This window comes from Antedon mediterranea, chromosome 4 (genome assembly GCF_964355755.1).
Source record: "Antedon mediterranea chromosome 4, ecAntMedi1.1, whole genome shotgun sequence".
Taxonomy (NCBI): Eukaryota; Metazoa; Echinodermata; class Crinoidea; order Comatulida; family Antedonidae; genus Antedon; species Antedon mediterranea.
Window position 1 is genome coordinate 15,976,293 of NC_092673.1, and position 58,664 is coordinate 16,034,956.

The window sequence follows — 58,664 nt, forward strand, 5'->3', positions numbered from 1 at the left end:
AATCTGATTTTAATAAAAAATAATTATTAATTAAAAACCTGCTCCCTCCCTTACCTTACAAAAAATGCTTCTGTCAGTCTATCCAGCTAATTATGAAAATGGCCTTAAAGAAATCTTTTTCCAACCTAGGGTTCTCACAGATGCTTCTCGAATACATGAACTTTGGTAAATAACTGAAAATTGCACTGGACACCAGGCAAATAAATACAGATATGATGGAATTTATGTAGTCAAATATAATTGTCATCCTGAGAATTACCTTAATTTTGTTTATTGCATGGTATTGTTCACCAAATTCCTGTCTTGGTACATTTGATGATGGGATGTTATCAGGTTTCATGATATGATATGATTTTCATCGAGGCAAATGGTTTAAATTAAATTTGTTATCGTTAATATCTAACTTAGCTTAATTATGATATTGGTTCATTGGGTGTTAAAAATCAGTACTGAAAGTATTTACCAACTTTCTCTACCATTGAGTATAAATTCTAGAAGTTGCACTTAATTTACTAAAATTTCCCATTACCTAAATTTATATGTAAATTCATTTAACTGCTTATTGGCTTCATATTGTTAACATCTAAACATTTGTTTGTACAATTTTATGAAATATGTATTTTATTAATGTTCAAATTTTGTGATTGATATTGTACAGTAAGTAGATTTTAATGATTACTTACATTAAGTAATAGGCTAACAATCACTAGATCTGATCCATGGTAATATATTATATTTTGTTTTCATTTATCAATAATGATAATTAGAATTTTATCACATTATTTAGCAGTAATTGTTGTTGTTTGTATTTACAAAAAAAACCAATTTCACATAATGTCTGTTTGTCAGTATTTATAAACTTCATGATTATCATTCCTTTCCAGGATGGTAACACTCTATTACATTCATATCTGAGGAGTGGATATCTGAGGCGTGTATATACAACAACTATACTGGTACCTACCTTAGAAATAGTGACGTGTCTCATAATGTCTGTTGTCAGTATTTATAAACTTCATTATGATTCCTTTCCAGTCTGGTGACACTCTATTACATTCATATCTGAGGAGTGGAAATACACCTACCTTAGAAATAGTGACGTGTCTCATTCAGCATGGGCCACCAGTAGCATTGCAAAATAAGGTAAATGTACAGGAATTTGCTAGTGTAATAAGCTAACATTATATAGATCTGCTGAAGTAAACCATTTAATGAGAGAAAAAAGTAAGCACATTAACAAAAATCAAATTTTATTAAAACAAACCAAATAAAAAAATAACTAAATAGTTATATATGATTTATGATAACTGATTTAAAGTGTACAGTTACCTATCATATAATATAAATCTTTAATTTTCTTAATGAACAATAAAATCTATTTTTTTTATATATTCAGTTATTAATTAACAATTATTGATAATGGTCTAATTAATTGTAAATATGAAATAAAATGGGACAACTACTAAACAAAAATTAATTGAATCTGATTTTAATAAAAAAAAATTATTAATTGATAATGATTATTAATTAATAATGTGCTCCTTCCCTTATCTTACAAAAAAAATTCTTCTGTCAGTCTATCTAGCTAATTATAAACATGGCCTTAAACTACATCTGGAGATCCTTTTCCAACCTAGGATCTTTTTGTGCAAACATTTTTTGATCTTCATCGAGGCAAATGATAAATTTGTTTTGATCGTCAATATTCATTCATTCATTCATTCATTCATTCAGGCTTATTGCCTGACTTTATTTACTTTAGGCCTCTGGCCCCTAGTAATTAATAAAATAATAATTACATTGAAAAATAAAGCAATTTATGGTCACAAGATAAATGAATTAATTAACTTATAAGCATGATAAATATATTTAGATAGATTATCAATAATTATTGGATCCTGTGATGAAATTAAACGGCAGAATTTAAAAGTATTTGGATTTTCAAAAAATAAAGAAGGTATAAATTTTTTTCTGATTTCCTTGTAACGAGAGCAAACTGTAACAAAATGATATTCACCTTCAACTTCATTTATATCACATATTTTACATAACCTATTGTTGCGCTCTATTCTTTTCCATCTTCCCTTTTCTACCTCTAGTTGAAGTGTGCCCAGTCTTTTAGTTGACTTAAAGCTCGCTTATATCTAGTATCAAGGGTCTGTAGTAAGTATCCATCTACTCCGAAATTGTTTTTGAACATTTTATAATATCTTAATTTTGAAGAAATATTTATGCTTTCATGAAAGGATTGGCGTTCCATATCGGTTAGCCTTTCTTTTATTTGATTAATTATATGAAATTTATCAAGGACATTATTTTGTGAAAACCATATGTTTCCATGACCAATAGAGCATAACATATGTTTTACATCGCTTACCCAACAATTACTATTATTTTGCGCTTTATGAAGTTGAGATTTATAACATTTCTTCGCATATCTGTCCTCGTTCATATTTACTAGTCTTACCCAATAACGGATAACATTGAGTACACCTTCGATTGATAAAGAGAATCGTCTACATTCCCCTCTAATTGAAACATTTGTGGCTGATTTCCCGACCCCTAAAACATATCTACAGAAATTATTTTGAATATCATCAATTTTGTTGTTGTTTAGTTTTCCCCATATTTCACTACCATACAGTATAATTGGGTTTATTTTAACATCAAATAAGTTAGTTCCAAATATTCACTAGTAAATGTCCATATTTCTGATATACTATATTTTTGAGTGAGAAAAGTGCTTTATTAGCCTGTGTATTATTTTGTTCTCTGGCCTTTTCCCAAATTCCTGAACAATCGAAAGTGACTCCAAGATATTTAAGAGATTTTACTATTTCAATTTCTTTACCAAGTTAATTCCACTTTTCGTAGTTCTTAAGTTTTCCATTTAAAAAAAATACTATTTTACTTTTGTCAATGTTAACTACCAATCCCTACCTATTACAATAATATGCTAATTTATTTAAAAGATCTTGTAATGAGTACACTGTATCACTGATTAAAACTAGATCATCTGCATACAGTAGGTGATTAATATTTATGTTATCAATTTTTATTTTGTTTCGATTTTCAGCAGTATGATAACTCAGTTATATCATTAATTATTAAATAATAATGAAGATAAAGGTGACCCTTGTTGTATTCCTACTTCACATTTAAAGGATTCTCCAATTTGTTGCCAACCTTTACATGCCCTTTTAATTTACTATACATTGTTTTTATAACTTTGATTATTTTACCTTTTATACCAGATTTTCTTAGTTTACAAGGAAATCGTGTCTAATAGAATCGAAAGCGCGTTTTAAATCTATAAACGCCATGTACACAGTTCCTCGTTTTTTTTAGAAATATTTGTTAACAATTGTGTATAAAATAAATATGTTATCAATAGTACGACAATCTTTTCTAAACCATCCCTGTTCTTGATGTAATATTTCATTTTCTTCTGTCCATTTGCTTAATCTATTGCTTATAATGTATAACAAGCACGAATGTGCAATACTCGGGGTACAGCGAAAGAAGCTGTAATGACGTCATAAGACCGGATGTAACGTCACATACACATCAATAACCGCGCTACCAAATACGGCTATACGGTACCATCTTCGAGACGTGATATGGCTGCATCCGGTTTGAAATTAAAAAATCCAGCTCTATAGATTTGAGGACATGTCCCTGTAGTATATTCATGCTAAATCTGAGCTCAATACTACAACGAATAAGGGAGGAGTAGTACTTTATAAATCGCACTTTTTGCTCAATAGTGTCCAGATGGAAGAAGAAGAGGAAAAGATGAGAGAGTCCTAGACTCAGGTACCCCGGGTAATAAAACGAGATATACTCTATATCATATTACGTATACAGTATATTTCACCATAAAGTTAAAGAAAAATAGGTTTCGTCAGGGCTCGAACCGGGACCTTCTGCGTGTTAAGCAGACTTGACCACCACTACACTACAAAACCTCTTACACTAAAAATGTGGGTTACACAAAGTTTTTTAATCCATTTAAATTACAAATAAATATGGTAATAAGCATAAAGCAAAATAAACGTGTGTAAAAGTGATAATTACCGATTACACAAAGTAAGTATTTAAAAAAATAATAAAAATAAGATATAGTGTGTATAATTATCATATTGCGTATACAGTACTTTTCACCATATAAAGTTTTAAAAAAAAAACCTTCGTCCGGGCTCGAACCAGGTACCTTCTGCGTGTTAAGCAAACGTGATAACCACTCGCCAAGAAGCCGCATATAACTACATAACGCTGTGGTGTGTGTCACACATTGTGGCTTCTTAATTGAAAAAATTAATTAACAAAAAAGCACGAATGTGCGATACTCGGGGTGCAGCAAATGAAGCTGTAATGACGTCATAAGACGGGATGTGACGTCACATACACATCAATAACCTACCAAATACGGCTATATGGTACCATATCCGAGACGTCATATGGCTGCATCCGATTTGAAATTTAAAAATCTGTCTCTATAGCTTTGAGGACATGTCCCTGTAGTATATTCATGCCAAATCCCAGCTCAATACTACAACGAATAAGGGAGGAGTAGTACTTTAAAAATCGCACTTTTTACTCAATAGTGTCCAGATGGAGGAAGAGGAGAAAATGAGTAAGTACTAGACTCGGGTACCCCGAGTAAAAACACCTTGCCTAAAGTGGATATTAAGGATACGCCTCTATAATTTGCTGGTTGATCTCTTTTACTCTTTTTAAATATAGGAATAATAATGCTTGTTGCCCATTGCTGGGAAAAATTTCCAGAGGTAAAAATACTATTAAAAATTTTCGTAATTGCGCTAATAGCAGCATTTGGCATACAAGTAAAAAATTCAATTGGGAATCCATCAATACCTGGAGCTTTACCCCTTTTCTGTGCTTTAATTGCATAAATTACTTCTTCCCGGCTGATTTCTTCATTGTAACAATCGTTATGTTCGCAATTGTTATCGTTATCGTCTTCTATATTGATTTCTTGTGTATTATTTGTTTGATTTTGGAACATTGTTTTGAAGTAATCATGCCATTTTTTAAGTGTAATGTTTGTCACGTTTTGTTGTCGTTTGGTTTTAAGGTTTTTCCAAAATATTGTACTGTTATGTTCCTTTATTAACCTGATTAATTTTTGTTGTGATGAATTTTTATGTTTATTTTTTTTAAATTTTATTAATTTTTTATAACTCCTTTTTTTTAACAGATATTCATTTAATAGGGTGTTAGTTTTGTATTTTCTATATTTATTAAGAATGCTACGAATAATAATTTTCTTTTTTATGCATTGACGATCAAACCATGTATTCTTGGGCAATTTTGTGCATTTTTGTTGTATTTGTGTTTGTTTTTTTGTATTTATGTACATTTATAGTACACTGGTTTTCATTAGGTGTTAAAAATCAGTACCGGAAGTATGTACAAACTTTCTCTACCATTGAGTATAAATTCTAGAAGTTGCACTTAATTTACTAAAATTTCCCATTACCTAAATTTATATGTAAATTCATTTAACTGCTTATTGGTCTCATATTGTTAACATCTAAACATTTGTTTGTACAATTTTATGAAATATGTATTTTATTAATGTTTACATTTTGTGATTGATATTGTACAGTACGTAGATTTTAATGATTACTTACATTAAGTAATAGGCTAACAATCACTAGATCTGATCCATGGTAAGATATTATATTTTGTTTTCATTTATCAATAATGATAATTAGGATTTTATCACATTATTTAGCAGTAATTGTTGTTGTTTGTATTTACAAAAAAAAACAATTTCACATAATGTCTGTTGTCAGTATTTATAAACGTTCATGATTATGATTTTTTTCCAGGATGGTAACACTCCATTACAGTCATATCTGTGGAGTGTATATACACCTACCTTAGAAATAGTTACGTGTCTCATTCAGCATGGGGCACCATTAGCATTGCAAAATAAGGTAAATGTACAGGGATTTGCTAGTGTAATAGGCTAACATTCTATAGATCTGCTGAAGTAAACCCATTAACAAAAATCAAATTTTATTAAAACAAACCAAATAAAAAAATAACTAAATAGTTATATATGATTTATGATAACTGATTTAAAATGTAAAGTCTAATTAATTGTAAATATGAAATAAAATTTGACAACTACTAAACAACTAAAAAATGTTTATGTTAAAAAAATTAATAGAATCTGATTTTAATAAAAAATGATTATTAATTAAAAACCTGCTCCCTCCCTTACCTTACAAAAAATGCTTCTGTCAGTCTATCCAGCTAATTATGAACATGGCTTTAAAGAAATCCTTTTCCAACCTAGGGTCTTTTTGTGCAAACATTTGCCACAAAATGAAGAGAAATGTACACAATGTTTTGTTAGTTTTCAAAATCTAAATTGTTTGAGTAATGCAATTTAAAAAAGAAAAGTAATATGAAATTAGTCTTTTCAAACTGAATGCTTTTAAGAAAAGTTCCGTCTCTTATCTTATGACTTTTTTGAAAAAATTAATTCTCGTTTTTTTTTTATTCAGTATATTACACAGAGGCGCCTTACAAAATGGAACCATCTTAGCTTCAAGGCGCCTCAGATTAACAAATACAACATTTTAAAACAACTAACAGAAACATCAATTAAATCTTCCAGAATTAACAAGAAATTGTTGTACATAATAAAATAATAAAGCATTTTCACAATTCGAAAGAAGATCGGAACCAAAAATAAAAATTTCACTTAAAAATGTAAAATTAAATGTTAAAGAAAAATCCTTGGCTAAGATATCCTCAATAATTGAGTTAGCGCTTACAAGTAGAATATCTCTTTGTGTATTATAATTAGGGCAGTAACATAAGAAATGAAGCGGATTCTCAACATTAAAGCCACAAGTACAATTTGGATTGTCCCGAAGTCCATGTAAGAATAAATGCGAATTGAGACAGCTGAAACCAAGTCGGATTCTAGTGTGAATTTGGTTAATCTTCTTATCACCTGTATCATAATAAGAACGTTTTTTTGTTTCAAACAAATTGGATTTCAGTAGCAATTTTTTAAACTCAACAAGAAATGAGGAATTTTTTATTTCATTATTTAACTCATTCCAATGTGTTATAATAGATGGGACAAAAGATAAACGATATGATGTGGTCTTACAAAATGGAATTATTATATTTCGGATGTTACGCAAGTTATAAACTTCAATATTGTCAGAAAAATTAAATAAGAAGTAAAGATACACTGGTGTTAACTTATGAATAATTTTAAAAAACAGTATTAGGTTAAGAAATTGTCTACGTTTTTCCAATGATAACCAGCCTAATTCTTGTCTTAATGCATTATGACTTGTATGTTTCCACGCACCAGTACATATTCTACCTGCAGAAATCTGGATATTTTCTAGTTCATCACTTAATTTATCTGGGATATTACACCAAACAGGAGCTGCATATTCCATTAATGGTCTAACGTGTGATATGTAAATGTGACAGAGAGCCTGTCGAGGTAGAATATGTTTGACACGACGTAGCATATTTAAAGATAAAGACGCTTTGTTAATTACAGATTGGATATGGGAATCCCACTTGAGTTTTGCATTAAGCATTAAACCAAGATGCCTATGATCATTTACAAATTGTAGATTTACATTATTGAAATTTAAACTAACATAGTTATCTAAATGTTTACGTGTAAACAGTATAGCTTTCGTTTTGTTAGCATTGAATGTTACTTTCCATTTTTTTGCCCAATTATAAATGACATTAAGATCACCATTTAATTTTTGTTCTGAAATATTACGATCTGTACAAATATCATATAACGAAGTATCATCTGCATATACACTAATATTAGATTTGATATTATCAACCATATCATTTATGAATACAATAAATAAAAATGGACCCAAAACAGATCCTTGGGGTACTCCTGCTGTAATGGTCACCCAATGACTGGTAGTTCCTTCAATAATAACACGTTGCTCACGTGAGTTTAAGTAACTTTGGAACCATTTTAGAAGAGTGCCATTAATTCCATATTGATTTAATTTGTATATAATCCCATTATGCCAAACTTTATCGAAGGCTTTGGAAATATCCAAAAATACCGAGATTACTTCTTTCCTTAAATCTAAAGCTCTATTAAATGTATCTTTAAGATAAAGAAGTTGATACGTTGTCGAGTCACCTGGTGTAAAACCAGATTGGAATTGAGTAAGAAGTTTATTATCCACAAAGTATTTATATACTATATCAAAAACTGCACGCTCAAAAATTTTTGCAAAGTTGGAAAGTATGGATATAGGGCGGTAGTTCTCAATAAGGGATTTATTGCCTTTTTTATGCAGAGGAATGACATTTGATTTTTTCCATTCCACAGGAAAATATCCTTGGCTTATGCAGAAGTTATAAAGCTTTGTCAAATGGGGTGCAATAATTTCAGCAGATTCTATTAGTATGATACTGTGAATTTCATCAGGTCCCATCGCCTTGTTTTTATCCAGCATAGTTAATAATTTCATGATCTCATCAACAGATAATTTGAGAGTTGAGAGTCTCGATGCAGTTCTATATGTGAAGTCCGAAGGAAAATCATCATGATTAGGAATAAACGATTGAGATTTAAAATAATTGTTAAACGCTTTAACTTTCTCACTATTTAAAGTTAGGACATCATCGTTTAATTTGATTGGAGGAATCTTATAATATTGTTTGGAATTACAAACTGAATTTATGGTAGACCACCAAGTTTTTGAATCACAGTTTTTATTCATTAATAAATCAAATTGTTTATCCAAAAAAGTTTGTTTAGCTTTTCTTATTGCTTTAACAACTTTTGCGCGAATTTTCTTAAAACGTTGCATATGCGAATTTGAGTTATTTCGAGTGGAATGGGCGCGATTTCTTTTGCGAATAAGAGTTCTAATATGAGCATTAATCCAAGGCTTGTCATTAGGACGCACAGTTATAATTTTAGATATAATATAGTTATCAACACAATTATTAAATAAGTCAATCCAATTATGACAAACATCTTCAACCTTTGAAGATGAATAAACTTCTTCCCAATTTACAGAATTAAGAGCATTACGATATAAATTAAAATCAGTTTTTTCAAAAAGATATATTTTACGATTGTATGGCTTGTCCCGTGTGATACGAATATCAATATTTGCATATACTGGACTGTGATCACAATTTAAAAGTGGGCACAATGCACCAAAATCATTAATATATACATTTTGACTAGTAACTATATGGTCAATACAAGACCGTTGGTCTTTTATACAACGTGTTGGCATATTGATGTGTTGAGTTAAACCGTTTTGTTGTAAAAATTCGTAAAATGATTTTCCAAATCTATTTGTGTTTCCATCATTGTACCAGTTGTTATTTTGAGCATTCATATCGCCCATCATTAAAGTTAAGCTGTGTCGAGACAAAACAAAGTTATTAGTACTGTTTTGAAAATAGTCAAGTAGATCCTGATCAGATTGAACATCACTTTGTGGTGGCCTATAACATACATAAGTCAAAATCGTCCAGTTTGAAACTTGTATTTCACACCTTATCACATCTGAGATCATTACAAATATGGGAATTAACTAAGTGTATAGAATTAGATATGTAAAAAGCACATCTGCCGCCATGGCGGTTTCTATCATTTCTAATAGGTTCTTGATAACCGTCTAGTAAAATGTCATGGTTCAAGATAGTTTGATCTAGCCATGTTTCTGTTAAAGCAATAATATCATAGTTATTTAAATTTGCTAGGTGTTGAATTTCAGCTAGTTTACCTGGAACGATTAGACTACGTATGTTAATATGGCAAACTGTAAACTGTTCCGGACCAGGATTTGGATGTATATCGCCGCACATTAAAAGCATGCACATTAGAACATTATTACGCCCCAAATTTATGATAAATAAATTATCCATTATCAGTAAAAAAAATAAGTAAAGTACTCACTTTAAAAACGCTAGCACATATGAGAACACTTAGCCAAACGAACATAGTAAACATTGAAATAAAAACAAGAGAACACGTTTTTGCTATCTAAAATCAACAAATAATGGTCAAATTCCGTCGGTAAGAAACGTACTGTTAATGACACCGCACAGTCTAAACGTTCTTAATGTTCAGCAATCAGTCGTTCAAAATCATTTTCATTCTTGATATGCTTGGGTTTTTCTTCACCTTTACACAGGGCCCATATCTTGCATCTGTTAGTCCAGGCACGTTGAACTCCATCATGGTGTCTTACCTTCCAAAAGAGATTGAAATTTGCTTTTGTTAGGTCTTCCGAGATATAAACCGGCATACCCTTCAGTTTGGATTTGGCTGCAAACACATTGTTACGGGTCCTGATTGAATTGAACCGAACAATTATTGGCCTAGGCTTGTCAGTAATAGGACCGATTCGATGAGATACTTCAATATCGTCGGACTTGAAAGTGATACCCATTTTGTCGCGAATAATTCTCGTTAAAATATAATATACTAGTAAGTGCTCACAGATGCTTCTCGAATACATGAACTTTGGTAAATAACTGAAAATTGCACTGTACACAAAGCAATACAGATATGATGGAATTTATGTATTCAAATATAATTGTCATCCTGAGAATTACCTTAATTTTGTTTATTGCATGGTATTGTTCACCAAATTCCTGTCTTGGTACATTTGATGATGGGATGGTACTGTATCAGGCTTCATGATATGATATGATCTTCATCGAGGCAAATGATAAATTTGTTTTGATCGTCAATATTCATTCATTCATTCATTCATTCAGGCTTATCGCCTGACTATTTACTTTAGGCCTCTGGCCCCTAGTAATTAATAAAATAATAATTACATTGAAAAATAAAGCAATTTATGGTCACAAGATAAATGAATTAATTAATTTCGTTCTCTAAGCAAAACATATATCTTAACTTATAAGCATGATAAATATATTTAGATAGATTATCAATAATTATTGGATCCTGTGATGATATTAAACGGCAGAATTTAAAAGTATTTGGATTTTCAAAAAATAAAGAAGGTATAAATATTTTTCTGATTTCCTTGTAACGAGAGCAAACTGTAACAAAATGATATTCATCTTCAACTTCGTTTTTATCACATATTTTACATAACCTATTTCTGCGTTCTATTCTTTTCCAGTACAGTAAGTAGATAACCATAATAAATGCACCCGCTCCCAAAGTAATAATGACTTATCTATTCCATTATGGAATAACTCTCAGGGTAAAAGAACTTTTGTTTATAGATCAACTAAATTATGGAATTCTCTACCAAATAACACAAAATCAGAACTGCATAATATGTCTTTGGCAACTTTTAAATCTTCACTATAGAAAACATATATGTATTAACCTTTTTGCCTTCACAATTGTAAATAGTTTTATATCTGTTTTCTTTCCTTTTGTTTTTCTTTTTATTTTATTTTTGTTGTAAATATGTTTACTGAACCACTTTGGAAATCAGTACATTTGTATTGAAAGTGTATTTCAGTTTAAAGAAAGAAGAAATAAATAAATAGATTTTAATGATTACTTACATTAAAGTAATAGGCTAACAATCACTAGATCTGATCCATGGTAAGATATTATATTTTGTTTTCATTTATCAATAATGATAATTAGGATTTTATCACATTATTTAGCAGTAATTGTTGTTGTTTATATTAACAAAAAAAAACAATTTCACATAATGTCTGTTGTCAGTATTTATAAACATTCATGATTATGATTCCTTTCCAGTATGGTGACACTCCATTACGTTCATATTTGAAGAGAACTGCACCTACCTTAGAAATAGTGACGTGTCTCATTCAGCATATGGCACCAGTAGGATTGCAAAATAAGGTAATGTACAGGGATTTGCTAGTGTAATAGGCTAACATTCTATACATCTGATGTGGTAAACCATTCTATTTTGTTCTGGTTTACCACATTATTTAGCAGTAATTTTTACTGTATTGTCTCATATTATGGTATATCTGCAGCATTGCAAAATAGGGTAATGTAGGCTTACAAAGAATTGTCAGGACAATTTCACATTTTATTGTTATCATGAGTATTTATAAACTTCAACTTCAGTATCAATTAGCCTCCATATTAATCAATAGTATTACTACCTCAAAGAGTAGTATTATTTAATCACACTTACAGATATAGAATTCTAAAGTGTTTGATTTTGTTCACATTTTTCTCTTTTTACGCATAGCACATTCTAACAAGTTTGTTTTGATTTAGATATTCATTTATAAGTCAACTATAATTGTAATGTGTTGTTGTTGTTTTAATATTTCATTTGTATCTGGATAGTATCCAAATATTATTTTCTTTGAAAGTTTATAGTAAAACTATTTGTTGTTTTATATTATGGCTCAAACATTTTAACACATCTACCTACTGTTCCAAAGTAAACTTTTATTCAATTTATCTCTCTCTCTCTCTCCTCCATCTTTCAATGTTGAAGGCGGTAGACTATAAACGGCAGCGCTCAAGTTTTGGTTTGGATACAGGAGTTATAGGTGGCGCACTGTACAAATTGATGTCATTTATTGGCAAATAGTAATTTCTATTCACGTCCTAATTTACAACCAATGTTAAAAAATAGTAAATGTACGTGTTATCACATGATGCTCTTTCATCCAATCTCTAGATGGTAAATGTTTGAGCCATGACATAATACTCTATGTATGTGATGCGTAATTAAAGTGTATTATATTGTATATCAATAATTTCTCAAAACTACTAATAACTAAACCCATTTTTTTAATAGGATGGAAATACACTTGTCTCTCTTTTAGAAAGTAACAGGCGGATAGAGAGGGAAAGAAAAACTGAAATTTTAAACTTCTTAGAAGGTAAGTGAAGTTTTAATTATTGAAATTTTAGGATCAACTAGTTTCATTGCAAACGATAAAGATTTGATTTCTCATCAAGTGAAGAAGAATGTCCAGATAAAGAAAATTAACATTTATGATATATCATTCACAGGTTTATTATAGATTAAATAATTCAGTGGGATAGTAGTATACATGGAAGTTGTGATATGTTGCAAGATGTAAATTATTTTGCTATTAATACGATAAAAATAACACAAAAACGCACACTTTAAAATTCCTTTGAAATAAAAATATTAAATAAATCATTTTTCAAATCAAATCAATCTCTTTATTCAATACATCAAAACAGTACACATAACAAAAATAAAGAGATTTTAATGATGATGATGATGATTTTAAGATGAAAGGGACCTTCAATAAACCTCAAGGGGCTTTTGATAGGAGGCTTTACTTTAAACTAGTTACAATAATCGGATGGGGGATATGCATTGTTAAGGAATATTTAAACTTTATTAATTGCACATAAATGTAAAATGTAGATTTTTTTTTTAAATGTAATCTATTTTATATATAATACTATGTACAATTGGTATTCGCATTCAAGGCAAACAATTTACGATAGGAGGAGATAAATATTGAATATAAAAATCTAATTTTCTTGTTAAATCCCAGTTTTTGTTTCCACAATGGATGAATTTCCTTCACACATTTTAAATAATAATTCGTCTTCTTCGAGGAGCTGAATCACCGGATTTTCAGCGCGCCGTGCGTACCAGGTTACTACCGTAAATGATGGCGCTTAATTTAAAGTTCTTAGTAGATATAGCTCTATATCTACTAGCCTTAAAAGTTATCCCCTTAATAGATATAGCTCTATTACCTATTAAGCACCTACTAATAAGTAGATTTTAGGTAGAATTTAGATAGTTCCTAATAGGTTTTACCTCATTAGCATAATTCAAAACCCCCACTAATAGTGTTAGATAGATTTTTCACTATTTTCAATCTGTGAGTAACACAGTTGTATGCATCTATCTATTGTCTACTTATAATAGCTATACAATGGGCTACCGGCAACCTATTAATAGACATAAACAAACTGATAATAGCCAGTAACTGTTAATAAGCTATCTATTTTATACAATAGATAGATATGGACTACCAGATAGCTATTAGAAATCTATGAGTATCATATCTATCTATCTACTGTCTACTTATAATAGCTATACAATGGGCTACCAGTAACCTATTAATAGACATAAACAAACTGATAATAGCCAGTAACTGTTAATAAGCTATCTATTTTATACAATAGATAGATATGGACTACCAGATAGCTATTAGAAATCTATGAGTATCATATCTATCTATCTACTGTCTACTTATCATAGATACTAGGGCTACCAATAACCTATCAATAGACTGTTAACAAATAATTAATAGCCAGTAACTGTTAATAAGCTATCTATTTTATACAATAGATAGATATGAACTACCAGATAGCTATTAGAAATCTATGAGTATCATATCTATCAACTGTCTACTTATAATAGCTATACTAGGGCTACCAATAACCTATCAATAGACTATAAAGAAACTGATAATAGCCAGTTAAATATTAATCAACTATCTATTTTATAGCTGGGAAGTAGTCGTTCCATCATTGACTCATTGAGTTAAAATCCTTAGTAGGCGAGATAATAAGGTCTGCTAAAAAACTACTAAAAATAGAGCTATTTCTACTTAAGTCTACTTAAATCTACTAATTTTTTTACTATGGGTAAAACCAATAGACAAATTCAAACTCCTCCTTCCCACATTCGCATTCGAGGAAAACAATTTACGATAGGAGGAGATAAATATTGAATATAAAAATAAAACATTTTCTTGTTAATCCCATTTTTTGTTTCCACAATGAATGAATTTTCTTCACACATTTTTAAGCCAGCTTAAGAATACTATTTTTCTGTATGTAAAATTAAGCATCCCACAAAGCATAACCAAGCTCTACCAAGTGTATAAAGAACAGTGCCCTTATTGTAGGCCTTTAAAAATGCAATTCCAGGTCTATATTGGCAAAATTCAGCCCAAACCATGGTGGGCTCAAGTTCAAGTTATCTTTATTGTGTTTTCACACAGGTATAAAAACAAATTGGTTACTGGTCATAAAACTGAATATAAATAAAAACATTAAAAAAGTTCAAGGCATATTCGTTTATTTATTTTTTCCACTCACTTATATATATATATATATATATCATTTACATTTACATAACATAACATATATTAAATGTGGGTGGATGGAAGTCACAGTAAGTTCACTGAACTTTAAGTCGTGACTCCCGTATGCCTAAGTATACTAACATTGCTACAGAGTAGACTAAAATATAAATATATAATAGTGAAAGTACATAAAATAAAGAAATAAAAAAAAATTTAAATTATAAAAGTTAAGATAAACCAGGCAATTATATAATATATGATAAAAGGGATAATGATAACAATTAGAGTACAATATGAAATATAATTAAATATGGTATAATAACAAGTATAACGATACAATGTAGCGGAGATTATTGAATACCAGGGTGAAGGATTTAATGCCATGTATCACCACCAAATAAATAAGGATAAAAGATCGGCGAAAATTTATGTAGCATATTCTGACACCATTTTGTGTTTGAAATTAGATTTAAAACTAGAAAAGGAAGATTTCTGTTTAAGTTCATTTGAGAGTGAAGTCCAAAGTTTGGGACCAAAATAATACATAGAAAATCGTCGAGCCTTAACATTTAAATTATCAAGGATATAATTGTTAACAGAGGATCGGGTTTTATAGGAATGGCGTTCGTCAATTCTTGTAAATAAAGCATTAAAATGTGAAGGCAGTAAATTGTTAGATAAACGGTACATAAATGAGGCAACTTGTAATTTATTTAAATCATAAATGTTTAAAACGTTAAATCTTTTAAAAAGTAATTTTGTATGGGCTCTAAATGATTCTCCCGCGCAAATCCGAAGTGCACGTTTTTGTAGTTTAAAAAGGCGGTCAATTTGAGTTTTCTCTAGACTTGTCCAGGGGCATAACGTATTAAATTTATCTAGAGTAATTGCCCAACATAAATTGGCATAAGAAAGGTAAGGCAAAACTAAAGTATTATAAAGGGTTAATAAGGTTTTTTGAGGGAAGATATGTTTTAATTTGTTCAATATTCCAACATTTCTAGAAACTAGATTACTGATTTTATTTATATGTAGTTTCCAAGTCAGAGAGGCATCTATGGTTACTCCTAAAAATTGGGTTTCATTAACTCGTTTGATCATTTTATTATCAATGTATATTTGTTCATTTAAAGAATTTGAAATTTTACGTTTAGAAAATATTATATAGTTCGTTTTGAATGTATTAAGAGTTAATTTATTGTGTTTGAGCCAATTTGAAACTTTAAGTAACTCATCATTGACAATTTTAAACAAGGTATTTAATTTAGGATGAGAGAAAAAAATATTTGTGTCGTCAGCAAATAAGATAAAATTTAGTAATTTAGAGCTGTTTGGTATATCGTTAACAAAAATCAGGAATAAGAGTGGTCCAAGAATCGATCCTTGGGGAACACCACAGGTTAAACGGGAATAGGAAGAGTTAAAATTATTTAAGGAAGTAAACTGAACACGATTGGAAAGGTAGCTTTTAATTAGTTTTAAAGGAAGGCCTCTGATACCGTAATTTGAAAGTTTATGAATTAAAATATCGTGGTTAATAGTATCGAAGGCCTTAGATAAATCAAGGAAAATAATTTAATCATATTAAAAACTTACGATAGGTGGTCAATAATTCCTACTGCCAAATTCTGAATCATACCAGTTATTCATTTCAGGATTACTTTATTTTCACTTTACACAGTGAAACCATCCTAATTTGAACCGTATAGAAATGATTTAGATTCAGGATCTCTGTCAAAAAATGTTGCATAACGCCTATATGTTTGGATGAGTTTGAGTTCCACACAATTTTTAGGACATAATTAATAACTTTAACTGTATACATTTTAGTTAAAAAAATACATTATTATTATAGTATATCCAGAATGAATGAGGTTTACCATTTTCATGTATAGTCGATTGCTTGTACACAGTCACCCACAAGCTTTTATATAACCTTATACCATTGAAAAAGTTTAAAGATACCATATGACAATTCAAGAGTTTTGCCAAGCTGTGACTTTTAAAATAGTGTTTTTTATGAAAATATGTAATATGTAATATTTTTGTTTTGTGCATTTTTTTAGATTTACCAAGTACTGTTGATGAGCAATTTCAAACACAATTTCAGAAACATAAAAGTGACAAACAGAAAACAAAACTTCTTAAGCCAGAGAGTGGTGAGTTTAAGAATAAGAGCTGCTGTATGTTTTATGATTGTATCTATATTATAATTTAACAGAATTGTGATTAAAATGGGATTTCAGTAAAGAGAGAATTAGACGCTAATGTTATTAAAAAAACATTTCTGAGCGGTACTGTAAAAAGGCGAAAAGTGTGCAACTGATAACATAACAAATAACAAATGGAGAGATTTTATTTATCATAAATAAAACAAACAGTTGATTGTTTCCATTTAAAATACTATAATAATGGAATGAAGCTAGTTTGCAGATTTATGTGGCATGCTTGCTTGATTTTTGCTTGATTGTTGATTTTTAGGTTATATGCATTATCATGCGATCACGCACGTACAACCTTTCTTTAATAATATCATCATATTTTATTCACTTTTCAACTTTAATTTGCGTTATACGAGCACATCAAAAGTGACAGGCTACGCACGTGTAAATTTAAAAAATGGTGAAAATATGCTAAATTTTAAAAATAATATAGATCGTCAGAAAGCTCAGGAACACATATTTTTTATTTCATTTTCTTGAAGTGTATGTATCATGTATGATTTATTATGAAATTAAGAGTACAAAAGTTGATAAGTCATCATTAATTGCATTTTAAATTTTAAAAAATTTATTTCGACAATCAAAAAATTATGACATTTTCTTAGGCCAAAATAACAAACTTTAACTTTCTTCTTTCAAAATAAAAGTTCATATATTAAAGTTAAAAGTATATAGTTTGACAGTGCATCATTTTTTAACATTTTTAAAGATGTCATCATAGTAAAAAATTATAATTCATTGCGGTATATAATAATCTATCTGCGCCAAAGTGGTTACTGCATAGTAAATACACGGAGGAATCTTTCTACAACTTTTAGTCAGTTGTGTATAGGCTAAAATAGTCCTTGGCTGACTGCTAATAACTAATTGTACTGTATATTCATTACATTGGTGGTGGGGGGAGGGGAGGTGTTCTTCTAAACACCAAGCCCTTCAAAGTATAACTAATCTCTACCAAGTGTATAAAGTGTATATTTTACAAAATATTTATATTATACAAACATTTAGAGTGTTAATTGCATTTTAAGCAATAATACATTTAGAGCAATTATGACACATTGTACATTCTAGGCTGATGTTTAAATTTTTAATTTTTTTACTATTAATATTTACAAAAGTGTAGCGTACACACATAATGGGGAACTAACGACTGGGGACAGTGGGCACGTTTTCTGAGCGTGCTTTAGTAGGACCAGAAAAGCCTTTAAAGGTGCAATTCCAGGTCTATATTGACAAAATTGTTTGACATCAGCCTAAACCATGGTGGGGCTCGAGTTATCTTTATTGTGTTTTGACAAACAGGTATAAAAACAAAATTGGTTACTGGTCATAAAACAGAATATAAATAAAAACATTCAAAAAGTTCAAAGCATATTGAAAACTTACAATAGATGTTTTTAATCGCATTTCCTACTGCCTCATTCTGAATCATACCAGTTTATTCATTTCAGAATTACTTTATTTGCACTTTACCCATTGAAACCATGCTAATCAACCGTATATTGCTTTAATTTCAACGATTTAGATTCAGGATCGCTGTCAAAAAATGTTGCAAACGTCTATATGTTTGGATGAGTTTGAGTTCCACAATTTTTTTTAGGACATAATTTAAATTAATAACTGTAGTTGTTAACTGTATACATTGTAGTTAAAAATATACATTGTTATTATTATTATTCAGAATGAATGATTGCTTGTACACAATCACCCACAAGTTTTTGTAAGGCTTTGTATCACACAGAGCCTTATATAACCTTATACCATTGAAAAAAAAAAGCTATGACTTTTAATATAGTGTTTTTTATGAAAATATATAATATGTAATATTTTTGTTTTGTGCATTTTTTTAGATTTACCAAGTACTGTTGATGAGCAATTTCAGAAACCGACAAGTGACAAACAGAAAACAAAACTTCTTAAGCCAGAGAGTGGTAAGTTTAAGAATAAGAGCTGCTGTATGTTTTATGATTGTATCTATATATAATTTAACAGAATTGTGATTAAAATGGGATTTCAGTAAAGAGAGAATTAGACGCTAATGTTATTTAAAAAATCATTTCTGAGCGGTACTGTAAAAATGCGAAAAAGTGTCCAACTGATAACAAATAACAAATGGAGAGATTTTATTTATCATAAATAATAACAGTTGATTGTTTCCATTTCCAAGAATGCTCGGGAACACATATTTTTTATTTCATTTTCTTGAAGTGTATGTATCATATGTATGATTTATTATGAAATTAAGAGTACAAAAGTTGATAAAGTCATCGTTAATTGCATTTTAAATTCCAAAAAATTTATTTCGACAATCAAAAATTTTCTGACATTTTCTTAGGCCAAAATAACAAACTTTAACTTTCTTCCTTCAAAATAAAAGTTCATATATTAAAGTTAAAAGTATATAGTTTGACAGTGCATCGTTTTTTAACATTTTTAAAGATGTCATCATAGTAAAAAATTATAATTCAATGCGTTATGTAATAATCTATCTGCGCCAAAGTGGTTACTGCATAGTAAATACACGGAGGAATCTTTCTACAACTTTTAGTCAGTTGTGTATGGCTCGGTGGTCTGTGCTCGTGTCTATGGCATTCAAGGTACCAAGATCGAGTCTAACATTGGGAAAGGAAATAAGATTTTTTTTTATTATCCGTATTGTTTGTTCAATTTTATTTGTTAGTGTATAGATTATACACATAATTTATAATGAAATCTAGATAAAAAGTAAGTAATGTCTTTATTTTTACTATGTAACAATGTTGTATGACATTATACGCGGAGGGATCTTTGATCGGATTGTGATACCGGCTATTGTATTCGCGTTAGCAAGATCCTATATTATAAATAATTAAAGATTCTGAGAAAATCAATCAATCAATATATCTTTTAAAAATCAATTATCTTTATTTAAATCAATGCATATAACCTAATTCTAGTTTTTTTTTACTTTATTTACTCCAGATGTTTAAAAAATCTATTAAAATCTTGATTCAATTTTCAGATATTGCTGCACGTGAATTAGATTTTCAGAAAGCATACAATGAAGCCTTGAAAGATGGATCCGTTCCAGTCAATCTTGGAATGCTTAAAGTAATTGGGCAAGAAGGAGTGGGTAAAACATGCCTCATCAATGCATGTCTTGGAAAAGAGTAAGTAGTAGTTGTAGGACAGTGAAATGAACATTACAAAATATTTGTGAGTCAACTAAGAATTACAAGCCAGCCAACTTTTATTGATTTGTTTTTGATAAACTACCACTTTTTAAATATTGCAGTGATAGATAACAATAGTTGAATAAAAACGTCTATAAATATATAAATCGGTTTCTACAATAATCATAACACCATCAAATTTTCTATTGATTATAGAATTTACTTTTAGGCTTGTATTTAAAAAAAAGATCATACGAATGGTCGGATAACTTGACTTCCTAAATGTATAATTAATGAATATATTAAAATGGTTTTGAAGTAAAAGGAGAAAAGTGCATGTTTTACAGTACCTGTACTTAAAATGACTGAAGTTCATAGTTGGTTTCAAATATTTTTGCCAGATTTGAGGAAAGGCATGTAGTTACAGATGGCATAGCGGTGATAAGAACAGCAAGCACAACATGGACAGAGGCTAAAGCTGATAGTGGTAAACATGAATACATTTAGCATATTACTCTTCCCACCATCATACGTTATGTAACAATATTATCAATAATAATTATTATCATAGACACAGACAAGTCCACAATGAAATGGAGACATAGAATTGAATTCAATGCATACAACTGTAGTATGGTGTCACATACATTACAATTGTTACTCTATGATCCCTTTATAACGCGCAAGTTTACTGTATGTTACATTTTTAATATGATGATGTACAGTAATTGTAAATTTACATTGACAGTGGTAAAATACCCAAAGTATAGTCACATATGAACGTATGTACTGAAATAATATGTACACACTTTCTCTTTCTCTACAGGTAATACAATACAACAGTATACAAAAATGGTCACTGACAAATTGAGAAAAAAGAAAACTGTAAATGTATGTCAGTAATAGTGTAATGAAAACGGGTCTAGGACAACTACCCCCTGGACAGCTACCACCCGGACAACTACCACCGGACAATAACCCCCTGGACAATCACTCTCCTAGGACAACTACCCCCTAGGAAAACTGCCCCCTAGGACAACTACTGTACTAACTTCAAAACATAGGAAGAGAGATTGATCTTAAATGAAAGATTGTTTGATTGACTGGTGCTGCTAGGTAAACTGTATGTTCCTAGATTTATATACGGCATCTTCATGTCACACAAGAATAAAATAAGCCACCCCTTTATTTTTCAAGATTGGAATACGTTTTAATAATTTTATCAATTCTCGTTTAATGTAAAATAACTGCTGACGATACGCATATTTAAAAAATCAAAAGCTTTCATATAAGATCAATCTCTCTCCCTATGTTTTGAAGTTCAGTAAGTTTTACAAGATCGTAATTATAACTTAAGGTGTAGGTGTCATGATACAGGTGTGGCTGTTCAGAGGGTGTTGTTTTCCTAGGGGCATAGCAGTTGGATTAGAGGGTAGTTGTCCTAGGAGGGTAGTTGTCCTAGAGGGTAGTTGTCCTAGAGGGTAGTTGTCCTAGAGGGTAGTTGTCCTAGGGGGTAGTTGTCCTAGGGGGTAGTTGTCCTAGTGGGTAGTTGTCTGGTGGGAGTTGTCCTAAGGGGGTAGTTGTCCTAGAGGGTAGTTGTCCTAGGGGGTCATTGTCCGGGTGGTAGTTGTCCAGGTCGTAATTGTCCGGGTGGTAATTGTTCAGGGGGTAGTTGTCCGGATACGAATGAAAACATAAAATGAATAAAGTAGTACCTACAGGACTATTGCAAACCAGTCACTTAGGCTTTCTTTCTAAATGAATCAATGATGCATTATGAGCAGCTATTTCATTTTGTTTTTGCTTCAATCCTTTTAAAATTTACTCTAAAAATTAATTTGGTTTTGCTTTTGAGAGTAAATAATATTAGTTTTCTCTTATATTAAATTGTAAACAATACTGTATTTAACTTTGAATAAACATTTATTTCTTTTTTATATCCATATATTGTTTTTGTTTTATGTGTCAGATTGACATGAAACCACCTATAGATGATGATGAGGATGGTATTGTTGTTGACTACAATAACGATGGCAACAATGATGGTATGTAACTTGACCTTAAATTTTAATTATAATTACACAAGACAAAAACATTCTAATTATTCTTACATTTTTGTAGTAAAAGCATTAATAAAGAAGTTGCAATCATCAGTTTGCAATTTCTGTCATTTTAAACATCATTGTCCCCAAAAAACATGAAAAATAAAGATTATTAAAATCAGACTATGGCGCTTGACCTTTGACAAGATCGCCTAAAATTTATAAATTAAACTTACGATACTTATTATTGTATATTCAGGAATAGCCGCTCCATAATCTCTTTGCCTTTCTTCTTTATATCTATATTTTATTTTTTAAATTTATACTAACAAATATATATTTTTATTAATATTATAATCATAACAATAAATATTTTAAAAATATATAAAATATTATTTATCGCATAATATGCAGTCTTGGATAATTATTTAATATACAAAATCATTACACCCAACCACGCCTACTACTTTCATCTCCTATATGCGGAACATCATTTGGATAATAGAACAAATCATACATCTACACATAATCAAGCATCGTATACTCTATCTCTAACAATATTTCAATCTTCTATCGACTAAAGCTGAAGTATAGTCGTTATCTCGGAACCGTTCTATGGTTACCACCAGGTAGGCTTGATTCATCAAGGCTTCTATGAATGGATGTACTGGTTGGGAGCAGAAAATCTAGTAGACCATACCCAGTACCGTTTTGATTACGATCAATCGGGAATTTACCTCACGACGAGAATAGATTATTTTGTAGTCAATCACTTCTATAGAAAAAAAGGAAACACATATAAAATAACAAAAAATAAATGGTTAAATTCAAGCAAAAACCCATTGGCTGGCAGTCATTTTGACTATTTTTTGCTTAAAATTACAGTTTTTTAGGTAAATACATTTTTTTCAATCCAATTTTTGGTCAAAGTGGATAACTATTAGGTGACATTCAAATTGCATATTTAAAAAAAAATTGTAAGAATTATTTTTTCAAGGGGACATAAATAAGTTCATAGTTATTTAAAATAATAAGATTATTACCGGTAATTAGATTTTCCTATTTAATGTAACTAAAGAAGTATAAAATTATGTTATCAGATTTATAACTTAGAGGCAACCTATCTGTGTAACAATTATGGTGACGGTAATTTGGAGAAAACATGGCAGCAGCCATCCCACTCCTAGACAGTCCAAAGACGCTGTACATGCAGGCTTGATGGGCATGTTTCTTAGTTAGCAATGTTAAACAAAGATGAACTAAAACACCTAATTAAAACCTTAAAAGGGGCTTACAAAGATGCTTATTTTTTTGTATGAATCTAGAAGAATCAAAGTGAAATCACAGTCTTCTACACCTACTATATAATATACATAAATATATACTGGGCTTATACAAATTTGCAGATTAATAGTTTGTACATATTAAAGTATCCTTTCATATCTACCATCCCCTTACACTTACCGTCCCAGTGCGAAAGCTCATATGATGATAATGAAGACAACTATACTCATAGTAACTTTTTAACTGACTGATAAATTAAAATTTTTGAAATAAAATTATGCTTGTTACGCTGTTTGTGGAATGACCAAAAAATTTGTTTCCACTACAGGTACTGATACAGCTACTCAAGCTGTTCCATTTGATACAGATCAACAATTAGATAAGGATGTAATCAAGAAAGTTGAGGAAAAAAAGGAGGAGACTTTGGAAGAAACATTCAACATCTGGGACCATGGGGGACAATTAATATACCATGGTCTACATCGGGTAAGTAGGTTTCTGTATAGACTAACATGATTGTATGGCCAAGGTATAGTTGGACGTCTCCCGTTGTGGTGATCTGGTAGGCGCTTCACTGCTGGCTGCCGTTGGTCAGTGTCAGTGGTCAAGCTCACTTTTCAGTTAAGCTTGAGGACAACTATTAATACCTTTACCTTTTACCTTTATTAAAGTCTTTATTATATTAATATGTATTGTCCCCTGAAAAAATAATTCTTAACAAATTTTTTTTTAATATTCTATTTTAATGTAACATAATAGTTATCCACTTTGACCAAAAATTGGATCGAAAAAAAAAATGTATATACCTGAAAAAATGTAATTTAAAGCAAAAAATGGTCAAATTGGCTACCAGCCAATGGATTTTTATATTTTGTCATTTTATAAGTAAAAACATTATTTTTTTTTCGTTTTTTTTTTCAATGGAAGTGATTAACTTTATTAAAACTACAAAATAAATATTCAAATTCTGATTTAATTAATCTTCATTTTTCATGTTTTTGGGGGACAATACATCTTTAAGGTCCACATACAATTAAAAATAATATTTGTTCATATGTTGTCAAAAGGCCTTCAAGAATATTAATCAGTCAATATTTAAATATTTTTGCAGATGTTCATGACACTTCAAGCACTATATATTGTTGTGTTTGATCTCAGTAAACCCTTGGATGATCTTGCTACTTTCATTGATTCATCTGGAGTAAGTATTTCTAGAGCATGGCAGCAGTAAGGTATTGTGATTGAACAAGTCTTTTATAAGAACAGTTTTTAAAAACTAAGCATTTCTAGTTTAACTGTGGTTAATTGTTCTGTAATTCTTTTTCAGAGGAAATTTCAACATCATTGGACCAATCTCCAGTTCATATTATCTTACATCCTGTCAGTTTATTCTCATAGTCGTATTGTGGAAGAAGACAAGGAGAATGAAGTTGACAAACCAACTATCCTTATTGTGGGTACACATAAGGGGAAGCTTGGCTGGACTGAAGAACAGCAAAATGATGAGGTTAATACTTCTTTTGTTTCTATATTATTATAAATAGCCACAACCAAAGATACATTGCAGTTGTAACTGTTTTTAAATATTACTTTAAATAAATTACCAAATTGACACATTCTTATTATGCGTAAACTGTTATTAAAATTATATACAAACAGGCAGAAAAGGCGTTTAAAATTATTCAAGATGTGCTTAAAACAAAACCATATGGAAATCATGTCTACCACAAATATTTTGCCATTGAAAACAGTCAACCAACTACAGATAAGAGCTTTAGTGATCTCAAACAAGTTATTGATACACTTATGAAAGCTTTAGAAAAGCCTTTTCCTTTAAAGTGGATGCGTTTTCGATGTGATCTACATGATCTAAGAGGAAAAAAACAGCCCTCCTTTTCTTTGTGTCCTTTAAAAGAGGTAAATGGTATTTGTTTTGTTTACATTTTTCGAAATATTAAGGCGCAAGTATCTATCAAGTATCTAAAAAAAAAAATTTACGTTTCTAAATATAAGTACCCTTTAATTAAAAAATGTCCATAGACTAGCCAATTTAGATTACAATATCCAAAATCAAATTTTCATCTCAGATATTTGCTGCCATTGTTTTATTTATAAATTGTGTGTTTGAAAATACTGAGGTAATTAGCCATTGAAATTGAATATTTCAAACTATTTTTTCATGTAATACCCACATTTTTTATTTAATTCTGAATAATATTAATTATTATTTCTTTTAGATAAAAATTCTGACAAGTAAGAATGGTATTGTTGAAGAAAAAAACAAATCAGTCCTGCTTAACTACTTGTACGATCTTGGTGAAATTGTTTACATGCCTGACAACAAATTATTAAGGGATAAAGTTGTGCTAGATCCGATGAGGCTGGTTGAAATTGTCACCAAATTTGTAACTGTGGTTCCCCCAAAATATCCCGTAAGTAGACTCATGTAATGTCTTGCATTGTAAAAACGTGTTAAAGTAGTATAATTACTGTTCTGTGTAATTTATTATTCCTTAGCAAAGAATTTGCCTTTAGTAATATTTGATAGAGATGCTTAACATTTTCTATAGATAAAATAAAAAGTATGCTGTAAGGCATCATTTGAAATTTACTGTAATTTTTTTACAAGTTTTAATTATTTCACTTTTAATATTCTGCTTTCAATCTGTTATAATTGAAGCACTATAAAAGTGAATAGCACAGCAGTAAACTAACTTGGAGTAATTTCACAGTTTAACCCTTTCACTGCGTGTATTACCGGGTATAAACATGTTGTTGAACTGCATATAACCATCATTACCGGGTACACTATATTTTTGATAAACTTAAATATATTTGCAATGTTTTAAAACTATTTTCCTGCACTACATGCAACCTCTATATTTTTTAATATCATCGTATCGTACCATTTTCTTACTCCAAACTAACCAACCTTTTACCCACTACAAAAATATTTACAAAATTATCTCATTTAGTAGGTTTTTGCAATTTATTAAAAATCACCTGTCTCTCAATGTTATAATGCACAGTGAAAGGGTTAAACCACGATACTGTATTATACCAACACATGGTTCATCTATATTCTAAATGCTTACTGTATCTATTTCCGTCATCCTCACAACTGTTATAAACACAAAATACGATGCATGGTTGATAGTTGGTGTTGTTTTTAGGCCGCTAAATTTAGAAGATCTTTTGATAAGCTTGACAAAGGCATACTGGAAGAAGACTTGTTGCAAAAATTATGGAAAGATAGTAAAGTTGATGACGGAAAGAATTTTGAGTTCCTTGTAGCACTGATGATTCAATTTGGTTTCATATTTGAGAGAAAGACAACCAGCAGCCAAGATAGGGCAAGTACATCTATAGTAGGTTATGTTTCTTTAATCTTTCATTTGATGCATGTAAGATTTGGAATAAAAAGTATTATTCTAATAGTTTGGATTTAAATGTTCAGACAAAGTTTGAATAAACTTTCTAGTGAAAATGTCTAAATGATAGAGTATCTTTAGTTTGCTTAAAGTAATCTAAATGGCATTGTTACGAATTAACAATTTCAGAAATCTGGAAATGGAAAACGATCCTTTTTTGTGCCACTGCGACTTGCTATCAAGACAAGTCAAGTGAGACAATTACCTGATGATTCACAATCTATCAGTAGGCCTATCTATTACGACTTTGAGGGATATCTGCCAGACGTGCTGTTTCCGTATTTAATTATTGAATTCCTTAACAAATTTCAAAAGGAAGGAGTTGACCCAATACTCACATGTAATTATGCAGAACTTTACCTCAACGAAAATCATCATGTGATTTTGTCTCTTGACAAATTTATTACTAAGAAGGATGAGCGAAAGTTCTTGTTAAAGGTAATAAATAATCTCTATAATGAATGTTCAATAAATATCACTAAATTATGAAAGTTAAATATTGTTGCTTAGTCTTTCCCAGAATTTACTTTAAATGCATCTAAATTCTGATAGCAAAACATCACATCTATTTTTACTTTCTAGATGGCTATTAAAAGAACAGATTCTTTTGACGAAACGAGTAAAGAGGAACCTTCAGCTGAAGCATGCAAATTGGTATGTTATGTTACCAGTTATATTATGTACCTGTTTGGACGTAGTTTATGAAAATACACATAGAACAATTATTTTAATTTACAACAAAAAATTTACACATGTTTCTTTAAACTATGCTTTTAGATCAGTAAATATGTTAAAAATCTGTAGCAAATTGTCCAACTGTGTGTCTCTAGGTAGCATTTTCCTTAAAAGTTTCACAATGTATAGTGAGTGGTACCAAGGATATCAAATTCCACTAGAAAAAATGTAAAATCATTTAAATTTTATTCACTGGATATAACTTATGATTTATCAAAATTTACATCTATGTTTTCTTTTTTTTTTCAATTGAATTGTAAGTAATTTTAATGTGTACTACCTAAAATATATTCCATATATACTTTGTGAGCTACTGCACCATTTATGCTTTCATATTGGCTGGTGTGTGTTATCAATCGACATTAAATTTATATCTTTAGGCTTTGTCAACAGTTGAAAAGTCATTTGAACATTACAAAGATGGTGGTAGAAGGAGGATTCCATTCAAGAGATGCATTCCTTGTCGGTGTAGTGATCAATTAGACAAGAAGCATTTTCAAATTCTTGAAGATTTCCAATGCATGAAGTTAACGTGCATAGAAACTGGCAATGTTATTACGATGGATGTCACATGTTACAAGCGGCTGTTTGGAGGTAAGAGTAATTAAATTTACTTATTTTTATTAAGTACATTTTCATTAATACATGAAGGACTCTCACTCATCCCTACAGCACAGGAAACTGAAAAACAAAAGGCTATTTCTGTTCTATCAACAATTAGTGACCTATTTGTGCAAAAATTGACATGTTTAAATAATTATAGAATAGAGAAAGAGGATACTGTACCTTATTTGAAAATAGACATATTTGATAATACTCTTCCAGTAGTAGTAGTACAACATAATCATTGCTGTGATATCTTCATTCCTCTTACCAATAGTAGTACTATCAGAATCATTATTGATAATCTATACATATGCTGCTATTAGCTGTGATATCTTTATTCCTCTTACCAGTAGTAGTACTAGCAGAATCATTATTGATAATCTATACATTGTTACAACATGCTGCTATTAGCTGTGATATCTTCATTCCTCTTACCAGTAGTAGTACTATCAGAATCATTATTGATAATCTATACATTGTTACAACATGCTGCTATAGCTGTGATATCTTTATTCCTCTTACCAGTAGTAGTACTATCAGAATCATTATTGATAACCTATACATTGTTACAACATGCTGCTATTAGCTGTGATATCTTCATTCCTCTTACCAGTAGTAGTACTATCAGAATCATTATTGATAATCTATACATTGTTACAACATGCTGGTATTAGCTGTGATATCTTCATTCCTCTTACCAGTAGTAGTACTATCAGAATCATTATTGATAATCTATACATTGTTACAACATGCTGCTATTAGCTGTGATATCTTCATTCCCTTACCAGTAGTAGTACTATCAGAATCATTATTGATAATCTATACATTGTTACAACATGCTGCTATTAGCTGTGATATCTTCATTCCTCTTACCAGTAGTAGTACTATCAGAATCATTATTGATAATCTATACATTGTTACAACATGCTGCTATTAGCTGTGATATCTTCATTCCTCTTACCAGTAGTAGTACTATCAGAATCATTAGTGATAATCTGTACAAAGGAAATAACAGAATGTGATGATGATCTAAAACACTTCAATAGTTTATAAAATACATTGCTGCTTTTATTATAACAATTGAACATGTGATAATGTGCTGTTGGCAATATAGAATTTGTATAGCATCCATTGAATTCATTTCATTTTATTCATCAAAAAAAAATAAAATTATAGAACATGTAAAGATAAAATGCATAAAAGATGAAAAGGATCAACAACTAAAAGATAAAAGCTTGTATAGGGTTGAAGACCTAAAATAACTAAACAACTATAAAACAGCTAATACTAAAATAGGAAACATAATAAAATATATATATAAAGTAACATTATTTCATTATTGTATATTTTATTTGTTACAGATGATGTGGGGACAAGTTCAAATCAAGGTATGTTATATTAGACCTATGTGTCACTAATGTTCTTGTGATGTGCCCACATATGGACATGATGATGTCATATCAATACCATATTTGGGCATATCACTCATATTTGGGCACATCACACTTTTTTTGTCAAACAAGTTTGATAGTGTAAACAGAGCTTTAGTGATGCATTACTTTCTTAATGATCAAATCTCAATCATCCAGTGTAAAAGTGCCATGTATATAAACAAATTCTAACGTACTTTAAACATATACTTCTCATTTTTATCATTTTAGGCAGTAGTGATGAGGATGAAAGAGAAGGAACATCACTGAGTCACCAACACCAACAAAGTGAAGGTAAGATTCTAGTAAATAGAGATAGTGATATTCTGATGATAACGATGTTGAACAAGATGATGATAATTTGAATTTGAAATTTAAGTTGGTGATAATGATGATAATATACTCTCTCTAAATTTATGATCATACAACGAACACCAAGAATATAAGGTGGATTATTATAATAAGAATACAACTAGACTTGAAAGTGATTCGCGCAAACCCAATAAAAATGTTTGTGAAAGTATGTTATGTTCAAGATTTGTGGTTATTTTTATATATGTGTTTTTGGCGACGAACGCTTTCAATATATGACAATAGTCAAATGACGATAGTACTGTACTTACAAAAAATGTAGAATTGTTTATGGTCATCATTCACCTAGGTCTAGATGGCAAAGAAGATTGAACTCATGCAATGGACGATCGGGCTAGGCTAGTCTGTAGCTAGTAATACTAGTTTACTAGAGTAGGACAGCAAGGCCTAGTCTGCGTGGGACACACAGTACAGATGTTCATGTATCATCACAGCCGCATGCAATTTAAATAAATTAATTCAATTCGGACCTGAACTAAATAAACTAGCATTACCAAAAACATATTTGAGAAATAGTTTGACAGTAATGCAATGTCTTTGTGGGGAACACATTGGGAAAAGCAAAACCAAAAACAAGCCTCTACCTGCCCGTGGCCTAAGTCCTTAATTTTAATTGTTTAATAAACCAAAACTTGCCACATATACAATATCAAGTATTCCAAAGTTGACAGTAGTTTCATATTTGTATTGAACTTGACCCGAACCTGACATTATTCCACAAATATTTTTTTTTTGAAATAGTAGAGTTGAGAGAGAAAATAAAACAAATTTAATATTGACCTCAATTACTGTTTTACATTTTGTTGATATTCTGTACTGATGATTAAATAAAAATTGATTTTGGAGTGGGTACAATAATGATCACTGTCAAATGAATGTCCTGTCATTTTATTTGCAGACAATTTCCGAGACCTAAAAGCTGGTCTCAGTGGTTGCTTTGATGGCGAAAGATATCGTTGGCTAAGGTTCCTACTATTCGATAAGTTGGATGTCGGTGAAATTACAAATCAAGATTTTAATGCAAATGACTTGCTCAATGAACTTGAAAACAAAGGTTTAATCTTGCCAACCAATGTTAACTTGCTGTTAGAGATCACAAAAACATCTGAAATAGCACAAGCCAAAGATCTTGTATCAAAGTATATGAGAGACAACAACATTCAAAATAGATATACTGATGATAGAACCAAGTTGTCATCTTACAGAAAGCGACTGTTTAAAGCCCTAAAACAAATTGACCCACGTGCATTACGTAATGTTATATCTTTCTACGAGTTAAGAAGATATAGCTTCTCCAATGTTTGGGATGCAGTTCTCTATCTGGAGATTCAGCAATTATTAGCAGATGATCCAGACAAAATAAATCGGTTTGCAGATCGTCTCGGCACAATAGCAAGTAACATTCTACTTGGTAGGCTTTCTACTTTATATTATATTAAGTTTTTTGTATTGTTATTGTTATTGAATCATTCATTTTTTTAAACAGTTTACGTAATTGTAATTTGATTAAAATAATATTTGGTTTAATTTTAATCATTAAAATTTTACATTAACTGATTATTTATAGGCAATAGTGAGAAGAAATGAGACAGCATCATCAAGTCACCAATGTGAACAAAGTGAAGGTAAATTATTCAGTAAAGTTGGGAGATAAACATAAAAAATGAAAATTATATATGATTGTAATATGATTAAGATAATAATGACATAGAAGTTGGTGATATTGAGGATGATATTACTCTAAAATTTAGGATTTATAAAACAAAGAATATAATAATGTAACTTATTGTTATAGGAATAAAATAATTAGAGTGAGTAGTTTTTTTGTAGTTGTTTCTAAAAGCTGATTATAGATATAGATAATATATAGATTATAATGATATTCAAATAATGATGATGATTATTAAACAATACTTATAACAATGCTGAATTTATTACTTGAAATTTGAAATGATTTTGTGGTCTTTCATGAATTTTTATTCATAAATCTTAAAACAGTAATTATGATAATGAATGCTCTCTGAATTTACTTCCTGAAATTGGAAATGATTTTGTGGTGTTTCATGAATTATACTGTGATCATATTCAAATAATGATTATGATTTCAACAATGATTATGATGCTAATCTACTGAATTTATTACATTGGAAAATATTGCTGTGTTTTTATCAATTTATATTTATTATTCATAATCTTAAAACAACAATTACAATTACAATTTCCACAATAATCATGATTACTGTTATACTAAATTTATTGATACTGTTTTTCATTTGTATAGATCTCTCAGAAGATGATGAAGACTTAGTCACAGACTTAGCCCAATGATGCAATAAACATGGATATTCTATTCATACAAATGTTAGACGGCGTTAAACTGTTAAAAACTGGTACCAGTGCAATCTACCTGTGAACTCTTTTATCTGCAAATTGAGTAGTGATAGTGAGATGTAATGTTAGCGTGTCATACCTCAATGTACAATAGTGTAGATACCTTGGTATCCCAGAATTAAAACACACTAGTTATTGTCTGTGGTGTTTTCTTTCCAAAAAAAATTGCTGTCCCCTTATAATAGGATTAAATCAACCATTTGGCACTCTCAAACGTGTCCCTGTCCCTTTAATAGGGTTACATCAAACATTTGGCACTCTGAAACGTGTCCCTGTCCCTTTAAAAGGGGTGTCCCCTGATTAGGAGTTGGCTGTAGTGTTAAAACATATATTTCCCCTCGTTTTATGAGAAAGTGTCCCCTGAATGGGGGTGTACTAAAGAAGGGGTTTACTCCAGTAGTAAAGAGGAGGGGTGTGTCCCCTGAATAAAGGTGTCCTAAAGAAGGGGTTTACTCCAGTAGTAAAGAGGAGGCGTTCTACTGTTGAAAGTGTACGCAATTGGCGTACCATACTTACCTGGGGTTTTTGGACAGCGTGGTGTGTTCACGCAGGTTGGGTTGAAACGTTGTCATGTTATGTTATGTTGAAGTATAGAGTATTTAATAAACTTCACTTTACTGATAATAGTGGTCGATATATTTATTCGAGTCAGTAAAAGAAAGATTTATTATAAGATTTCAGTGTACTAAATGGTACATGAATGTTAGTAACAAAAAAAAGAGGACAAAAAAAAAATAACAATACTGGAACATTACAAAAAATAACAGTAGGCCTACAAAGATTTATTATAAGATTTCAGTGTACTAAATGGTACATGAATGTTAGTAACAAAAAAAAGACAACAAAACAAAATAACGATACTGGAATATTACAAAAAATAACAGTAGGCCTACAAAACTCAAAAAATCATGTTACCCAAAAATATACATGGGTGGGTATAAAACATTGCTACTGTTCCTGCAGGCATTACATATTGCTATATTTAGAGATAAGAACATTTTAACTGTTTTTATATTTTGTTGTGCATTTATATTAAAATCTCTATGTTGAGATTACAGGCAAAAATCAAACGACCAACATACTTTTTTTTTTAAATAAGTAATTGGTTTAAGGTAGAAGAATATGTGCTACCCTCAATGCCATAAACGAATAATGGATTAATAAATGAATTGTAGATTATAATTAGCATGTCTTGAGGAACAAAATATCTCAACTTAAATAATATGCCTATTTTTTTTGTTTACATTTTGAAATAAACTATCAATATTATTTTTCCATGAAAGAAATTTATGAAACAAGACTAATCTACTTCATTTATTGCATTCTCTCCAATTAAGAGATCCGATTTTGTTTAAAATCTAATTTCTTCTGTTTTGAAAAATAATCCAAAGTTTATTAAAAACAAATATTTTCCCCTGAAGGAATTCAACCTTGCTTGTCAAATGAAACGACAACATTATAGTACAGTACAGTAAATGAACTGAGATTAAATATTAAAAATAAAGAGGCAAAATACCCTGGAACTGGAAGTAGTTGGAATGTCTTCCAATTTTTTTTTAAACTTGTATACTTTGTTAATTTATTATAAAAACAAAATGGGACAAAAACATATGCAAATGAGACCAGGTAAAAGGAAGTAAATAATTAAATCCTTGCGCCCTCTAATCCTTCCCCTTACCATACTAGACATAGACACAACTTTGTTGAATCTCACTGTGCTACTAAACGGCACTTTTCTAGCCCTGTTCCATAGTTGATCCGATTATTAAGTGTTTGATGAATTAATTGTTTAAAGTGTTAAATTTTTTTGTACTAAACTATATATTTTTATATGAATGAATTTTATAATGTCAATTTGGTAAATGAAATGTTTTATATTTTGATGTTTTTTCACTTTCAATTAAATTTTGTAAATTAAACTCAATTCAGTATTTATGCTGTTAATGTTATGTTTTAATGCTATTCATATTTGCATGGAGTTCTTTACTCCATGATATTTGTTAATAAATACTAATGAATGAAAAAACATATTTGTTTGTTTGTAAGGATAGTATTTTTTGAAGGGGGTAGATTTTAACATCGAGGAGATCATTATATCAAAATGTACGTGCTAGCTATTGTTAAAAATGTATTGTATATTATAGGAATAATATCCAATCCACCAATCCAGAGAATAATAAAAGTTCTTCGATATTACACTACACAGCGATAATTGTTACGCAGACAAAAATGGTGATTGCGCCCTCTATAAAAATTAATACTTGATTATAAGATCTTTGGTTTAATCACCCCAACAAACCACTCGCATGTTTAATATCCTTGAAGAATGTCAAACATAAGATTAAGAAGTAAGTTTTTGTTTGTGTCATTATTATCATACCATATTATATACGGAATTCGTTATACTATATTGCTATTGGTATTGCTAGGGATTCCCATTGCTAGTAGTTTAGTAGGCCTACTAGCTGGGGCAGGCCCTACCTCTAGCCTTGCTCTAGCTAACAAAGGCCTAGTAGTAGAGTAGTAGGCAGGGAGGGAGTCTCCACAACTTGCTGTTAGTTAGGAACGGACATCAACCCCGCAACCCCTGTCTCTGGCTGGTGCTATATACCCTTATCAATACACCAAGCCATCCATCTCGTTGGTCGAATCAGGTTTTACTTTGTATATGAATGGAGAAAAAATATATTATACGTAAGCTTTTTAACCACCCAATCAGAAGTGAGTTGACGTCGTTTCTATACTTGTGTCACCACATAACAAACAGGCCTTCCTGGGGTTTCCCTGATCTCACAACATGCATTCAAACACCGTGTTGTGGTCTTTCATTTAAAAAAAACACAGTGTGGTGGTCTTTTGTTTTCATGATGCATCGAAACGACAAATAACTACAATGCATAGTTTGACGTAATGCGTAAAAAACTACTGAACTTTTCTATTTAATACTGAAATTTATTTTAACAATTTGAGAACTTGCAATGCACATAGAATATGATCATGGACCTATCTAATTTATAGGTCCATGGTATGATAAAGAAATTGGTACACTATTTAAAAAGTGTAATAAGGGATCATCTCACAGTGTGTTGATTGACTTGGTACTGTACACCATGAACTGTGGCTGCTGTGTACAATCTCACAGTGTGTTGATTGACTTGGTACTGTAGACCATTCACTGTGGCTGCTGTGTACAATCTCACAGTGTGTTGATTGACTTGGTACTGTACACCATGCACTGTGGCTGCCGTGCACAATCTCATAGTGTGTTTGACTTGGTACTGTACACCATGCACTGTGGCTGCTGTGTACAATCTCACAGTGTGTTGATTGACTTGGTACTGTACACCATGCACTGTGGCTGCTGTGTACAATCTAAAAGTGTGTTGATTGACTTGGTACTGTACACCATGCACTGTGGCTGCTGTGTACAATCTCACAGTGTGTTGATTGACTTGGTACTGTACACCATGCACTGTGGCTGCCGTGTACAATCTCACAGTGTGTTGATTGACTTGGTACTGTACACCATGCACTGTGGCTGCTGTGAGTACAGTACATGCCATATCTGAATTTCCTCAACTCAGAGGATGAATGCCTGGCCACTATACATTTATGATACAGTTTTGTCACAATTGTGTGCATTAACTATTATTACATTTTCAGATTTGTGATTTGTGATAATGCATTATGTGTACTGACAAGTATCTGGCATCTATTATCAGATATCAATTGTCTGGTAAAATTGTCAACTACATGTTGTCTTATGATTACCTCATCCTTTGGAAGGAACATAAAGTTGTGAACAACCTAAATACACATTTTATTTGTCAAGTAGGATAATTGTAGGTGCTGTACTATGGCTACTGTAAATCTGAATTCAGTTTCCAGTTATACCGTCAAAAATACTTTTTCTTTTTTGTTTTATTGTCATTAATTTATTGTGACTTAAAAGTTTAATTTGTTATTTTGAATATTATCATTTCTAATGTACAGTATACTACAAAGGATTGTGTTGTTTTATGTGTTAGATTGTGCACATAAGACATGTGTATTGTTACCTCACAAAATAAAACTGATAGGAAATTTAATTTCATTATGCAATTTTATCTTAATTAGTCAGTAAAACATTTTTTCATGGCTTAGACTAAGAGCACTCTTCATACTAAATGGAGATTTGGATGTATAAGTTTGGATGTTTTAGACTTAGAGCACTCTTCATACTAAATGGAGATTTGGATGTATAAGTTTGGATGTTTTAGACTTAGAGCACTCTTCATACTAAATGGAGATTTGGATGTATAAGTTTGGATGTTTTAGACTTAGAGCACTCTTCATACTAAATGGAGATTTGGATGTATAAGTTTGGATGTTTTAGACTTAGAGCACTCTTCATACTAAATGGAGATTTGGATGTATAAGTTTGGATGTTTTAGACTTAGAGCACTCTTCATACTAAAGGAGATTTGGATGTATAAGTTTCATTCGATTAACAAATGGTAACAATAACATGCAATGATAGTTAACAAACATTTTGTGATTTCAATTTTTTTATTTTTATTTTATATATTTAGGCAAATTGCCAAGGATAACCATAAGCAAATTCATTCACTATCCTTCTTAAAGGTGGCAATTCGTTCACGAGACAAACATATACACACAATGCTCTACATAAACAAAGTCTTATTACAAGTCTTTGGGAGTGGAGTTGTAAATTGTCATTAGAAAAAATCCTGACATATGACAGGACTTGAACCCAGGACCCTTGGATTGGCAGCCAAGCATCATAACCACCAGGCCACAACTCCACTCTAAGGTGCACTTTCACCTTGGCTGGAAAACCCCAGGGCAATTTTCAGTCATTGTTGTCTTTCAGGTTTAGACACGCAAGTGATTATTAATTTCCAATAGACCATATCATAAAAACCTATCAAAAACTGCGTTTGTGATTTTGTTCTCTGTTATATAAAATCTTTTATTTTCTATTGAATAGGCTGAAATGCAAGACTGATTTAGGAAGTCAGGTGATGCACAGAACGCTGCAAAGAGGGTATTGGCACTTTGCATAACAATAAACACCTTATAGGCTGGTAGCGTACAATCCCATTGCTGGACCAGTGAATGGAGGATTCTTTTCCAGACAAATGATGTAATTTTATGGTTAACATTAATTTATGAATTCATTAGTGTGATGTGAGTTATATATTTTTTAAATTTCATTATAGTAATTTGACTTCTAAGCTAGTAGAGCTTGTTGTATGAAGGTTTAAACAGTCTGGTTTAAAGCTAGTCCGTAATAATACAACACAATGGTTCATACAACAAACAGTAGCCAAAACATATTTTGGTTTATAATCCAACAGATATGTTGTGTGAGAATAAATGCTGTTTTAAATGTCTTATTAATTCTTTTTAATTGTCGTTTGCTGTCTTTAAATTAGCTTTTGATTGCCATGTTGATACTGAGACTATCTTACCTACTGTAACAAACAATATTATTTATGTAATTATTAAAATCAGGGACATTTCGGATCAGTCATAGAGGAAACAATTAAATAGTTTTTTCCTCCATAGACCAAGATCCCACAATTAGGATATAAATGGTTGGTAGTTTGCAATAGTTATACAATTTTAAAAGAATGATTTTTTAAACTGAATAATCAACTATTTTATTATATGGTTTACAATTTTTATAAAAATTTTGATTTTCTCTTTGTGAAAAAAATTGGTCATACTTAAAATTGCAGTGTAAGGCAATAATTGTCCTTTTTAAGTGCTTATAACATCATGTAATTGTGCGTTATTTTTTTATGCTTACTATGGAATGACATATAATGCCTGCGTGTTAATAATTATCCGCTTAGTAGCGGATAACTCCTTGTGATTGTATTGGATAATTTTATTTTTTTTTTATACGTTCTTCTTTCTTTCTTGCTATTTTTGTGCATCGCGTTTCTCTAAAATGTGTAAGCATAACATTTCATAACTTTGACAACATGTGGACATTTACCTGTGCACCTCCTATTTTTGAATGACGTCATAGTTGCGCAACGTGACTTGCGCGCAATTTTATGAATTTCAATGATTGATCATAGATTAAAAACCGAAAGTCATTTAGTATTGGCACTTTGACAAAATTTAAGTCATATCAAGGGCAAACTTTCTAAGGATTAAAAATGGCATGTTTCACAAGAAGTTACGCGCGCACGCGCATTTAAAATTTCAAAATGCGCAAAATGAATTTCTAATCAACTTTTTACACGTTTCTTGTCATTTTGAGCATGTCAAAAATTCCCACGGGCGCGCGCGGAGCGTTAAAAACATATTTTTTTCTCTTGAATTATATTTTCAAGCCTTTCCTAGTAATTTCGGAAACAATTTAGACCTTTTGCACTTAAAATAACACCATACGAACACGTTAAATTAGATTAAATTATCGGATCATGCATCAATAAGGCTAAACAAACATTGTGATGTCATCGTATTGAAAACGCACACAGAACGGGTAGGCCTAAAACCGGATCGCAAACAACAGTTCCCAGACACATAATAGCGAAATTTCTATACAGACCGCAAAGGTTCTCTATCCTATCAAAGGCTAAAAAAATAAAGAAAAAAAGCTTTTATGTCATGGAAGACCTACCCCTATCTGATGTGAAAAAAAAACATCAACTAAAGGATGTAATGTCGAAGGCATATCTAGCAGGCAAGCACCCGTCTTTTCGTAACGGCACATTGTATATAGATGGAATGCCTTATCGTGAATAGTCCTAATGACGCAATCAGAATGTAACTTGAATAGCTATTCAAGTATTTATAGCACATTGACACGTAGGCCTATTTTATATAATCGTATATTCTACCTTTAGAAGGCCTAGTAGACGTGTGCATTGCGTTTTTTATGTACATATACAAGAACCATTATGTTATGTTGGACCATCATGGACCTGATTATTTGGCGGAGCAAAGAAGCAAAGAAATTGACTATTTATTTATAATACTTACTTTGTAATGAACTTGCATATATGTATTCATATTTTTATTTATTATGTATGTATATTTATTTATTTATGTTTTATTTATTTTACTTATCTTTTTGCGTCATGTACATTATATATAATATTAATTGTTCAACTGTATAATGATTGATAGTGTAACTTCGAATCTACCTAACTTTAATCCGTTAACTCACAACCTTGATAATTTTGATGAGCAGTCAGCAGATTTAATCGATCAATTAAACTCGAGATCAACTACTCTTGATAACTGTTCATATTATGATTGTGACAAGTTTAATTCAACCTTCACAAATGATTCCAATACTAGCCTTTCCCTTTTTCATCTGAACATTAGAAGTATTAAAACTAAAGTAGACCCACTCATACGTCTGTTAGACAATTTAAGCATTGATTTCTCAATAGTAGGTCTCTCAGAGACATGGCTACATGATAACTCGCCAACTCCCTCCTTACATAACTATACTATTTTCTCTAAAAATAGGTCAACTAGAATTGGTGGTGGTGTTGCTTTATTTGTTCATAATGATATAAATGTTAAAATCAGACATGACAATGACATCTTGCTTCCTCTGCCTTATGAATCTCTATTCATTGAGCTTAGTTATAGTAACCATAACAAAAAATCTACTGTTGTCGGTATAAGGCCTAAAAAAAAAAATTTTTTGTTTGCTGTCAAGTTTTTTTTTTTGGTAGGGGGGGGGGGGGGGGGCGGGTGGAAAAAAGTTTTTTTTTTGTTTTTTGTTTTTTTTTTTTAATGTTAATTTCTCTGTTAATTGCTCGCGAATTTGAGAGTAACAAAACACACTGAATAAAACAACGAGCTCAAACATCTATTCATAATTTGTTTCACACTTTAATTCTGTTTTGGCCGCGTTAGGCCCCGTGTCTAAACTAGCCTAGGCTAGGCCTACTACTACACAGTAGGTCGTTGTTAGCAGGCCTAATTAAATATTTTAATTTTTAGAAGTTAGTGTACCATATATTTCGGTGTATAAGTCGCACCTGTGTATAAGACGCACCCGACCCCTAACTGAGAATAAAATATCGGTATTTTGTATATCGTCGATGTATAAGACGGCCGCGTCCAGCCTCATCAAGAAGGGAAGTCCCCCATTCCGTCAGTTCTTTCTAACTTGTTATGAATGAGTTTCGCACCCGCAACATCGAGTGCATGATGACCGCACGTGTGTGTGGGCTAGCCTCGCTCGATCCTTTTATCGAGAGGCGCACGTTTTCACGGACAATCGTATTCGATTAGTATCTATGTATCCTAGAAGTGTGTACCCTAGGTCTATGCTATAATCAACTGGAGAATATACTAGTCGAATACTGTGTACACAATGTGGTTGCCAAGAAGGGCTCGCTCGCGCTGGGGGTACGACGGTCGTGCGTATAACTATAATACTATTCCAATCGTAAACGTCGTTTTCAAATGAAATTTTATCGGAGCGCCTAAAACAGCTCCATAATGAACAAATCTTTTCATCATACTTGAAAACTAGCAGGTTGCTGTTACGCTAGTACACTGTAGCTAGGCTAGGCCTACTCTTTAGACTTTAGGAATACTAATAGGCCTAGGCTAGGCCTTACCTTAAAAAGCCCAGGCCTACCCAATGAGGTGGCGATCTGTGTGTTGAGGCATTTATGTTCGGTGTATAAGACGCACCCTTAATTTAGAGGTTAAATTTGCGTGTCAAAAGTGCGATTATACACCGAAATATACGCTACGTTATTATTTTTATTGTTTCATCCTCGCACACTCGATTTTTACACCTTTTCGGCCAAAAAAAATCATTAAAAAAACTTTTTTTTTAAAGCGCCCTCAACGTAAAAAAAAAACTTTTTCTTATTTCCGCCCCAAATTTTTGGCGAAATTAGGGGCGGCGGATGACAGCAAACAAACTATTTTTTTTTTTTGGCCTAATATACCGTCCACCTGGAAGTTGTATTGACCATTTTTCTGAATCACTAGACAGTGTTCTAAGTAAAATTGATTCTGAAAATAAGAAGTGTCACATTATGGGGGATATAAATATTGATCTAATTAAATATCATAATCATCCCAGCACTGGAAATTATCTTGATCTACTTCTTTCACATTCTTTTTATCCCACTATATCGAAACCTACCAGAATAACTACAACAACTGCCTCTCTAATTGATCACTTTTATACCAACCAAACTCATTCTAATATTTCCTCCGGTGTTCTTATTACAGATATTTCTGACCATCTTCCCATTTTTTAACTTATTCATGATGACCAATGCCATTATAACAAGCCTACTGATAGACAGTCTCCCCGCATACAGGATGTTAATGCCTTTTGTAATGACATCATAAACGAAGATTGGTCTGAAGTTTATAACGCCACACCTAATCTCGCTTTTGACACATTTTTATTAAAATTCTATAATATACATGATAAACATACCACCTATAAATCTGTACCCAAAACTAAAATGTCTAAACAACCATGGATGTCGCCTGGTCTTAAAAAATGTAGTAAAAAAAAGCAAAAATTATACAAAAAATTTATTTTATCACAAGATCCTAATCGCAAACTAACATACACAAAATATAACAATATGTTTAATAAGCTTTGCCGCACTGCAAAAAAGAATTATTTTTCTTTACAATTTGACACGGTCAAAGGCAATCTTAAAAAAACCTGGTCCATTATTAATTCTGTTTTATCCCCTAATAAGTCAAGTCGAAACTATCCCAAACAACTTACAATAAATGACAATACCATTACATCTGAAATAGATATTTGTAATCAATTTAATAAATATTTTTCTCAAATTGGCACTTCACTTAAAAATGCAATGCCAGATTCCTTAATTAATCCAAAATCATATCTTCCTGATCCCCTTCTCCATTCTTTCTTTATAAATCCTGTAACTGAACATGAAGTGATGATAATTATAAATGATCTTGATCCAAAGAAAGGAGGTGGCGATGATAGAGTTACACCATACATTATTAAATTGATTTCTCCATTCATTATTAATCACCTTACGTTCTGTATTAATTCATCTTTTTCTTCAGGTAGTTTTCCCAATTATTTAAAGTTAGCAAAAGTTATTCCAATTTTCAAGAAAGGTAGACAAGATATACTTTCAAATTACAGACCCATTTCACTACTTAGTACCTTTTCCAAAATCATTGAAAAATTAATGTACTCCCGTCTCTATGAGTTCCTGGATTGCAATAACGTACTCTTTGCTCATCAATATGGTTTTCGTAAATCTCATTCCACTTCACATGCAATCCTTGATCTCATAAATAATGTAACAAACTCCTTTGAAAAAAGACAATTTTTGTTATCTGTCTTTGTCGACTTATCCAAGGCCTTCGATATTATAGATCACCGTATACTTATTAATAAACTTAACAATTATGGAATCAGGGGTATTACCTTAAACTGGTTTCGTAGTTACTTAAGTATGAGGAAGCAATATGTCTCGTTTGGTAATTGTATATCACCAGAGGAGGAGATGACATGTGGGGTGCCACAAGGGTCGGTTCTTGGCCCTCTCCTTTTTTTAATTTACGTAAATGACTTATCCAGAGTCAGTGACACCCTCCATGTCATCTCCTTTGCTGATGACACTACACTATTTTTTTCTCATTCAGATTTAAAAGTTTTATTTTCTATAGTTAATAATGAATTGTCAAAATATAATGACTGGTTCATCTCAAATAAACTCCTTATAAACTCCATGAAACCAATTACATTCTTTTTCATACACAACGTCAATCGTTAGACCTTACTGATTACAATATATTTATTAATGGAGATAACATTAAACAAACGTCAGAGACTATGTTCCTTGGTGTTTTAATCCAGGAAAACTTGAGATGGACCAGTCATCAGAATCATATTGCAAATAAAATTTCTAAAACAATTGGGATTATAAATAATCTTAAGCACACTTTTCCCCGGCGTATCCTTCTTTCATTATATAATTCTTTAATTTTACCTCATCTTTATTATTGTAACATTATTTGGGTTGCTGACTATCCATCACATCTCGATAAACTTAATAAGCTGATTAAGCGTGCTATTAGAAATATTACTTGTACGTCTCGCATTACTCCATCTGAACCTTTATTTTATGAACTTAAGTTACTGAAGTTAGGTGATATACATAAATTGCAAAGTGCCTCTTTTGTCTTTCAATATTTTTCTAACAATCTTCCTTCTCCCATGATGAATTTATTTAACACTGCTGATTTCAACCATGGTCATAATTTAAGAAGTACTGTTCATAAGTTTCAGTTAACTATTCCTTTTGTAAGATTAACTAGTTCTTCCCACTTTATTTATGTTTCTGGCCCTTTAATTTGGAATCAATTAGATACTAGTATTGTTAACTCTTCCTCTCTCCCAACTTTTCGTAAAAAACTTAAAAGTAATTTGTTATCATTGTACTCAAACTAGACCTTCAAACTGTTTTTGTCATGACTTTTTTTTATTTTATTTAATAATTATATACAAATGTATTTTTTTCTTTTGTTTATGGGTCTTGCGTGACAAGTATTCTCTTCTTGCAAGATCCTCTATTAATGGTTTTTTTTGTATTTTCTCATTATAAATTATCATTCTTTTTTATTGTATTGTTATACCATTGATAGAAACTAATAAATGTTGAATTATTATGGCCACACGAATGTAAAATATAGGATTTTTATCTTTTTCGTTATTGCTCATCACATTCAATGGAGTTTTCTCCAAGATTTTAAAATTGTTTAGGTCAATCAACTATCTTTCGCATGAGTTAAAAATATTTTAATTTTTATGACGTCATCATGTCTAAAAATGTAAATAACGTGGTTCACTTATTTTCATCTTTACAGTAAATTTCAATCTGTTATAGCTCGTAAGAATAAAAAGTGATAATCATGATTAAAACGTTTTCTGGAAGCTATTGGATTGTAGATACGAAATCATGAGAACATTTTGCCAATTGGATATTGTGACATCATCATATGACCAGTTAAATAAAAAAAGTCGTATTTTCGTCTTTTGCGTCATAGTTCACTACATTTCAAAGAGTGCGTATCAATATTTCACGTATTCAAATTTCTTCTACACTTTAATATGTTGTTGCTAAGATAATTTCCTTCCGAAATTGCTACCTTTGTGTTTCATTTTGAAACCGTCAACATGTTAAAAATTTGAATAAATAGCGGGTCCCGTAATTTCACCTATTCTACACTGTATGTGATAATGATATGTATACAGATTATACTGTGTATAATATGACACAAAATAACAGAATTCAGCAATAAAAACAGGCCCGTAGCCAGGGGGGGTTTTTATGGTTCGGGTGAACCCCCCCTTTACAGCGAACCCCCCCTTAACCGACTGCGAACCCCCCCCCTTAACCGACTGCGAACCCCCATCCCCGACATGACCAATACCTCACCCTCATCTCCGAAAATCGTCCAAATACATGCCCCACAGTACAAAAAGTTGTTCGTAAATTAAAAAATTCGTAAACTCGTTCGGAATAACTCATACAGTACCTTCTTCCCTGTATGAGCGTACTTCGAGCGATATAGTCTGTAAAGAGTTGCAAATGAATTGCCGATTTTAACATGAAAAATAAATGTTTGGTCCCTGCATGTAACATGATATTGACGCGTCTCACAGCGAGCTGGGGGACGAACGATTCGTACAAAGGACACCGCCAGACAACTGCGTACCAATTGTTTAGATCACTGGCAGTCAGGCAGCATGCATAAAGTATATAGCCTTCCGACATACATCAGTATTTATGTGTGGCTATGAAGTATAATGTATCATAGAGGATTATAGTGAATATTAATATTTTACACTATAATATCTATGGTATCATGTACTGTAGTTCACATTATGGCATCCGATTATTTTTTTCTAGACCACCAGCCGATACGTACTCAAATGTATCAATATCACCTATTTACATTGGCATATTTAATTTCCTCAACAAATTGCTGTAAATAAATATTATAGATAGAGCTATAATAAGAATTGCATTTGCCTTCACCCAGTGTGCTTTTTTCGGGGCTTCTCCTAGACGTACGTTCGCATTGAACTTGAACGCAAAACAAAATATCGAGTAAATGGTCAAACAATCGGCGGTTCCGCACAGAGCACGCGCAGCTAACATACGGCAACAAATGTTATCATTTAAATAGTCCACGAGTCCAAGTACGATCGTTTTGCTCATTGGTAGCATGCTGCATGAGAGTGTCTTTTCCGGCCATCTAGGGGTGTTATTTAACAAAATTTGCTTCGCCTCAGGCCCCACCCCAGGGGGGGGGGGTGGTAGGTATGGGGGTGGGGGTGACAAATACTTAGTGTGCGAACCTCCACTTGACAGATCCTGGCTACGGCCCTGAAAAACATATCATATTCTTCAGTTCAGGTCATAATAATTTTGATATTGAAAATGTGTGTAGTTGGTCGCTTTCTTGTCGATGCTTTTATTGTAGAACGTAATTTATTTATTTTTCTCTGTTCTGGGTTGACCAACTAGCATTGGTCTTTCCGTGCCTCCTTTTATAATTGTTTTGTCTTCTTTGTTATGTATATGGCTGAAATTGAATAAATAAAAAAAATAAAAAATTAAAAAATAAATAATGCCATAATCTTTTTCTGTGTGCAATATTCCAACATATGACGTGCACGTGGCGTTTGTCGTGCGGATAACTAACTCTTCAAAGTGACGAGTTTCATGTCTAGTTTTTATATTCATATTCATTAAATCAGCCATCATAAATAGGCTAAGTGTAGTTTCATTTACAACATAATAATGATATTTAAACCTATTTTAATGAAATATCCACTTTGGTAATATTTATTATTTTTCAAAAAATCTTAGATACAAAAAATATCCTATAATTTGTTTTATTACATATAGTCTATGTAAATACATGAACGTGATTGGTTGAAACTACATCACATGAGGGTGTTTCCATAAATAAAGGGGCCAAGGTGTGACATTAGGGTCAGAATTTCAATGTGTGACATTCTAAGTCTAATAATCAATTCTAAATAGTATATCATGTACTTGAACTAAAAAAACAAAACAAAATACACATTAAATCTGTTGTCTCTATGTAACAGCATTTATATAGTATCAACATGCATAGCAAATTTCACGTGTAACGGAGACACCAAAATCACATTATCTACCCCTCTTATAAGTTATTATTAATAACCTAAAACTGTTTAAATTGGATTTTTAAATAGCTTTTGGGAACATCTTCAATGCAGAAAAATATTATTTAAATCACACCTTTTCAAATTTAAAAAATAGCTTATGAAATAATTTTGCAAAGCCGTTAAAGTTGACTTAATTTCTATATAAAAGATTTGTAAAGTCACTGCTGTTTAAAAATTACACTGTAAACAATACAGAAATGAACAGAATATACCTCAAGTATATACATTTACTAGCAACAAGTCAAATCAGGATCATACCTCTATGTGGAAATAAAACAATATGGTTCATGAAATATAAATGGAAGATTTCACGTGTAACGGAGACACCAAATGTTCACTTTAACTCGTCACAATGTTTTATGAAATGGTTTGATATGCAGCCATTTTTAAAGTGTAACAAATGTGGTTACTACTGCATACAATTGATAAACTGGTAAAAATAGTATATCAAATACTATCTTTTAATCAATAAAACAATATAATTCATGCAATAAAAAATTGAAGTTTTCACGTGTAACAGAGACACCAAAAAGTTCACTTAAATAAGTCAACAAGAACTACTACATTATTTTTAAAGTGTGACAACTGTAATTACTACTGCACACAACAAACTGCTAAAATATACTAAACTATTAATAGTCATTTACAGTAAAATCATTGAGAATACATTTGGATATACTTCGCATTAACACTCTTGTTCAATCATTAAAACGTATAATCTATATAAATTTACGTAAGGGAAAAATTTGGTAAATCGCGCATTACTTCTAAAATGTTTACTCAATGGTATATAAAGTTGGTTCGTACTTTCAGTGCTGATTTTAACCACCTGATGTAACCCTGTTTAATAATTTAATTTCAGTTTATGTAATTTTTTTTACGCTGAAATTACTGTATATTCGAGAACCGTCTGTGGGCTGATGTTTCTTTGGTTGGTCTTTTTGTTGATGCGGCATCTCTATTTTGGGGGTTAAATGCAGTTCTCAATTGGAACGGTAACATTGTTGATAAACTGCTGATCTGTATAGATGAAAAAAATGACAATGAAACATTAGATTTGCCCATCTGGGTTAAATTTGATTCATCATCATATAGAAATATAAAGTATGTAATTAAGTATTTTTAATATAAATTATACCAATTTAAATAAAAATAAATATATCTATTATTATTATAAAATATGTTAGGCCTACTATACTAAAGAAAGTGTTTTCTTATCTTATGTTGATGGATTATAATATTTATTATTATTAATTATAAAACAATAAATGAACACTGTATATATTTGTCTTTCTTGAGTTATGCTCATAAATTGATTTGACTAAAACTATTGCTTTCTTTTCAGATTATTAGTTTAAAATATTAATTTTATTCATCAAATATTTATTATTATCATTTTATTATTATACTAAAATTAATATGTTACTGATAATTTTGTCTTAGTTATACTGGGTATAAATGTTTTTTACGTATTATTTTTAAATGTTGTAAAATGTCTGTTGACTTTATTTCTCATTCTTTTATAATTGTTTTTAAACCACATCGGGAAAACAGTAGACTAGTTATAATGTTGAAGTTCCCCATTAAACTAAGCGCGATCTCTTTGTAGGGAGCCGACGAAGCAAGCGTGTGGGTTTTGGCCAACAAAATAAAGGTTCACCGAACCATGACCGAAATGATACCAGTCACCCCATTTGAGCACCGGGAGTCGCCGAGCCAGCAATCACGTTGGTTTTCAATAAAAATTAAAAAATAAAGGTTCATCAAACTGAACAGCTAAAAATAAATGCGATCTCAATTTGGAGGAGAATTTTATTAGCCAAGCACGTGGTGTTTCGGAAAACCCTATTAATAATTATCGTACATGGAGTATATACACTGTCGCTGTAGAAATACCGCCGGAGTCGCCGAGTCAGCTAAAAAATAAACGCGATCTCAATGTGGAGGAGAGCTCATTAGCCAAGCACGTGATATTTCGGAAAACCCTTAATAATTATCGTACAGACCTGTAGAAATACCAGTCACCCCTTTCAGCTTCGGAGTCGCCGAGCCAGCTAAAAATAAACTTATCGCAATGTGGAGCAGAGTTCATTGCCCAAGCACGTGGTAATACTATCCTATTACTATTAGGAGAACCTATTGTTATTTGTTGTTTTGATTTGATTTCGTTCATAATAAATTGTTATCCACAGCCTTGCGTTTATATTATATGTAATTGTTTTTATCAATTTAAATAAAGTTATTAATTATTATTAAATTTATAAAACCTTAGTATATCTTCCGTAGATTGTAATTGAAACAAGTTAAATATTCCCTACACATCAAGTGAAATCGCCCAAATATGATAGGCGCGCATACGCGACAACCAAGTTGCTTGGACTCGCTCACTATAGTGGAGGGTATTTTAAATGTATATTATAGTAAACATTTAATTCATATTTTATATTGTCGAATAAATCAACGTTAAATAAATAAACAAAATTATGTACTAATATTACACATTATTTTGTGTAATATGTTTTTTATTATAACTGAAATGAACCAAATACAATTCTTTTTTTTCCTACAGTAACAAATAGAATAGTAAAAAACGACGAATTTGTTTTTATTCTGAAAGTGGTTGTAAACTATGGATTTTTATCCCTATTTCTTGTGACAATAATTAAACTAGACATGAAACTCGTCACTTTGACGAGTTAGTTATCCGCACAACAAACGCCACATGCACGTCATACGTTAGAACTTTGCACACAAAATAAGATTAGGGCATTATGACCTGATCTGAAGAATACGATATGTTGTTAGTGTTGAATTCTGTCAATTTTGTGTCATATAGTATATACTGTACAGTATAATCTGTATACATATCACATACAGTGTAGAATAGGTGAAATTACGGGACCCGCTATTTATTCCAATTTTTAACATGTTGGCGGTTTCAAAATGAAACGCTAGGGTAGCAATTTCGGAAGGAAATTATCTCAGCAACAACGTATTAACGTGTAGAAGAAATTTGAATACGTGAAATATTGATGCGCGCTCTTTTAAATGCAATGAATTATGAGGCAAAAGATGAAAATACGACTTTGTTCATTTAACTGGCCTTATGATGACATCACAACATCCGATTGGCAAAATTTTTACATGATTTCGTATCTACAATCCAATAGCTTCCAGAAAACGTTTTAATTGTGATTATCACATTTTATTCTTACGAGCTATAACAGATTAAAATTTACTGTAAAGATGAAATTAATGCCACACGTAATTTAAAATTTTAGGCATGATGACGTCAAAAAAATTAAAATATTTTTAACTCATGCGAAAGATAGTTGATTGACCTAGACAATATCAAAATCGGGGTGAAAATGGAAAAGGGATAAGTGGAGATGCGCTCTATTAAATGTTATGACCTATTACGAAAGACAAAAAAATCTTAAATTTTATATTCGCGTGGCCATACAATGACGTCACAATATCCGGTTAGCCATATTAATACATTATTCGATATCTAAAACTCATCAACTTCCAGAAAATGTCATCCACAAAAAGTTGACCGTGCAGTTTAGAAATTACGACTGTTTAAAAAAAGACATAATTTTGACGAATTTTTGAACTTTTTCATCAAAAACGAGCGCAAATTGTTCAGTTCGACGTGCTCGTATGACATGATTTTAAGTCAAAATGGTTTAAAAGTTGGTAAAACCACTAAAAAAGGCTAGAAAAACATAAATCAAGCGAAGAAAATATATTTTTAACGCTACATGCGCACCGCGCACGTAAAAATTTGCGGGCGCGTGGGAATTTTTGACATGCTCAAAATGTCAAGATCAGCGTAGAAAGTTGATTAGAAATTAATTTTGCGTATTTTGAAATTTTAAATGCGCGTGCGCGCGTAACTTCTTGTAAAACACGCCATTTTTAGTTAACTAAAAGTTTGTCCTTGATATGACTTAAATTTTCATGAAGGGTAAAAAAAAAATTACGCTTGGTTTTTAAGCTATGATCAATCATTAAAAATCATAAAATCGCGCGCAAGTCACGTTGCGCAACTCTGACGTCATTCAAAATAGGAGATGCACAACTTCACGTAAATGCCAACATGTTCTCAAAGTTATAAAATGTTACGTTTACACATTTTAGAGAAACGTGACTCACAAAAAAATGGGAAAGAAAGAAGAATAATACAGAAAAAGAAAAATATTGATCCAATACAATCACAAGGAGTTATCCGCTACTAAGCGGATAACTAACTAGACATGAAACTCGTCACTTTGACGAGTTAGTTATCCGCACGACAAACGCCACGTGCACGTCATACATTGGACACAGAAAAAGATTATGGCATATTGACATGAACTGAAGAGTATAATATGTTGTTAGTGCTAAATGCTGTATATTTTGTGTCATATACTATTTACAGTATACATAGTATAATCTGTATACATATTAATACAGTGTAGGATAGGCGAAATTACGGGTCCCGTCATTTATTCCAATTTTTAACATGGTGACGGTATGAAAATGAAACACTGATATAGGAATTTCGGAAGGAAATTATCTCAGCAACAACATATTAACGTGTAGAAGAAATTTTAATACGTAAAATATTAATGCGCGCTCTTTTAAATGTAATGAACTATGACGCAAAATATGAAAATACGACTTTTTTTATTTAACTGGCCATATGATGACGTCACAACATCCGATTTGCCAAATTTTTACATGATTTTGTATCTACAATCCAATAGCTTCCAGAAAACGTTTTAATCGTGATTATCACATTTTATTCTTACGAGCTATAACAGATTAAAATGTTCTGTAAAGATGAAATTAATGCCACATGTAATTTAAATTTTTAGGCATGATGACGTCATAATCATTAAAATATTTTTAACTCATGCGAAAGATAGTTGATTGGCCTAGACAATATCAAAATCGGGGTGAAAATGGAAAATGGATAAGTGGAGATGCGCTCTATTAAATGTGATGAGCTATGACGAAAGATACAAAAATCCTCAATTTTATATTCGCGTGGCCATACGATGACGTTAAAATGTCCGGTTAGCCATATTAATACATGATCCGATATTTACAACTCATCAACTTCCGGAATATGTCATCCACAAAAAGTTGACCGTGTAGTTTAGAAATTACGACTGTTTAAAAAAAGGCATAATTTTGACAAATTTTTGTACTTTTTCATCAAAAACGAGCGCAAATTGTCCAATTCGACGTGCTCGTATGACGTAACTTTAAGTCGAAAGTGTTTAAAAGTTGGTAAAATTACTATAAAAGACTGGAAAAACATAAATCACTCGAAAAAAACATGTTTTTAATGCTACGTGCGCACCGCACACGTAAAAATGTGCGCACGCGTGGGAATTTTTTCATGCTTAAAATGACATGAAACGCGTAGAAAGTTGATTAGAAATTAATTTTGCGCATTTTGAAATTTTAAATGCGCGTGCACGCGTAACTTTTTGTAAAACATGCCATTTTTAGTGCACTAACAATTTGCCCTTGATATGACTTAAATTTTCATAAAGGGTAAAAAAAAAATTACTCTTGGTTTTTAAGCTATGATCAATCATTAAAAATCATAAAATCGCGCGCAAGTCACGTTGCGCAACTCTGACGTCATTCAAAATAGGAGATGCACAACTTCACGTAAATGCCCACATGTTGTCAAAGTTATAAAATGTTATGTTTACACATTTTAGAGAAACGTGACTCACAAAAAAATGGGAAAGAAATAAGAAGAATACAGAAAAAAAAAAAAAAATATTGATCCACTACAATCACAAGAAGTTATCCGCTACTAAGCGGATAACTAAAAAGATGATGAAACAGGACAGTTACAAGGAGTTATCCGCTGAATGCGGATAACTAACTAGACATGAAACTCGTCACTTTGACGAGTTAGTTATCCGCACGACAAACGCCACGTGCACGTCATGCGTTAGAATTTTGCACACAGAAAAAGATTATGGCATTATGACCTGATCTGAAGAATATAATATGTTGTTAGTGCTGAATTCTATCAATTTTGTGTCATTTAGTACAGTATAAACAGTATAATCTGTATACATATTACATACAGTGTAGAATAGGTGAAATTACGGGACCCGCCATTTATTCCATTTTTTAACATGGCGACGGTATCAAAATGAAACACTAAAATAACAATTTCGGAAGGATATTATCTCAGCAACAACATATTAGCGAGTAGAAGAAATTTGAATACGTAAAATATAGATGCGCGCCCTTTTAAATGTGATGAAATATTACGCAAAATATGAAAATACGCCTTTTTTTTATTCAACTGGCCATATGATGACGTCACAACATCCCATTGGCAAAATGTTTACATGAATTCGTATCTACAATCCCTTAGCTTCCAGAAAACGTTTTAATCATGATTATCACTTTTTATTCTGATGAGCTATAACAGATTGAAATTTACTGTAAAGATGAAAATAAGTCACCCACGTTATTTACAATTTTCGACATGATGACGTCATAAAAATTAAAATATTTTTAACTCATGCGAAAGATAGTTCGTTCACCTAGACAATATCAAAATCGGGGTGAAAATAAAAAACGGATAAGTGGAGATGCGCTCTATTAAATGTGATGCGCTATGACGAAAGATATAAAAATCCTATATTTTATATTCGCGTGGCCATACGATGACCTTATAATGTCCGATTAGCCATATTAATGCATGATTCCATATCTACAACTCATCAACTTCCAGAATATATAATTTAAAAAAAGTTCACCTCGTAGTTTAGAATCTATGAATGTTTAAAAAAAGGCATAATTTTGACGAATTTTGACAAATTTTTGAACTTTTTCATCAAAAACGCACGTAAATTATCCAATTGGATGTGCCCGTATGACGTAATTTTAGGTCAAAATTGTTCAAAAGTTGGTAAAATTACTAGAAAAGGCTGGAAAAACATGAATCACGCGAGAAAAATTTATTTTCAACGCTACGTGCGCACCGTGCGAGTAAAAATATGCGCGCGCGTGGGATTTTTTGACTTGCTCAAAATGACATGAAACGCGTAGAAAGTTGATTAGAAATTGATTTTTCGCATTTTGAAATTTTAAACGCCCGTGCGCGCGTAACTTCGTGTGAAACATGCCATTTTTTTTCCACAGTCAGTTAGTGCGAGATATAAATTAAACTTTTGTTAAGTTTCAATTTAAATTGCTATATGGTTTTCGATCTATGTTAAATACGCGAAATTCGTTAAAACGCGCGTAAATCACGTTGCGCAATTCTGACGTCATTCACAATAGGAGGTGCATAATTTCACGTGAATGCCCACATGTTGACAAAGTTATAAAATGTTTTGTTTACAAGTTTTTGAGATACGCGAGACACAAAATTGACAGAAAGAAAGAATAATACAGAAAAAGACTAGATTTGAACTCGTCACTTTGACGAGTTCGGGTTATCCGCGCAAACGCAACATGCACATACTTTAAACTATATGAACCTCGACAATTATTATGCCATCCTATGACATGAAATAAACGTGTTTACAGTGCTGAATTGTACCTATTTTGTAGCATAGAGCATAATTACAGTGTTTACAGAATACACTGTATGTTATATACAGTGTAGCATAGACGAAATTACGAGACCCATCTTTTAAATCAAATTATTAACAAGATGACGTCATCAAATTGACATATAAAAATAACAATTTTAGAAGATAATTATCTAAATAATTACATTAAAACAAATTTGAAGAATTTTGGGAACGTAAAAGTGAGATGCGCTCTCGTTTAAACGCAATGAACTTTTACGCAAGAGATGAAAATATGACTTTTTGAATTCAACTGGCCATATGATGACGTCACAACATCTTATTGACAAAATATTCACATCAATTCGTATCTACAATCCAATAGCTTCCAGAAAACGTTTTAATAATGATTATCACTTTTTAATCTGACGAGCTATAACAGATTGAAATTTACTGTAAAGATGAAAATAAGTGACCCATGTTATTTACGTTTTTAGACATGATGACGTCATAAAAATTAAAATATTTTTAATTCATGCGAAAGATAGTTGATTGACGTAGACAATATTACAATTGCGGGGGGAAATGGAATACGTTTAAGCGAGATGCGCTTTGTTGAATGTGATGAGCAATAACGAAAGAGTAAAAAATCCTATATTTTATATTCGGGTGGCCATACGATGACGTCACAATATCCGGTTAGCCATATCAATGCCTGATTCAAGAAATAAAACTCATCTACTTCCAGAATATGTAATTTAAAAAAAGTTCACCATGTAGTTTAGAATTTATGACTGTTTAAAAAAAGGTCTAATTTTGACAAATTTTTTAACTTTTTCATAAAAAACGCGTGCAAATTATCCAATTCTACGTGCTCGTATGACGTGATTTTAAGTCGAAATTGTTTGAAAGTTGGTAAAATTACTAGAGAAGGCTGAAAAAACAAAAATCAAGCAAAAAAAAGACGTTTTTGCGCTACGTGCGCACGCGCGCGTAAAAATATTGCGCACGCGTGGGAATTTTTGAAATGCACAAAATGACATGAAACGCGTAGAAAGTTGATTAGAAATTAATTTTGCGCATTTTGAAATTTTGAACGCGCGTGCGCGCGTAACTTTATGTAAAACATGCCATTTTTAATCCATAGAAAGTTTGCCCTTGATATAACTTAAATTTTCACCAAGTGTTATTACAAAGTTACTTTTATTTTTTATCCTATGATCAAACATTGAAATTCATAAAATCGCGCGTAAGTCACGTTGCGCAACTCTGACGTCATTCAAAATATGGAGGTGCACAACTTCAGGTAAATTTCTATATGATGACCAAGTTATACAATCTTATGTTGACAAGGATGAGAGATATGCATGCAACAAAATTCCGGGAAAGAAAGAAGAATAAAGAAGATGAAAAAAAAAAAAAAGATATTTACAATAACAAGGGTTATCCGCAACTTCAAAAGTTGCGGATAACCAACTAGATTTGAACTCGTCACTTTGACGAGTTCGGGTTATCCGCGCAAAGGCAACATGCACATACTTTAAACTATATGAACTTCGACAAATATTATGCCATCCTATGACATGAATTAAACATGTTTACAGTGCTGAATTGTACCTATTATGTAGCATACAGCATGTTATAGAATACACTGTTATATGTTATATACAGTGTAGTATAGACGAAATTACGAGACCATCTTTTAAATCCAATTAATAACACGATGATGTCATCAAATTGACATATAAAGATAACTATTTTAGAAGATAATTATCTAAATAATAACATTAATACAAATTTGAAGAATTTTGGGCACGTAAAAGTGACATGCGCTCTCGTTTAAACGCAATGAACTTTTACGCAAAGGATGAAAATACGACTTTTTTTATTCAACTGGCCATATGATGACGTCACAACATCTGGTTGGCAAAATATTTACATGAATTCGTATCTACAATTCAATGACTTCCAGAAAACGTTTAAATCATGATTATCACTTTTTATTCTGACGAGATATAACAGATTAAAATTTACTGTAAAGATGAAAATAAGTGACCCAAGTTGTTTACATTTTTAGACATGATGACGTCATAAAAATTAAAATATTTTAACTCCTGCGAAAGATAGTTGATTGACGTAGACAATATTGAAATCTCGGGGGAAATGGAATACGTATAAGCGAGATGCACTCTGTTGAATGTGATGAGCAATAACGAAAGAGACAAAAATCTTATATTTTATATTCGAGTGGCCATACGATGACGTCACAATGTCCGGTTAGCCATATCGATGCATGATTTGATATCAACAACTCATCTACTTCCAGAATCTGAAATTTTCAAAATTTTTACCACGGAGTTTAGAATCTATGACTTTTTAAAAAAAGGCATAATTTTCACGAATTTTTGAACTTTTTCATCAAAAACGCGCGCAAATTGTTCAATTCTACGTGCTCGTATGACGTGATTTTAAGTCGAAATTGATTGAAAATTGGTAAATTTACTATAAAAGGCTGAAAAAACAAAAATCAAGCAAAAATAGATGTTTTTTGCGCTACGTGCGCACGCACGCGTAAAAAAATGCGCACCCGTAGGAATTTTTGAAACGCTCAAAATGACATGAAACGCGTAGAAAGTTGATTAGAAGTTGATTTTTCGGTTTTAAAAATTTTAAACGCGCGTGCGCGCGTAACTTTCTGTGAAACATGCCATTTTTAATCCATAGAAAGTTTGCCCTTGATCTAACTTAAATTTTCACCAAGTGTTATTACAAAGTGACTTTTATTTTTTATCCTATGATCAATCATTGAAATTCATAAAATCGCGCGTAAGTCACGTTGCGCAACTCTGACGTCATTCAAAATATGGAGGTGCACAACTTCAGGTAAATGTCTATATGATGACCAAGTTATACAATCTTATGTTGACAAGGATGAGAGATATGCATGCAACAAAATTCCGGGAAAGAAAGAAGAATAAAGAAGATGAAAAAAAAAAAGATTTTTACAATAACAAGGGTTATCCGCAACTTCAAAAGTTGCGGATAACCAATGATTTCATACAGTTACAAGGAGTTATCCGCTACTAAGCGGATAACTAATAACTTTTTATTTTTCTGTGTCATATACTGTAGAAGCAATAACCAAATAGCAAACACATAATGTAAAATTTAAAGATTTTATGGTAACTAATTGCTAATTATTTGCAAAATACTACACCAGTATAAGGTCTAGTACACTACGTAACAAGACACGGCGTATCTTCTACGATGTTACGCTGTAACCTGCCTAGTGGAAAATGTTTTGCAATTTTGCTCATTAATTTGTTAAATATTAATCAATTATAGACATATCTGTTCATTGGGTATACATTATGAAGCTGCTATGAGATAAACAACATTCCTACCACATTAAAACAAATATCAACTATATAGTATCAACAAACTACCAACGTAACCGTGTCTCATTGTGTATACGACACTCAGTTTTTGACTATGATGTTGACGTTAGAGTACGAAGATAGTTTTGGCGTTTAATTTTCTTGTATTTTTCATTATAACCCACTATTTTCTAAATTCTAAAAACTAACAAAATAAAAATACACAAAACTTACATGCAATGAAGCGCGTATAAGTTATTTACAACGTAACAGTTGAAACAACGTAACAGAGGGACACGAAAAGTCTCTACCGCTGTAACTCGAAATTAGCGCGGATCCTTTAGTTCGCCTGCTTCTTGAATCACGTGACCTTCAACTTCAGAAATAGCTCTCGCGGCGTTCACCACCGATGGTCTATGAATAACTACGTAACGAATATACGAGACACGAAATGTTCTAAAAAAATAGTTTTTCGTCTGTAACTGACTAAATAAAATCGCCATTTTGTAGAACATTGTGTAAGGTAAATTTCAGTGATCTGTTGTAGTGAATGTAATTCGATTTTCGTCATTATAGTGGTACTTCTTGTGTCTGTTCACTAATAAAGATCGTACTAACAACGTAACAAAGTGAGACACGAAATGTTACGTTGTGATGCTGGACGTCGCGGACCGTTGTGTGGAAAACAAAAAATCGTGGGAAATTGTAAATAGCTTATATTTAACGTTGCTTTGTACTCTATTGTGATGATAAATAAA

General features: G+C 31.4%; 1 protein-coding gene and 1 long non-coding RNA gene across 2 annotated transcripts; both read left to right on the plus strand.

Moving 5' to 3' along the window:
* Positions 1-19,229: 19,229 nt before the first annotated feature.
* Positions 19,230-21,326, plus strand: LOC140046784 (uncharacterized). Its single transcript, XR_011844842.1, has 4 exons — positions 19,230-19,240; positions 20,311-20,458; positions 20,863-20,948; positions 21,288-21,326. It is a non-coding gene; the product is annotated as an uncharacterized lncRNA (long non-coding RNA).
* A 503-nt stretch (positions 21,327-21,829) lies between these two features.
* LOC140047596 (uncharacterized) lies at positions 21,830-34,613 on the plus strand. Its single transcript, XM_072092632.1, has 16 exons — positions 21,830-21,910; positions 22,431-22,506; positions 24,116-24,273; positions 24,899-24,988; positions 25,115-25,294; positions 25,447-25,704; positions 26,025-26,219; positions 26,961-27,155; positions 27,348-27,656; positions 27,801-27,872; positions 28,334-28,547; positions 29,921-29,947; positions 30,221-30,283; positions 31,260-31,772; positions 31,929-31,986; positions 32,643-34,613. Exons 1-15 carry the CDS (start codon positions 21,830-21,832, stop codon positions 31,946-31,948), a joined length of 2,451 nt encoding a protein of 816 aa, XP_071948733.1. The 3' UTR covers positions 31,949-31,986; positions 32,643-34,613.
* The last annotated feature ends 24,051 nt before the right edge of the window (positions 34,614-58,664 follow it).

What these genes read in the sequence shown, in the direction of transcription:
- LOC140047596 (XM_072092632.1), top strand. Translation starts at nt 21,830, where the DNA reads ATGATACAGGTGTGGCTGTTCAGAGGGTGTTGTTTTCCTAGGGGCATA. An exon ending in TAACGATGGCAACAATGATG is followed by an intron (nt 22,507 to 24,115) that starts GTATGTAACTTG and finishes TTTCCACTACAG; the next exon opens with GTACTGATACAGCTACTCAA. An exon ending in ATAGGGCAAGTACATCTATA is followed by an intron (nt 27,156 to 27,347) that starts GTAGGTTATGTT and finishes TAACAATTTCAG; the next exon opens with AAATCTGGAAATGGAAAACG.